Here is a 61,249-nt window from a genome sequence, read left to right as displayed (position 1 = left end):
TATTTGGTTGATTAAGTTCAGGTAACGTATAACTTGAATAACTTGGTTATGGTGTCGTTGTTCAAGTTACGTTAGTTATACACGTGGATTGTTTACGGTATAGTAAACAATGAGTTTTGAAGTAAATAGAAACCGCAAATTGTGATTGGTGGGTTGAGCCAAGCATGCTGCAGCATAATCGCATGAGCATTAGCGTGGCATGCTCGCACAAACAGCAAGCAGTATACTGCAGTAGGCTGAAGGCATCGCATGATCGCACAAGCAGCAAGCAGTAGACTGCAGTAGGCTGGAGGCATCGCATAGCATGATTCGCGCAGGGCTAAAAGCTTCGCGACTCGCGAAGGTTCGTCGCGACTCGCGATAGGCTCGCTCGCGACTCGCGAGCTCTGTCGCGGCTCGCGACGAGAGCCTGTCTCTCCTGGCTTTGTGCGTGTTTCAGCGGTTTTTGACGGTTAATTTTTTGTGCGTGCATAAAGTGGTGTTTACCACAGATGAAAGGGAGCAGATTCTCATAATATTTTTCTCTCTAAAAAGCACTTTCTCTCAAGCTTTGATAACATTGATCATCAAACACAAAATCATAAAACTTATTCTCATTTTGACAAGATTCATACGAGCGTGACTCTTGTTGTTCTTCTTTGTATCTCGAAATTGAATTCCGTGCAACCCGTGCTTCGTATAGGGTCGGAATATCACTTTTGGGAAAGTGTCTACACACGCCTAGAAGATTCATCTTTCATAGTAATCATCTTCTTAACCCTTTTTCTAGTTCTAACAATCCAAAAGTGATATTTCTTGAAGATGGCTACGGTACGTGAAATGACTTCGAATTTTCAGAAACTTGAAAAGTTTGAGGGTGTGGGATTCCGTAGATGGCAAAAGAAGATGCATTTTCTTCTCACTTCTCTTTCGGTGGCATATGTTTTGAGTACTCCAAAACCCGAGTTTGTGGAAGAGAAACTTTGGAGGCCTCAAGGAGAAGGAACAAGTGGGAGAATGACGATTATATATGTCGTGGTCACATTTTAAACGGTATGTCTGACACTTTATTTGATGTTTATCAATTTTATGAATCCGCTAAAATGCTTTGGGATGACCTTGAGTCAAAGTACATGGCCGAAGATGCATCTAGTAAGAAGTTCTTAGTTAGTAATTTCAATAACTTTAAGATGAATGAAACAAGGCCTGTGATGGAACAATTCCATGAAATTCAAAGGATTTTAGGAAGTTTTAAACAACACAATATTAGTATGGATGAAACTTTTATTGTATCTTCAATAATAGACAAATTACCACCAAGTTGGAAGGATGTTAGAAATACTCTTAAACATAGGAAAGATGATATAAATGTGGAACAATTGGGTGCTCATCTTCGGATTGAAGAGGGCATTCGGGTTCAAGATGGACAAAAGGAGGTAAATCCTAATTCTTCTACCATTAACATGGTGGAGGATGGAAAGTTCAAAGACTCAAATCCTAAGAAGAGGGCTAATAATTTCACCAAAGGCAACAATTTAAGAAGCCTAAGAATGGTGGAGGTGTTCAACAACGTGGTTGTTGGGAGTGTGGCAAGCCCGGACACTTCAAAAAGGATTGCTTCCTATGGAAGAGGAAAATGAACAAAAAGAATGAGCAAGGTGGAGGGAAAGGCGAGTCTAGCCAATCCCAAGCCAAACAAGGTACTTGTACACAACTTTCATGTAATTCAAGTTTGAATTATATGTGTATGATTTCTGAAATCTTTTGTGTACAGGATGATTGTTCATGGTATATCGATTCAGGAGCTTCAAGGCATGTGTGCAAGGAGCGGTCTTCATTCAAAACCTTCAAGGAGGTGGACAATGGAGAAGTTCTATACATGGGGAATGACTCTACAGCTCAAGTTCTCGGTGTAGGACAAGTAGAGTTGGTCTTTAGTTCCGGCAAATCTCTAGTGTTAAGAGATGTTGTATTTGCTCCGGAACTTAGGCGTAATCTAGTGTCAGGAGCTATCTTGAATCGAATAGGTTTTAAAATGGTTTTGAGTCGGACAAATTTATATTATCTAAGGTGGTTTGTTTGTTGGACTTGGTTATTTTGTAATGGTATGTTTAAACTCAGCATTTCAAATGCTTTAGTAACAATGTGTGTGTTATTAATGATAATTCTTCTCTTTGGCATTTAAGACTTGGTCATGTTAATTATAGAAAATTATATTCTATGGCTAAGGATGATTTAATTCCTCTTTTGATCCAAGTATTGAGAAGTGTAGAACATGCATGCTTACCAAAATAACTAGGTGTTCTTTCCCTAATAATGTGGAAAGAGATACTAAATTGCTTGATTTGGTACATAGTGATCTTTGTGATTTTCATAGTACACCTTCTTTAGGAAACAAAAAATATATAGTAACATTTATTGATGATCATTCACGATTTTGTTATGTATATCTATTGTCTACTAAAGATGAAGCCCTAGAAAAATTTGAGATCTATAAAAATGAAGTAGAATTGCAACTAAGTGACAAGGTTAAACGGTTTAGAACCGATAGAGGTGGTGAATTTCATAATCCTAGTTATTTCCAAGCTTTAGGAATAATACATGAAACAACCGCGGCTTATACACCACAACAAAATGGTGTAGCGGAAAGAAAAAATAGAACTTTACAAGAAATGGTAAATTCTATGTTATCCTACTCGGGTTTGAGTGATGGTTTTTGGGGTGAAGCGGTTTTAACCGCTTGTTACATCTTAATCGTGTTCCTATGAAAAAGAACAAGTTACCCCTTATGAATTATGGTACAAAAGAAAACCAAATCTAAGTTACATTAGAGTTTGGGGATGTAGGGCAATAGTGAAAGTGCCGGAACCTAAACGTAAAAAGTTAGGTGAAAGAGGAGTTGAATGCATCTTTATAGGATATGCTCTCATAGCAAATCCTATAGGTTCTATGTTATAGAACAAAACGACTTTTGGTCGGTTCACACTATTGTGGAGTCAAGGGATGCAATTTTTGATGAAAATAGATATTCATCGGTTCCTAGACCAAAGGATATAACTCCAAGTACCGAAATTCAAGAGATTGATCAAAATGATGATCATGAGTTAGATGAACAAATTCTAGATGAAAATGTTGCATCTACATCAACTCAACCAAGGAGAAGTAAACGGGTTAGGAAAGAGAAATCTTTTGGCCCGGATTTTCATGTATATTTGGTTGAAGGATCAAGAGATAGTGTTTTGACTAAATTTCCATATGTCTATAATGTGGAAGGGGATCCTTTAACTATGATGAAGCCATGCAATCTCAAGATGCTTCATTTTGGAAAGAAGCTATTGATGATGAAATGGACTCAATCATGGGGAATAACACATGGGTTTTAGCGGACCTACCTCCTAAATGTAAACCAATAGGGTGCAAATGGATTTTCAAGAAGAAAATGAAAATCGATGGAACTATTGACAAGTTCAAAGCCCGGTTAGTGGCACAAGGCTTTTCTCAAAAGCCGGGTATCGATTATTTCGATACATATGCACCTGTAGCTCGAATCTCCACTATAAGATTATTGATTGCCCTTGCAGCAATTCATAATCTTGTGATCCATCAAATGGATGTCAAGACTGCGTTCTTGTATGGAGAATTAGATGAGGAGGTTTACATGAGACAACCGGTTGGATTTGTTGTCAAAGGTCAAGAACAAAAGTTTGCAACTAATTAGATCTTTGTATGGGCTAAAACAAGCACCTAAGCAATGGCATCAAAAATTTGATGAGGTAGTGTTGTCTAATGGATTCAAATTGAACAATTCAGATAAGTGTGTATATAGCAAATTTGATGACAATGGTCATGGTGTTATGATTTGCTTATATGTAGATGACATGCTAATTTTTGGAACTGATTTATCCCAAGTTGAATGGACTAAATCTTTTCTATCGTCTAAGTTCTCAATGAAAGATTTGGGGGAGGCGGATGTCATTCTAGGAATTAGAATTAAAAGAAGCAAAGGTAAATTGAGTTTGTCTCAATCTCACTACATGAAAAGGTTCTTAAGAAATTCGATGTTAGTGGTTGCTCTTTTGTGTCAACTCCAATGGACCCTAGTGAGAAATTACTACCTAATGTAGGTAGTGCTGTATCTCAACTTGAGTATTCAAGGGTGATTGGATGTTTGATGTATGCAATGACGAGTACTAGGCCGGATATCGCATTTGCGGTAGGCAAACTCAGTAGGTATACTAGTAATCCTAGTGTACAACATTGGCAAGCTATTCGTCGTGTGTTAAGGTATTAGGAAAAACCAAGGACTATGGTTTATCCTATAGTGGTATCCTTCGGTTTTAGAAGGGTATTCGGATGCAAGTTGGATCTCTAATAAAGAGGATCACTCTTCTACAAGTGGATGGGTATTTCTACTTGGGGGAGGTGCTATATCTTGGGCTTCCAAGAAACAAACTTGCATAGCGGATTCCTCCATGACTTCGGAATTCATTGCTTTATCTTCCGCAAGCAAAGAGGCGGAGTGGTTGAAGAATCTCATGATTGAGATTCCTTTGTTGCCAAAACCGATATCGCCATAGCGATTCATTGTGATAACGATGCTGCTTTGGCAAGGGCATATAGTCAAGTCTATAATGGTAAGTCAAGACACATTGGTGTGCGGCATAGCTACATCCAAGGACTTATCAAGGATAGTGTAATCACTGTTGACTATGTACGTACAACGTATAATCTAGCGGATTGTTTTACAAAGGCCTTGGCTAGAGATAATGTAAAGAGGATGGCAATCGGTTTAGGATTGGAGCCCCTCGAGAATCACGAATGAGGGAATCTTAACTTAACGCCCAATATGACGTTGGGTCTTAAGTTCAATAAGATTAATTTCTTCATTTAGATGATTGTAGAACTTTTATTCATCCTAAGTTTATAGTTCTATAACTGTGTTGTATAAGGAGGTTGTATAACTTAATAGGTCTCTTGTTTATGCTTTTCACAGTAGCATGTATTTTAGAGATCTACCTATGTAAGTGTGAAGTTTAGCCGCTTCAAGGAGCTATTGGGGCATAGCTTTGATACACTTATGAATAGATATGGACACAAGGCTTTATGTGTCGGTTTATAATGAGTTTAAGTAATATTTATCTTGTGTGTATTGTATCTTCGGGTTTCCATTATGTATTGAAATTGGTTCAATCGTTATCGACACCAATTGGATACGGATACTTGGAATGTGTACTTTACTATATGAAAGTTCAAGTTTTATACACTTTCATTTACGCATGAGATGTTTGTTTTGATGATGTTTAGTGCTTATTATCTTTTAGAATACTCTAAATGGGGGAGGATTGTTGGATAATTTAGAGTATTTGGTTGATTAAGTTCATGTAACGTATAACTTGAATAACTTGGTTATGGTGTCGTTGTTCAAGTTACGTTAGTTATACACGTGGATTGTTTACGGTATAGTAAACAATGAGTTTGAAATAAATAGAAACCGCAAATTGTGATTGGTGGGTTGAGCCAAGCATGCTGCAGCATAATCGCATGAGCATTAGCGTGGCATGCTCGCACAACAGCAAGCAGTATATTGCAGTAGGCTGAGGCATCGCATGATCGCACAAGCAGCAAGCAGTAGACTGCAGTAGGCTGGAGGCATCGCATAGCATGATTCGCGCAGGGCTAAAAGCTTCGCGACTCGCGAAGGTTCGTCGCGACTCGCGAAGGTTCGTCGCGACTCGCGATAGGCTCGCTCGCGACTCGCGAGCTCTGTCGCGGCTCGCGACGAGAGCCTGTCTCTCCTGGCTTTGTGCGTGTTTCAGCGGTTTTTGACGGTTAATTTTTTGTGCGTGCATAAAGTGGTGTTTACCACAGATGAAAGGGAGCAGATTCTCATAATATTTTTCTCTCTAAAAAGCACTTTCTCTCAAGCTTTGATAACATTGATCATCAAACACAAAATCATAAACTTATTCTCATTTTGGCAAGATTCATACGAGCGTGACTCTTGTTGTTCTTCTTTGTATCTCGAAATTGAATTCCGTGCAACCCGTGCTTCGTATAGGGTCGGAATATCACTTTTGGAAAAGTGTCTACACACGCCTAGAAGATTCATCTTTCATAGTAATCATCTTCTTAACCCTTTTTCTAGTTCTAACATTATCAACATCACCTTCAATGAAAGGTCATTAAAACTGATTAATCATGGGAAAACTGCTATGTCAAAAAACACTTTAGTCCAAGATATACCAATGAAACAATCAGCACTTTATCTCTTTTACTAAGACTATAATACACCAAAATAGGTGACTGGGGTTCCCTTGGCCTTTGCGGCCGTCGGCCACTGCTGACCTACTTAGTGAGGCAGGTGGTTGAAATTGGTGGAGTGGGTGGTTGAAATTATGCTGATATTCGCATTATTCCAGACAGAGATACCCCTGCACAACAGGGGACCTTTGTTTCTGGTACTGATTTTTATAATAGAATACACAGGACAATGTGTAATTTGTGCAGTGCTTTGATACCTAAAATCCCTTTCTTCCTTCATATCTCTTATTGGGTGTAACTAAAAATTATAAAAAAATTTGATATTTGAAATCCTCGCATTGAGACGAATCTAACAAAACCCTGCTTGACTATTTTTTCTTATATAATAACGCGAGATAGTTTAACAAACTTGTTGATGAATAATGCCACAAAGAGCCAAATGGTGCAACTAAAAAAATACGGAGGTCGTATGACTTTAAAATCTTCAAACCAATATACGGAAACCAGTAGTGATGCTGAAAGGACCTTAATGCTTCCATTACAAAACTATAACAGTTGGAATGATCCCTATACCTTGATTGAACACCAATTTTCGAGTTTGGTTAGCATAATACAATTGACTATACAACATTTTACAGTTGATCAGAAGAAAAAACACAAGTCAGTATACAAACCCGTCAATCCTTGAGTAACTGCTTTACAAGTTCCCTATAGCTAACTTTCTTCTTCTTCACCGGTTCTACTTGGGTTGGTTCTACGGACGATCCCTCTTGTGATTGTGTTGATTGTAAATTTCTGTCTTCAATAACAGCATTTGTAGCTTGAGATTTCCTCCTAAGACTTGGGAGCATGTCTAGCAACATTGCTTGAACTGGATCAAGCATGACCTCCAATTTCCCTGATGTGGAGTCCGTCGTGTCTTTCTCAGGTTTACTGCAAGCAACAATGCCAGGATTGTCTAAGCAGCGACGTCCTATCTCATCGAGTTCAGGCTTGCGTTCTTCTTCCTTTTTCTCTTCGTTCTTTTTCGATAATTCATATCTTGAACTTGAACCAATATTCTCAGATTCTAAACCAGATTTTCCCAGTGTACTGGTCTCATGCTCGCTAGTCTTATCGTCAATAGCATCAATAGCAATGTCCTGGAAAACACGGTCATGCATTTTAAGTTCAGGGCTTGCTTTCACTGGTGCATAAGTTTCTTCTTGCTCGCTAGAATCATCATCAGAGGCAATTTCTTGTAATTTAGCCGGCCTACTTCCGACTCTGGCCCTTTTTGTTCTTGGAGGTTTGCTGACAATGGTTTTGCCTTTCCTAGTGCTAGTTCCAAGAGGCCTTCCTCGCTTTCCTTTGCCTTCCCTAATAAGGGGAACGATCTTTGGAGCAAGTGTCGTTGGCTTTTCTTCACGAAACGAGGAGGCTGGGCATTTTTTATGATCCTTATCATCTTCACCATTCTCTTCTTCAGAAGGCAATTCTTCTAAGGTAGCTGGCTTCAGATTGTATGCCACTTCGGACAATTTCTGCTCCTCCTTCAGGCAATCCTCCAACCATTGGGATCCAACAACATGAAGTCTTTTACTATGTAAGATGCGTTTCTGGTCCCCTGGGAAACTCTGAAACAAGGTATCGAAAATCAGCTTATGCCCCGGAACTTGCATGACAACTATATGGGTTGCTTGAGAAGGGTTGTCGGTAACTTTCCCACCACCTGAAGAAACTTCCACTTTCATCCTCCTCGTGGCTATTTTCAAGAAACTGTCCCAGTCAACAGAATGGGACTTTGCCAATAGATGGAAATATACGCGGCAGCCATGGAAACGACCCCATTCTTCGCGTGGACAGTACTTCCTCTTGTAGTAGTCAACAGTTTTTGCATCTTCTGACTTATTCACATTGCAAAAGATCTGCTTCAGCTCAGCAACATTAAGGTCCCAGAAGTAGGAGTCGGAGAATTCATCAATTTCCTCCTGTAACTTTTTTCTTGAAGATTCTGAAAGGAAGACAAAATGCTTGGGCCTCAAGGGAAGAAGCTGCTTCTGTGAGCAACAATCAAGAACCCACGAGTAGTGGATAACATCACATCCACGCCTCTTTACTGCTTCATACTTGATCCCTCGACTCTCTGCCCCAACACAGTGAGTAACTGTGTCGTTCAGATTCATGGAGAAAGTTCCACCATTCTCAACAACTAACTTGTGCATGGAATTCAGAGAATGATCAGAAGGCACATTGACAAAGTGAAAAACCATATTTGAAAATATTTGTGATTCCCCCTTTACACTAGAAACATCAGTCTGAGTGAAATGGGAAGGAACTGCAAGATTAAGTTTCCTATTCCCTCCAGTTTTCGCAGCTCTTGCACGCTTGGACTTATCAGATGGCAACCCTTCATTATCTGCACCTCCTCCTCTTTGTGTTGTTCCATTACTCGAATGTACAAGATCCAGGAAAGACTGAACATCAAGACACTCATGCCAAGGCTTGTCATATCTCACCCGGTCAATCCGAGGAAACCTTAAGCTGTAAGGTGCAGCAAACACCTCGGAACTTATAGTACGAATATCACTAGTAATTGAGACAATCACAGACTTCTCAGGGCTCTCAACCCAAACATCTGGCCTTTCCTTAGAGTGGTTAGTAACTTGGTAAAAACTTGGTGCTGCCTTCTTTGGATATTCGTATTTCCTAAAATACGGCTTCAATTTGGTCACCAGTTCATCAAGCTCCTCATCAGAAAGTCCTGTACCCACTCTAACAAAAGAAACGAACCTCCTTGGGTAGCTACCAGGAGCAGTCTTCTCCGCGAGGCCCAACAAAAACTGACCCACCTCCCCTCCTCGACGACCAGAACCATAATACCCTCCTATGATCAGAACATCCAAATCAGCACCTGCCTTGTTGTAATCAGGCTTCACCTTAAGCCACTTCCCACTCCTATCTCCCGGTTCCCATTTCGAACCAAGGTCTTTCAACACAACTCCCTCATCCCTATTCTCAACTGTCTCCTTAAAAAACCTCTCGGCATCTTCCACATGGTTAGCTATAATCGACCAACACGGCTCCCCTACACCTCGATGAGCATTGAGATTAACATTACTACTACCATTCGGCAACAAAATCTCCAAACGACCCTTTACAGGTCTCACAACCTTCCTAAGAAGTTCATGTCTCTCCTTCAATGTCTGATGAATCACACTAGTATCACCAACATAAAGCACATCAAAAGCAACATAACACAATTGTCTGTCACTATCTAAACCTTCCTTAGCAGCCTTAGCAATCTCTTGATTCGACCCGAAATCAGCAAAACGATTAGTAGCTTTATCCCAAACCAACATTTCTCCATCAAGAATACAACCATCAACTAACACATTCTCTACAATAACATTTGACATACCATGTTCATATTCACTATGATCAATAAAATTTCGAGAAAAATAGTTTACCTGAGAGCCATTCTTATGAATTTGAATTCGATCACCATCGAATTTACACTCAACTACAACCTCCTTTCCATGAAGCCTCTTCCAAGCAACTCTACAATCTGAAACCCTAAACGCAAGCTGAGGTCTCACAGCTTTTCCAACCTCAATGTCTTGTCTCTTATGCCTAACATTCCGATCACTCAATTTCTCACAAACAAGCCGTAAATCACATGTTACATTGAACAAATCCTCAGCATCAGGATGAAATTCCTGAAAAATACTCTTCTCACTAATCCCTAACTTCAAATCCTTCAATATTATCATGATAATCCACTTCATCTCTTGCGAATTCGTCTTTCGTATCATTTCGCCTAGAATTTCAGTTTTCGCATTCCGATTCTCGGCGTTCGCGAGACGATCGAGAAGTCCGTTTACTTCGCGAATCGTAATTCCGCCGGAGACGGAAGATTGTCGGCGTTGGAGAACTTCGGCGGCGATTGAAGAGAAGTTTCCGGCGAAATTTCCGGCGATTTTGGTGCCGCCTTTACGCCAATTGATGAGTTTTTTGGCGTCTTCGGAATCGCGAGAAATTGCGAGAGCGTCGAGGAGAGAGAGAGCGAGGACTGATTCTTTGAGGCCATAAGAACCTCGTTCGCGATCTAATGAAGGTAAAATGAGGCGAATTGATGAGAAATAGTCGATTGGTTTGCAGTAAGTGTCGAGGAATTTGCGGAATTTTATGCGTTTTTGAACGGATGACTTTGATTTTGATGTCCAGTTGAAGAAACTTACTAGTACGCTGAACTTGATCTTGTCGCCCATTTTGAAGAGGAGAGGAGAGAGAAAAATGGTGGTGAGGGTTTAGTGGGAGGAGGAGAGAGAAACCGCCATGGAACGGTTTAAGGAGGAGCTTCTTCGAGACGGTATTGAAACTATTGATGATGAAATTGAATTGAATTGAATTTCGTGGATTAATTTGAAATTCCAAACGGCGTCGTTGGACACTTTTGTTTAAATTTTTTATGGCCCTTCTTTTTGTTTGAGAAAAAGAAATTTTGTAAGAAAAAAAAAATTTAAATACAAGTCTTTACTAGAAACAACCTTTTATAACAAAAAAAATCTGGCAAAATAAGATTTTAAAAATAAATCTTTTCATGAGGAACAACCTTGACCCATTTTCCGGATATTGGCCAATTATTTTGCAGCTTCAATTGACAAAAACCAAACATGGCAAGGAACGTAACCCACATTTCTTATGTTTCAACCTGATTTCCCTTCATATATTGATTGAGTCAACATCGGAAAATACTTATTGGTCAATGTCGAAAAATGGAGAAAAACATGGTTGAAACATAAGAGATGCAGTTCATGTGCACTTCACATGTTTGGTTTAATTTTAACGAGTCAACGCTTAAAAATGGTTGGTAAATGTTGAAAAATGTATCGACGTTATTTCTTGCAAAAATATTTTCTTCTTAATTTCTTTTGTTTTGCCAAATATCTCTTAGAAACTTGTTTCTCGCAAAAAAAAAATGTATTTAAAATGTCGTTTCTAATAAATTTTCCAAAATTTAAATATATTATGAGTCAAAGACTCAAAGATGAATGTCCAATCATTTAATGCGTGCACCATTTTTCTTTGCCTAGCTATGAAGTAGTCATGTTGTAATATAGTAAGACGGAATATCTAAGATAAGAGTTATTGTACAAATGAAAAACTCTACTATTAATATGGTGGAGCACTCAGTTATTTTTTTACACCAAAAAATAAAAAGGAATCATATAGCAATTACTTCCACCGTTTCATAATAAGTGAAACACTTACAATTTTAGAACGTTTCAAAATAAGTGAAACATACCTTAAATGGAAAAAAGAAAGTGACAAAATGACAATAATACCCATCATAAACTTGTGTAATTTGCTTTTCTCTCTCCTACTTCTGATAACATAAAAGGGTATTTTATGACTTTTTGGCTTTTGAAAGTGATGTTTATTAAATCTTGTGCCCAATGCCTATGTTTCACTTATTATGGAACGGAGGAAGTATTTCACTCTTTTGTTCTCCCTCTTTCACAACAAAATTGTCAAACATGTTTATCCGTTACGTAATACTCTCCTTCATTAGCTTCACTTGAACAATTTCAAAAACCTATTGATTAATCAAATGAAATTAGGTTTTTCTACGTAGTGCACTTGTACTTTTTAAAATTCTACGTGGAACCTTCACTTTTTTAAAACCTATCGATTGAGCAAATAAAAAGGGAAAGTACCATAAAGATAACTTAAAAAGATTGAAAGTACCAAATAGAGAAAGAAACAAGAACAACAGTACAATATCGAATTTCAAAAAACACAAGAGCACTCCATGGAGAACTTTTTTTATACTTTGTTTTACGTTTGTCTGAAATAAGAAACCATTAGCTTCAGGAGTATGTATGACTCAGTATGAGCATTGAGCAATAGCCAAAAATATGAATATCTTGGACATATTTCTCGAGCACTACACAGTGAATGGTGCTTGACATTAAAATTGGCCAGTGTTTGGGCTTGACGATAAGTGTTTATGTGGAAAGGGCCTTGGGCCTTGCTTTACTTTATTCTCAATATACATAACACAAAAAAAAAAAAAACCTTATTTCCCAATTGTCAACATTTGATACCAATATACTTCAAAAAGATACACAAATAAGAAAGCCATTTGAAACCGAAATAATATTCCATTATGTTATCTTGTTTAATATAGACAAGGAAATAAGGCCCTAAAGGTTACTAATTACTCTCTCGATTATTTTTAAACCGAAGTATTTAGGTGAAATTATCTCATATAATATTAATTGATGAGAGATATAAAAATTACCTTCCGAAGATATCCTCTTCATCTCTAATTTATTATTTCATTTACTATTTTGCGATCTTCAAGATATATGTTACTATTATGTTTTTTAGTAGGTATTTGTAAATACTATTAAAAAATTGATTTTTGAAGATTTATGTTATGGTTAATATAATTCTTACTTGAATTATCTGGTAATTTGAAAAAACTCTTACCTTAAATTAGAGCTGATGAACTCCAATCCGGACCGCAGACCTGACCCATGATCACCTCTACCTTAGACACTTACGTATTAGGTTCAAATTAAATCTTGTCAAATGTGGTTTTTGGGAGTAGAGGTCTTCTTATTCCCCCCTTACTCTCAAATGAAACTATAAAATATACTCCCTCCATCCCAAAATATAGTTCTCGTTTCTTTTTCCAAAGGCCTCGAGATGTACTTGTGATCTACGATATTTTCTATTTCGTATTATTAAAAAAAATATAAAAAGTTGATATTATGAATATACACGTTGAGACGAATCTAACAAGATTCCACATAGATATGTTTTTTTATATACATTACTGAGAGTATTTGATCAAAGTTTTTAAATTTTGACTCCCAAAATAGAAACAAAAACTATATTTTACAATGGAGGGAGTAATCCTTCTCTTTATCATCTTTCTATGAAAAGAAATTTCACCTTATAGTTTTCTTTTAAAAATTATAAATTAGGATTTTTGACGATCAAATCCAAAAAATAAAACAATAAAGTAAAATCATAAGAAGTAATAAGTTAACTGAAATTAAAAAGCGAAATATAATCATCTTTCTATAAGTTATCATGAGACTCCTTCATAAATAAGATTTTTCCCATTATAATATGCTACGTGGAGGATGAACTCAAACTTGATCTACTATAGTCTAGATGTACATAAAATATTGTCTAGAACATGTATAAACATTACTCCATAATATATGAGTAGTGGGTATTTCACAAAGTCACATGTTGGATCAAACTAGGGCAGTGACTTAACAATTATCAAGAGAGATTTACAAAAATATTATATTAGAAGAGTTGGTTGCATGAAATGTGCTTTCCCTCTCAATTTAATCAAAAGTCAACTTAGATTTGTTCATAAGTGGGCAAAGTATGGTCAACCATAACAGCTCACATAATTTTAGTTACACTGTTACATGCAGGTCACTAGAAGGTTCATGAAAGATCTAGGAGAGTGGGATTAGTCATAGTCGACTAGTCGTATATGAGGAGCTTGTGTTTTCTAAGACATTTGTGCACTTCTTTTTCCTCACCTTTATAAGCTCAGTATGGACTTGTTTTTCCCGACTTATTTTCAGTTTAGTTTAGTTCGATTCAGTTTAATTCAGGTTTAGACAATATTTTTACTCTCACATATCTAATATCACTATTCATTTCAGTTAAATAAGCTATTTTATGTCCAAAAAAAACATATCCTATTTCTTCACCGTATTTAGAATCAAGGTTAATTTAGTTGGTTATTAGAAATCCTCTTTTTATTCTTGTGATAAGAATTGATATTTATCCATCGTACAATTAGCAATTTCTCCTTATTCTTGTCACTATCACTAAATATCTAATCTGTTTTTCCTCCTTTGTTGTTAGTCTTTTCTTATCTTTTTTTCACTCACCACAAAATAGATACGCACCAAATGCGCATAATCATAAAATAAATACGCTCCAAATGAGCAAAAAATAACCTTGAGTTTACCATGCACATGGTACACCCGAATATATGATGGATGTATTCACCCATAACCTTTTAAAGTTACCATTTTACTTTTTGAAGATTAGTAAAAAAAAAATGAATATTTTTTTTATATATTTCTTTTGCTTACTTCAATTATTACAATTTTGAAAGTATGCTGAAAAAAATAATCATGATTAGAAATTTTAGAATTAAATAAAATAATACACATATTTTTTATCTAGAAATTAAACCAACTAGCTATAAAAAAGACGCGCAATATATAATTTTAAAGTTACACTATCTTCTTTTAATGTACGTAGAATAGAACTCTGAAATTTCTATAAAAAAAAAAGCAAGAATAATCCTAACTTTAATACAAGTGTCCACTAAAAATTAATAATAATTAACTTTAATATAAGTGTCCGTCATTTAATATAAAAGGAAACAAAAATTATTTTTCAGCAATAATATCAAACCCACCTAAGAAAGTAAGAATAATCTATCAACTCAAAAAGAAGAAAAAAAAAAAAAGAATAATCCATTCATATGACAGTATACCCATTATCTCTACGGGGAGAAGTTTTAAGCATTCTTTTATGTAGATTTCTTCTTCTATATCCACTTATACTTAAAAGAGTTGATATGATCTACATATATATTTTAATATTTGTTTATGTTACAATTGTATGACATTATTGAAAAAGAATAATAAGATATAGCTTAAAGAAACTTTCGAAAAGGTTGGACGCACTATCATTTTAAAAGTTATGAAAAGTGAAATCAATTAGTGTAGGAATGTGCATTGTCTTGTAAGAGACGGTCTATTTTTAAATTAAAATTAGGTAATGATAAACCTAATACTAAAAGAAGAATTTGCCCAATAGTAACTAGGTTAATTTATTTCGATGACTTGTTTAATCCATTTAGAAACTAGGTCGACTTTTATATTAAAATTAGACCGTCTCTTTTAATAAATTTCAAAGATTGGATTACCTATGTAGATTATTATTATTTTTTTGAAAAATACCTATTCTTTCCGTTCAAAATGTAAGACATTTACGCTTTACGAAAAGTTGCTTTGACTATAAATATTTTTTATAATATGATAAATAATAATTATAAAAATCATACTATTGGATTCGTATTTAAAATACTATAATAACATTATACTTTAAAATTTTCTTTCAACATATATTGAGAGTAATTAACCGTCAAAGTTCGAGCCTGAACATCGTACATACCTTGTATTTTAAAATGGAGGGGGTATAACCTATGCATTGTGGTTATTTAATTTCAAAAATCTTTCATAAAGTTGGAGAATAGAAACATTCCAATGTACATGTAACCTAGCCCGTCCAATATGGCACGAGTATCTTTTCATTTATCTACAAAAATAATAATAAAAATATGGTACAATCATCTTAAGCAATTAGCATCTCATAGTTTCTTTATCAACAAGAAAAGATAAGGACAAAAGTATATGATATCTTTTTGAGTTTTGATGTGATACCTAGCGGTAAGAATCAAGTATGAAATAAATACTAAGGCAAAAAAAAATATAGGTTTGGATGGTTCACGATATATCTAAATGTATGATAATATTTCGCAATAATAATTTGTATATTTATTTTTCACATGTTATCATATGGAGTATGTGTATTAAGAATGGACTTAAGTTGGGCTAAAAACATGATGAAGAAAGTTAGGAATTAAGGATATAAAATGCCTAGAAGAATTTGAGAAATCCAAGTCGAAAATGTCAAGATATGAATTCGAATATATCAAATATAATTCAACATATAACCAAGATGTTATCCATCTTGAAAATTAACGGAATTTTATATTTAAATAATTATATTCAATTTGAGCACACAAACTAAAAAAATCACAAACACTATATGGAGAATAAATTTATAAGATAAACCATATGATGATAGTAAGGCGAGTAGTCTATTAGCCTTATAAAGTGAGTAACTCTATGGGCATGCATGTTAGGCGCAAGTTTTTGAGGTAGCTTTTAGTGTTTTGACTCAGTCAAAACACTAATCAAGAAAACTATGAGTGGTTGGTTAAGTAGTGGTATGAGTAGCTTTTAGTGGTAGAAGTAGTGTTTTGATAGTGTTTATCAAAAACTATAATTTGTAGCTTTTGGAGTAGTAGTGGTCTATGAATTTTATATTAAGGTTTTATTTGAGTTTTTGACTAAGTATTTGTAAAAGCTATTTTGACAACTTGTTTTATTTGAACATCAACATGTTATACCGCTAGCTACTTTGACATCTAACAACTAAAAGCTACACATCAACCACTAACAGCTACCATTAGAGCTAACAACTACTCTCACAGCTAAAAACTACCACCATAGCTACTGTTGCCGAACACGTCCTATCATCTCTTATAAATTTGGGACACGCACTCACATATGTTGTTGGGAAAGGTTATGTTTCAACAACTTCATTTATTTCTAGTTTTAATAATTCCTATACCTAAATTCTTGTTTATTTGGATGTAAATAGGAACATGCACTCAAATAAATAGTGATTAAGTACATGTAGAGGATGACGCACCTTATTGAGTTCAGAAGAAGATGGACTAAGTTTAATTTAGATTTTAGGGTGTATGCATAATGCATTATTAAAGTGGCCGTGAAATGTGAATATGGATGCCCTTATCCACTGTCTAAAGAATAAGATGCCTCATCTAAAAAGACAAGCCGCCACGTCTATCTTCCACCAAAACACGAGTAAAATACATGAATTATGCCTTCTTCATCACTTGATATGAAAACATGGGGCCTTGGGGAATGAATTTACAAATTAGACAGCACAACTTTATAAACAAAAAAATTATTATTTTCGTACAAAAAAGGGCAAGGTCCACAGAATTAATGATAATAATTAATAGTAAACATTAAATTTAAAAAGATGAAAAAGTCATATATAGGTGTAGTGAAAGTTTTACTCAAAAAGTGTTGGAAGTACGAAAGTGGTGTATGTATACAGTGTATCATTGAATTATACTCATTTTCCTTTCACATTTTAAAGTCAAAGTAACAAATGTTACTTTAATTATAGAAAATTAGAAATAGGTTGGTCTTGTTGGATATGAGGGCTCAAAGCTATAACTCTATAAGGATAAACAAAAAATTAGGAAAGATTGCATGTATAAAAATTATAAAATTGTTGTGTCATGATATGATTAATACTGTTTTGAATGTAATGTATGGAGGATTTGGAATGTTTAAACATGTTTATATTAAGTTGTTATTCAAATTTAGTAGGAAGACTATCATATAAAAATACTTGTGCGTAAAGGTATATATGAATCATGAATGATGAAGTCGGAGTGTTACACAAACTTATATATGTGGCTATACCAAAGTTTTATTGGAGGGAACATGCACTCGATTTATGCTCACATACCAACACGACATAAGTTAAATGAATGAACTAATGTACTTAAAACAACAAATAAATTACATGATCCGTTTATCTTAGTTTTACTATTTTGACTTTTGGCAATATTACAAATTCTACTTTGATTATATTATATACTTTTTTTTGGTTGCCCGGCCACCCGATTCATCGGAGACTTGCTCCGACTACATTCGGGTCCGATTCGGGTTGTACACCAGGCTTTGGTTGATGAGTCTCCCAACAAAAGCTTCTGCATACGGTGAGGCTCGAACTCGAGATCTCACTTAAGCGACATCAAGCTGCTTACCACTTGAGCCAACTCTCTCCGAATATACTTGGTTGTATTCCTATTTACGCTATCCATTACTAATAGATAGTGGTTATCATGAGTCAGGTCGGACTTTGGCAAAAGAAAGTGGCCTGTTCGGGCAAAAACTGCAAGTCGGGCCAAAAAAATTCACGCCAAAATCCGATATTTCGATCCGCGAGCAAGAAAAACGTGCTCTAAATCCGCTCAAAATTAAGCCGGACCGGACAATAGGCCGGGCTAATCTTGATTACCTCTACTAAAAGGTGGGAGTGGGACCACCCAAAAATTCCAATTCCATCATATACATGTAAACCCGTTGGCCTAGTATTTCAACGTGTCTAATTTTGCGTCAAACCGCGTAGCTAATCAACACGACAAAAACCTCCCACAAAAAACCACGCTCACCTCACAATAAAACCACCATTTTATACATATCCACTTCTATATCATCTCCTACATAATCCACAATTCTTCTTCTATCTTTCTTCACTTGCAAAACCAGAAAAAAAAAAATACCCCTTTTTTTTTTTTGTCTCCTTAAACCAGATCACAAAACAAATCTCAATTTCAATTTCAATTTCCATGGCAGATTTATCCTACAATCAATCAATGATTGAAAATGAAATTGAAGGAATTGATTACTTTGATCTTATTCCAGACCCAATTCTTCTATTAATCATCAACAAACTTTTTGATGCAAAATCTTTATGTCGTTGTCTCCTTGTTTCAAAGAGATTTTCTTCTTTAGTCTCTGAAGTTGATTCAATTTCAATCAAAATGAACAACAATCTTCCAAAATCAAAGAAACCCATTGAAGATTCTTCAAAATCATCAACTGGGTCGAAGAGTTTTCTCAAAAATCCAATCTTTAAGTTCATCTTCAAACCAATTCATCTTCTTCAACAAGCGATTTTGAGTAAAAAGATGAATTCTTTATCCAAAAATGTTGGTGGATTGGATATTTTGAAATGGGTTGTAAATACTTTGAAGAATTTCCAAGATATTCAATCAATTAATCTCGAGCTCCCTGCTATGGCGGTAAATTGGGATTAATAAGAACATCCATTGTTGAAATGGGAAGCTGAATTTGGTAAAGAATTGGAAAATTGTGCAATTTTGGGTGCAACTTCAATTGTTGAGAGAAAAGAGAAAAAAGGGTTAGAAATTGATGAAGGTATTGAAAATGATGTACAAGTTTTTTCTGATGATGAGTTAAAATTAAGGATTATATGGATAATTTCTTGCTTAATTGCATCATCATCAAGGCATAATTTGGTGAAAAAAATGGTGGGTCAATGTCCAAAATTAAGCAAAGTTGTGATTTCAGATGCAGGAAAACAAGGGAAATTAAGTATGAATCCAAAGCAAATTAAAGATTTGAGAGATTCAATCAAAATTACTAGTACAATTACAAACAACAATGATAAAATTGAAAACCCATCATTGGAATTAACACAACAATCAACTTCAGAAGTTGCAGCAGATTCAATTTCAATGGTTTATGCTGGAAATTTGGTGATGAAATTATGGTATGTGAAAGAATTGGAATTACCAAATTCTGGGAAAATTGTGAAAGGTGCAACACTTGTTATGATTAAGCCTGAAAAGAAAGTTGGTGGTAATGTTGAGGAGAGAGAAAATGAAGTTTTTAAAGGTGAAGAAATTTTTGAAGAAGCTGCAAAAGAATTGTTCAAGAGAAAAGAAAGAAGAATGTATAGATTAGAAATGAATTCATTTTGAGGGTTTTTTAATTTACTGGTAAATTTTCCATTTGTTGCTTATAGTTTATGCAACTTTTTTTATTTTATTTGATGATTTTTGTAGATTGTAAATGTATATTAGAAAGTTCTGTTTCATTTGGTTAATTACTAAATTCATACTACTATCTTGGATAGAACTATAGAAGTAGTATGTGATAAAATCATGAAATGTAAGGTTGAATTTTGGATTTACACAATACATTAAAATTTTACATGTTGATGAATTTCGATTCTCTATGTGTACCTTGTAGTTGGGGAATGTGTGTGTAAAAAATGTACATGATGTAGACCAAATGCAACCAATATGCTATTGTAGATTACTAGATTTATTGTAAGAGATCATTCATCATATATCGGTATTATGTGAATTATACACCCAAGACTAGTTATTATTCGTTGGTGCGTACTTATTTGTGCATTTGAAATTCTCTTTTTTTTTTAGGTTCATTTTGTTCATTTGGATGATTTTAACGATGAATGAAAAAATAGTTTTGAATTTTCGTTCATGGTAGATTCGGGTGTATGATAATTTGTTTATATAGTAGGATCTAAGTATACAATCAAGATTTCTTCTATTTGTTTGTTAAATATCATTTTCGATTAAATTTTGTATAATTTGGAGTTAATTTCATTTTTTTAGTTTAGTTTTATGCTTAGTGCAGCTTAGTTTAGATCGGTCAAAATTACTCCTTTTGTCTTATAATATAGTGCTTATTTCTTTTTTACATGGTTTTCACGATGAATTTTGACATTTTATATATTCAATACTTTATTTGAAAAATATAAAAAGTTAGATATTATGAAACTATAAATCTAACAAGATTCACATGAGTATATTTTCTTGTATATATTAATGAGAATATTTGGTCAAATTTTTAAAAGTTTGGCTTACCTAAAATAAAGTAGGATAGGGTAGTAGCATATAGTAGCAAAGTTGGTTAAAGTTTGTACAGGTGCAAAGGCTGTATATATACGGGTGTATGTAGTGTATTTGTTACTATTAAAATGTATATTATTACTAAATATATTACAAATTTATAATGTTCCGGCTGATAATTTTGTTTTGAATAGTTTATTCTTTATCTTTGTTTAAAAAATCTGTTTTATGAAATTTTCTTTGTTTAGATTTGTATGAATTCTTTGTTTGAAACTAAAAAAAAGAATTGCATTTTTTTTCTTTACATTATTATATATTAGCTTCATATTATTCATCTTTACCATTTTTCTACTATTGATTTAACTAAATTTTTTGTCGTTTTTAATTATTTAATTTATTTGTGGAAAAATAATATTATATGTTCATCCCTATCATATAATAAAATTCAATTTGAAATATAGTATTTCAATCATTTATGTATTATGTAAATTTAAATATCATTAAATAACAAAATAGATTCAAAAACGATTGTGAATTTGTAATTTTTTTTAGTAACAGTATACATTTTAGTATTAATATATATATAAGATATACTTCCTCCGTTCCATAATAAGTGAAATAAGTGAAACACTTCTCTAAAAAAGCTCTCACAGAAAAGAGAGAAGTGTTTCACTTATTATGAAACGGAGGAAGTATATTTTAATAGTGACACTGTAACACATACGTTCATTATATATATGATCTATATCCACTGAGTGTATGTTTATATCTCTCTTGTACAGGTGATACATTCAAGACCTATTATTATTCGCCCTCGAATTATACACTTGCACATCATATAACATTAAATAGATACATGTTGAGATATGTGGATTTTTCCATGTGTACTTTGTAGTTGGGAAGAGTGAGTTCACATTTGAATGGATGTGCATACTCCATAAGTCCATATGACGTGGAGAAACTATGATGAATCTTTAAAGATTGAGATAATTACGTACCGACGTAAAGAAGAATACACATAGAATTTTCTAGGTACTCAATCCGCAACAAGTTGTGATTTTCTTGAAATAATTTAAAGTTGGAATTATTTATATTAATTTTTTTAATACTTTTTGAGTTATAGGTTATTCTGATTGCATAATAAGTTAATTCGAAATCATTTCACATAATATAATATTTGCCTGTTGAGGGCTTGACTTGAGAAATCTAGCAATATTCTTAACTGTCTTCTCTCAAGAACACCATAAGGTTGATCATGCCAATGGCCGAAGAAGGCGAGGGTGTTCGGGTGGTGTCATGGAGGTGATAGCAACTTCAGTGGTGTCGTTTGCTCTTGAGCTGGCTGGTGGCGGCGGAATCATCCAGGACAATAGAACTGTGGTCCAGAAAGTCTTTTCCACTCACCTTGGCATTTGCATACCTTAAAAGGTATAGATGATTACAGTATGCTATGGTCTAAAAGCAGTAAAAGAGATAGTTCAGAACTTGATAGTGCAATGTACGACCTGACATAGAGCTTAGATTGGCGTTTTATAGTGAGATGCCATTACAAAAAATTTGGTACCAAAATAGAGTCATTATGGATGTTAATGATATCAAAGCAACTCTTACTCGTACGAAATGACTCTATTTTGGTATCACTTTGACTTAGCTTTAGCACCAAAATTTTAATGAGACGCTATCTTGACATTTCACTACGAGTTATCAACACTTTCTCTTCAAGTATTAATAAACGAGGTTCTTTATGGATGAATATATCATATCACGCTCAAAAGTTACTGAAAAGCATGCATCAGAAACTGGGATAATAACATTATCATAGAAAAGCAAACATTATCTAGTTTATTTTGGAGCTTGCCCCGTTTTTGCAACAAAAAGAATATGATGTAAACCCTAACATACGGCTTCATATACATCTTTATTCTCTGGTGCAAGCGATGTCCAAGAAGCTGCCAGGTGAAGACTAAATAGGCCAAGTCAGTTATCTACAGTTTAAGATAAGGAAGCTGCAAGCCCTGGAGCCATATCTTGTAGTAGTTGCAAACTATGTCTGAAAGTAATGTTACTTTTCATAATAATGTGACATCTGACCAGAAACCCATTGAAAAAGAATATAACATGAAGAATTCAGCAAGTTTATGGCATAACAAGTGAGATTTAGAGTGAGGAAACAAAACCTCATTCACTTTCCTGACGGTATATCCACAAGTGAAAAACATGCTGTAAGCCGAGACTGGCTTCGCTGGTTTAGTGTAACTATCTTAAACTACTAGATGATATCTAAACTTAATCTAATATACCGCATTGGCTCATTGTATTCATCTTCAGTGTGTGATGAATTCCTAAGACTTTTATTTTATCAAAACTAATCTAATAACCTAGTAAGTGTCAATTTGAACCTATACAGTGATTCCAGGTGGAAACTCCGTTAACAGTAAGCTGTGAGAAAGAGGAGAGATTCTTGACCATGCAAAAATGGAGTCGGCAGTTCCTTGATACCCAGAAAACACACCATATGCTTGAGCCGATTACTACATGGCCGCTTCATCTGCAATACAAACCACAATTAATAAGGCTAGAAAGTTTCTAATAGAGTTTGAATTTCTTTGTTACATTACAGTTACAGATACATGAATTTTCTTACCATCACCGTCACTGGCGACGTTGTAGTCATCATCATCATCATCAAAGTTTTCACCCTGCAAAGTACATCACAGTCACAAATCAAATTAATAATATGAATTCTCAGGATTTTAACTCAGGCTCTTTTAACATGCTTTTGCACAAAGATAATATGAAAATTAAATACATAAATGTAAAGCAAGTTCTACAATACATTAAGCCAGCAACGCCTATTTCGACTCATATTTATTGCCTTCAGCCACAGCTGAAATACATCTCATTATCTTTTCTACTCATCTTTAACCGATCTCCTGGATCTCCTGTTTCTCCTTGTTTTACTTGAGTGGTTGCCAACCACCCTCCTTTTTCTCTCCCCCTCTTTCACTCTTGAAGAGGATATTTTGACATGACTTATATGCAATAATATTCAAAACTAACGCAATTAGACAACTCAAATTTATAGTTCACAAGCAGACACCCTGGCTGTCCTATCGAGTTGCAAGTATTAGATAAGAGAGCATATTCACAAATAATAAAAAATTGAACATAAGGATCGACAAACTGAGCTACCACAATGTCAACCCTTCTTTACTTTTGAATGCATGCGATGATATTTTTACTCTTAAGTCTTTATAGGTGCATCTGTCTCCATCCAAGTAAAGGCCATGACAGGGAAAAAAGAAACAGACATCTTAGATTTTTCTGGACACCAACCCATGCACAGAGTTTGCTAAGTGAATGATTAAACAGGGTATACTTAGATAGATAGAATGGACAGAGAAGTGAACCTTTCCATAGTCATCATCACTATCGACCTCATCTTCCTCTTCCTCCTCTACATCCTCATCTTCTTGTTCGTCATCTTCACCTTCTTTCTCTTTCTTGCCTTTTTTGTCTTCATTATTCTACGCATTTGAAATAATCAAGATGTACTTATCAATTAGTGCAACACAAGAAGGGGATTTAACAGCAGTAAATTATCAGTGTGCACTTGACTTTTGAACTTCTAAAGCTCAGATATCTTAAACTACGAATACCTATAAACTATAAGCAGAACAAAATTGATTTTTCTGAGCTGTCTGCAGCTTTTCCAAAGGATGATATAGACAAAGTAACAGTCTTTAAAAAACTTACTTGAAGCTTCTCCAGATCCTCCAAGAAATCCAGCTTTTGAAGGTCTGCCACAGAAAAATCACAATTACCAACATATATAGATCTGATAAAATGGGACTGGTAACTGGAAACCAACACAGGTCTATATCAGCTGGAACACTATGCCTTAGCAAATGACAACCAAATAATTCGTGCAGTGTGATACAGCTAGGCAATGGGATGATGCAAGTAAGCAACAGCTACACCTTGGCAACGTGCAATACATGTTACCCCCTGTACCTCCATCTTGAATTTTTCATCCTGTCTTGTTCAGAAGAGGGAGGAGATCAACGGATTAACAGTCTTAACGCAGCAGATAACAATGTGAAACAAAGTATCAAACAGGCCCCAACTATTGAGAAACGAACGGCACAAGAGCCTTTCCATAGTGGCATATTGCAAAACCAGGAGGTTAGCACCTTTTAAAACATCCTTGGTGATAGTGAAAGAGAAGAATTGGCACTTCAGAGCTTGCCAAGAAACTAGTGAGCAATTGAGCAGCCAGTTGCCCTAAAAGTGACCAGAAAACTAAAAACTTGACTAATGAATATTGAGCAGTGACATGTTGACAAAAAACAGTAAATTAGCGAAACTATCTTAATAAAGTACCTCTTTTTGGATTCCATTGCACCTTCCTCTTCCTGCATTTTGTGCCTGTAAAGTAAATTGTCAAACAAAGTAATAAATAAAGAGATCGGTTATATTCGAATCTGAAGAAGTATGGACATCATAAACTAGGTTATTTTCCTTTTCAACAAAAGGTGTTCACTGACCTTGAACAAGCTCTAGAGGAAAATATCCAGGTTCAAGTTTTAGATAACCAGAATTTGTAAGTGACTCCCGTCCGAATCTACTATTACCCTTGACCTTATCAGAGTACCTCTCAATGTCCACGGTTTCTTCTTCTGAGAAGACAACCCACAAAAAATAAGGATATTTAAAGTATAGCAAGTAAATCTAAACAATTCTGTTTTGGAGCAGAGTGGAGCTCCGAAAAAAGCAGCAGAAACAATTAGAATGTACATATATATACTGATATACATAGAGGACATATATTATGCAAACTCCATATGATATTTCAGTATAACACCCTCCCCTGCCCAAATAAAAGGAGAATGTCTGCTTTTTCACCCATATTTGCTTGCAAAGTATCGAATGACTACATATAGGCTGTGCTCAAAGTAATTATGATTCTTCATCCAACAAATAGGCATAAATGCACAATCAAATTTAATTCAAGCTTTTGTAATTGTGATCCCTTCTATTTCAAATTTTGTAATTGTGATCCCTTTTATTTCAAAATATGAAAGGTTTTCTCATCTAAAATCATTAACCAAATGAAAAAACCTCACATTGAAACCCCACCAACTAGTTGCCTCAAAAGTGATCACAATGTTCCACAAGCTTTACATCACATGAGGATCAACCATGTACTGTACTGTAGAATAGCAAGGATTAATGATATATTGTTAGAATGGAAGTCCTGATAGATGGATGAGATTAAATACTACTGCTTAGATTAAGGATTCTTGAGGGCTAATTTTGATGACAAAGGATCTCAACAAACACTGAAGCTTCAACAACTGATTGCGTGCATGAATGAGTAACGACTACCAACTATCAAGACAATTGGATGACAAAAGGAAGATATACAAACACAGAAAACCAAGTAAATTTATCTATAACTTGGCCTTGAAAGACACAGCAACCACAAACATGGTCAAACAAGGCTGAACTTCCTAAAATTCTTGGATTAATCCACTCATCCAAAGCTAGCAATTCACTCGTTCAATAATAGCAACAAGCTAAGTTAGAATTAATTATCTGAATTCATTTACATCATTCATATGTACAAACAAGCTTAAAAACTCCTTAAAGATGACGCTGAAGCCTAGAAGGTGTCCTAATGTAAAATAAATTGAACACCATTAATACTTCCATCAATTATAATCACTCTTAATATATCTGCACTAGATGACTGAACAGACCAAAACTAGTCCATTTTAGCAATCATCATGGATTCTTCAAAGTGTATATGGACTATAAAGGGGGAAAACAATGTTCTTTAAAATTCTTGTATTTAACACTGATGTCTTATCATGTATGCAAGCTAGAAGTAACTATCATATTAAGTGATATTTGAAATTGTGACCATCTTTTGGAATGAAAGGAGTAAAAGATACAAAGTTTCAGTCAATGATTTTAACTTGTTATCTACCATAAAGCCCCAATAGCTCTCAAGAGACAGAATACACAAATGAAAAGAGAGCAAAGAGGGAGGATAGGAATTATGCCTGTTAACAGCAGAAGTGAAATTATCTAAATCCCCATCACAGTGTTTTGTGGTCTTATATATGTTTTCAGGTTATAGTACTCAAGTCAAAATGTGCCGATACATACTCTCATAAGCTTCGATCTCATTGAAGTTGTACATTTTAAAATTAGAAACACAAGCACCAAAGAAAAAAAAATGCAGCAAACTAATTACTACCTGAGAATGTTTCGTCAAGGTTGTAGGGTGAGTTGTGAAAGTAATTCCGAAACCTATAATTAAGTACTGCTAATCTCTTCTCTTCAGGAACGTTGTTTCTATCAGGTAGCTCAATATCCTGTAGCCCAAAAGACCAAGAACATCATCTATCAAAAGGCTCCAGTGAGTAATCATATGTTGAGAGATATCAAACATTCTAACAGAACATATTAACGTTAGAAACAAGAGGGGGAGAGAAAAAGATATGAACACAGGTACATGAATCAAACAACTGACTAGAAAAAAGAAAATGCTTCTCTCGGCAGCACCCCCCTCCCAACACACACGTACAGAAAACTTAGGGGTATGAAGAATGTAGTCACGCGTATAATGAGCTTAACCAAAACCAGCAAGTTCTTTCAACCATTTAAAGCTATATGACTATACGTACACGAGCTAAATCTTATGTGAGCCATTTCTGTCGAGCAAATTCACATTACTAATTACACAAAGACAGGGCAGTTTCAAAAAGGTTACAGCGGGCTTAAGTGATTAAATTTTTAAAGAAAAAGATTCTGCCTTTCTGCAAAGAAAGCACCCGGCAGAAGTGATATCCATGAAAATCAAGATTCTGTTGTGTCAATTGTGGCATCCAAGATAAAAGAGACGAAAGATAATAAATCAGGTCAATTGACTCACAGGAAAAAGTACGAAAGGCTCTTGCTTTGCAAACTTGTAGTCACTTCCACCGAAACCTCTTCCACGACCTCGACCTCTAAATGCCATCTATCAAAGAAAAAAGCCAGGAACTATTAGGTTTTTTAACAAATAAATACAATCTCTACAAAGAGATGAAACCAATTAATTAACGAGATAGCAAAATGGAAGCAAAAGGCTAAACAGATCGATAAAATACACACTAGAATCGAGAAAAATTGAGAACGAGAGAAAAGTTGCAAATTGCAATAAGGGGGAGGGGGTTATACACTTTACTATGTCAGAAAGCATATAAACCATTTTGATGGCCGCATTAAAGCTGTGAGATTGGAAAAACAGGCCACTATAATACAACTACAAGCAAAAAATTTCAAAAAGCAAAAATCAAACACTTCTAATAATAACAATTCATGAAGCAGAGAATTTGGGCTCTAAACTATAGAAGCGAAGAATTGAAAAGGCACAGATGAATAAAAATCCTAATTTGAGTCCTTAGTTCCAGAAACGAATTAATAAACCGCTAGTCAATTTGAATAATAATAAGAAAAAAACAGCAAACAATTCATGAAGCAGATTAATTGGGTTCCTATAGCAATTAGAACAAGTGAAAAACAATAGATAATTATACAAGCAAAAAATCCAAAAACAAATGTTGGCAAATTCACACCAACAATTAACATTCAGGCTCCATGCTTTCAAGACCTGAGCTTCTAATGGTGGATAAAGAGAGAAAATATAGTTTGAGTGGCTGTAGAATGAACAATTTCTGTAGACGTAAAAGGGCACAAAATTGAGTGGTGGCCACTAGTGAGGAGAAAAGAGGGGAAGAAGCGTAAACCAAAGGCCGTCACTTATTTACTGTACAAGAAAATAAAAACTTGGAAAACACTGTTCATGGAGTTAGAGGCTTTAAAAGTGTTAACTTAATGATCATCATGATAACCGCCACCATCAATTCTGAATAGCTTAGATGTCCTTGATCAGGAAACATAGAGTTGAATTCTTTTCAACTAGATCATGACAAAAGTTCTTACTTTTACAACCTCATAATCAAAATCTTCAGAAAAAAAAAATAGGACGTTTTCATAAGTTAGAAATTCATAAGAAGTCATGATATTCAAACCAAAACCATTATTTTCTCATTTCCTCATAAGCTAGCACCACAAACATTACATGGATGTAAAACTTATGAGATCCTACAGACAATATCTAATATGATTCAAAATACTTTAAGCTAACAAAATCAATTTAAAGTACAATCCACATTATAGGAAAATTACTTCCAATCATATTTTCACAAGTTAGGAATGCATTAGGCATCATGATTTTCAAATTAAAATTATCACTCTCTTGTTTCCTCATCACATAGCATCACAAAGATTTTCGTTCACAAAACACAAATACGCATAACGAAAGCATACGAATTAATCGAGCCTTGATAAAAATCAACAAACTTTATCGTAAACAAAACCCCGTATATATAATCCCTTTTCTCCCTTTTCACTCTATTCATAGTCCATAAACACAAATTGGTAAAAAATTTGATAGGGGCTATAATAGTTTATAATCACCTAAATCCAGTCCCATCCCTGATTTCCAGCCACAACACTTGAAAAATTGATATGATGAAATTAAACAAGAACAAGTGAACACAAATATGCGTATCTACAAATTGTAACATAAATTTTCTTATCATTTAGTTCCATGAAACAAACAAAGATGAATTAACAAGTTATACCAGAAATTCATTCGAATCATAAGTTTATAACATGTAAATTATCCATCCCTAAAAACATGAAATAACATATATGAGATAAAGAACAAAATAAGTTGAATTCATGAAACCAACAATAACAACCGCATAAAACCAATCGCATGAATAATCACATGAAGAAGATCTTAAAAATCGCAATTCCACACCAAAATCCGCAACAAAACAAGTAGATTCATCTAAGGGACGAAACAACAACCTGCAATTCGAGCTTTGGAATTAGCGTATGAGTGACGAATTTGCGTATGAGAGGTTCTAGAGGAATTGAATTTGCGGCTTTAAAAATTATTTAAAAAGATGGTTTATTATAATATAAAAGTAGACCTAGTCACTAAATGGATTAAACTCGTCACCGAAAGAAATTAACCTAGTCACTATTGGGCTTATTCTCTTTTCAATATTGGGCTTATCATTGCCCTAATTTTAATTTAAAAGTAGACGATCTCTTACAAGACAAACTCTTGCGGCTTTTGGCGTGTTACTTTGTTTTTTTTGAGGGGATTTTGGAGTGTTATTATATTGTAGTTTAAGATTTTTCTTTTGATGCAAAACACCCGAAAATATTTTATGGAAGGTGGGTGTGGGCGTGTGGCTCACTATTTCTCTCCAATTAATCAATTAGCAACATGAATATCAAACATTGTTTGATACTCCCTCCGCTTTTATTTATTTGCTACATTTTGGTTTACACAAGAATTTAGGAGATGTCATTTTCATTCTTTTTTAGTGTACTTTTTGACCCCTTTAGCATTAAATAGGGTGGGAAAAGCGAAAAAAGTAGTACTTTTTGGTGGAAAAAGAGGGGAAACAAATATAATATTATTACTTTTTGGTAGGCCAAGTCTCCTAATAAGAAAATGTAGCAAATAAAAAAAAAACAACTTTTTTTAGAAAATGTAGCAAATAAATAAAAGCAAAGGGAGTACCTTTTAAAAATATTTTTGCCCTAATTTTTTTTTTGAGCTTTTTTGGCTCAAAAATACCTTATAAGTTATAAAATATTTCGAGATTTGAGTAACACATTGATACATTATATGCCATTTTTAACCAGAAAAGTTCAAATCTTAAATATTGACTTCTTTAAACCCCTTATTTCCCATTATCAAATTAGTTTCTATTAACTCAACTACATAGCCTTCACTGCCGACTACAATGCCTTTTGCTGGCAAGAAATCGGGGAGATAAAAGGTAGAAAGGGGGGGAGTAGTGATAAGACGCTCATCATGAGCGGTCTATCCCTATCACTTATAGGGATAAATGCGTAATTTAACAATTTAAAAAGGGGTAAAGTGGTGATTTAACAATTAAATGAAGTCAATATAGTATTAGGGAATTGACTAGGGAATGGAAATGGAAAAGAGATACACAAATAAGGATTGAGTTAACAAAAAACATGGGCTTCAAACCCACGATAGAGGTTGATTTATCAATAATCAGGGTTTCAAATACACGAATAGGGATTTGTATCAATAATCAATTATACTTTGGAGAGGAAAAGTTGAATGGGACACACAAATCAATGCAACTTTTTATCGCAGAGATCACATGTTTACTATTTTACAAACATGGGTTGAGTTAACAAAAACATGAATTTTAGAAACACACAAACAAGAGTTGATTTAACAATAACCAGGGTTCCAAATACACAAACATGGGTTCTTAATTGTACTTTTTGTGGGAAAATTTGTCAGTGTCACTTTTTGGCTCAATATTAATTTAATGCTTTTCACAATATTTTATTAATATAAATATGTTTTTTTTTCCCTGACAGAGGTGCCACACCAACCTTTTTTAATAATATATGGCTGTGAATGGTTATAGATTGCCGCTCATGATAAGCGTTTTATCGCTCCTCGAAAGGGAGGAACATAACTCCTAGCACTTGGAGCCTAGTAGGCATTAGGTCATTAAAATCATTTGGACAAGGAATTAAAAAAAAAATATTTTTGAGTTATAACTATAATTTTCAATGCTAAAATTACATGTTATTTCGGAATATTTCCTAAAGAACCTTGAAAAATAGTAATAAATAAAGGAAAATGATTTATAAAACATTCCATTAAAAAAAAAAAGAATTGAAACTTTAGTTGAATCTCATAATCTCTATTATATAAGCCAAGGGAGGAGGTAAAGCTGGCAAAATACTACCCAACCCGAAACCAACCCATTAATAATAGGGTGGGTCAAATATTTGAACCCGTTTAATTAAATGGGTCGACTTGATCCAACTCGTTTAATTAATTGGGTTGGGTCAGGTTGAAAATTCCAACCTGATTATGACCCACCTAACCCATTTATGAAAAAATAAGCTAAAAAAATCCCTAAAAAAAATTTGGAGTCCTCTACTGCTTTTGCTTATTATGACTTAGTCATTACATTTAAGGTTGAACAATTGCTTATGAAGTTTTAATGATGTTAATTTTGAACATTTGCGTTGATTTTGAACAAAAGTTATGTTGATTTTGAACAATATTATCATATGGTTATGTAATGACTTAATTTTAATTTGCTGCCTACTGTTATTTGCAAATAAATTATGTTGTTTTTATTTTTTATTTCTAGAAAAAACACGAAAAAAAATTAAACGGGTCGACTTGAAGGTTGACCCGTTTATCATAAGGTTGGGTTGGATTGTAAATTTAATTTCAACCAGTTTAAGTTAACAGGTCAGGTTGGGTCAAGGGGTTCTCAACCCGCCAATCCGTCAACCCAACCTGATCTTGACCCAACCCGACCCATTGCCAGCCCTAGGAGGAGGTGTGGTGTCCTCTTTTGAAGTGACTAAAATACCCTTTAATAATTTTAAATAATACATTTTTCATATAAAAAATTGAAAAATGAGAATCAATAAAACTTGCCATATGAATGGAATATGCAATACCATTAATAACTTGACAAACTAGATTGACACAATCAATTCACGAAATCAATTAGAATCTTCAACCAAAAATAGTTAGCAACATATCGTGATAACATAATATTTCATATTTACAAAGTTCAAACAATATGGTTTATTAACATCTATAATTGTTAAAGAACTATACTGAAGTCGCTGAAAAGAAAATTATTAAATCATCGACTAAATTTTACAGTGAGGATATTGAATAGTTTAAAATCATTCACCTTTAATTTAAAAAGATAATAACATCTACGAGAGAACCTCAATAATTTACATCTCTATCAAAATAATTTTAGATAAAAAATATGTCAATTTGTTTATAACTACATAAAATTGTCGATGCATGGATCGCGTGCATATGCAACTAGTTAGAATTAGGTGAAGAAACAAGATGAATAGTTGAGTTGGAGTACTTTGTTAGACCCATCATTATCATTGACTCAACTCAATGCATATACAAATAATTGGCCACACCCCGCGTATTTTGTTCAATCAAACGACGAAGCAAAAACACCCAACAAATTAAAAATACACAAAAGAAGGTGGGTGCCTTCAAAAACATGCTTAAATGACTTGGCAAAACAAGAATTTGGAGAGAGAGAAAAAAAAAGAGAAGAAAATTTGAATAATTTTCTTCGAAAATGGCTTTTTCCAAAGATAATGTAATTGGGTTTGGATTAGCTCTTTCATCAAGCGGTTTCATTGGAGCTAGTTTCATCATTAAAAAGAAAGGATTATGGAAAGCTGGAGCTTCTGGAATCAGAGCTGGTATAAAAATTCTATCTTTTTTCATCATTCTTGATTTTGGGTTTTTTTTTTTTGAATTATGAGGATTTTTTTTTTTTTTTAAAATTTTCCAGGTCATGGTGGATATTCATATCTATTTGAGCCTTTATGGTGGTTTGGATTATTCATGAGTAAGTGTTTTGACCTCTCTATCTATTTGTAATTGTATTTCAGAGCTAAGATTATTGTGGGTTGTTTAGTATTTTGATGATCATTTAATATTTTGGGAATGTAGAGATTTTTAATATGTGGGTTGTTCTTCAATCTGGATTATGGGCAACCATTTATGAAAATAAAATAAAATACTTCACCCGTTATGAAATAAATAAAACGCTTTTTAGGCTTTCACATAAAAGAGAGAAGCGTTTCAATTTTTTCAGGCGAAGGAAGTACTTTTTGGGATTAAAATAACTTTGATTGTGTGATTTGGGTATAGTGATTGTTGGTGAGATTGCAAATTTTGTGGCATATGCATTTGCTCCAGCAATTCTTGTTACACCATTAGGAGCCTTGAGCATTATTGTGAGGTACTTCTTATGACTTTTTTTCTCCCTCAATTAAATTTGTTCTTAAATCATATGATGATTGGATTGATTGGTGTGATAAGTGTTTAATTGATGTGGTGCAGTGCTGTATTGGCTCATTTTATGTTAAAAGAGAGATTAAACAAGTTGGGAGTCTTAGGCTGTGTAATGTGCATTGTTGGCTCTGTCATCATAGTAATTCATGCACCACAAGAGCATGCTATCACATCTGTACAAGAAATATGGAACATGGCCACTGAGATGGGTAAGTGTTTTTTGGTGTACTTGTTAGCTTTGCGCGATTTATTTGATGAAAGCATCTAACCTTATTATAGTATCTGTGGTTTTGTTTCCAGCATTTCTTGTTTATGTTGGCTCGGTCCTCGTGTTGGTGTTCATTCTGGTATTTTACTTTGCACCAATGTGTGGACACTCAAATGTGCTGGTTTTCACCGGAATTTGTTCCTTGATGGGTTCTCTCTCGGTAAGGACCTCTATTCTACTTCTTTTTTCAGAGACATTAGCTGATCTTAGAATAAAGTATGCAAAAACACCAATAATGCTCTTATATGTGTTTATTGACTTTAAGTTACTGAAAGAACAATGATTCCAAGGATTAAATCAAGTTAAATTGTTTTTCCCTTGGAGTCCAAATTCGGTTCAACTTCAATTGGCCAAATAATTACTAGTCTCATACTGTAGGCTGGAACTCCTCCTACTTTTGCTTTAAGCAAGCTATTGACTAAAATGAAGACTTCCTGACATTAAAATTTTAATGGTTCTTTAAGTTTATAAAGATTACTCGTGCTTATAATTGTGTTTATGGTATCTCTTGGAGTGCATCATCTATTTCAGAGATCTTATAACTTTCTCATAGTTAATTTGTGTCTGAAAATGCTTCAATATGTATGCAGGTTATGAGCGTCAAAGCCCTTGGCATTTCGTTGAAATTGACATTTGAAGGAAACAATCAGTTATTCTACCCAGAAACATGGTTCTTCACAGTGGTTCTCATGACATGCATCATCACTCAAATGAATTATTTGAATAAGGTTTGTAATTGAAAGCTGGTTCTCCTGGTATGATGAGCTAGTCTTATATACTTATATGTCTTTATAATATGTGGATTTCATATCTTTTTTATGGCTTTGTTGTGACTTTGAAGATGAAATCCCAACATCCCTGCTCCATTTCACATGATTGAAGCATATTTTGTTTGATAGCCAGAGCAAATCCTGTATCTGTGCTTCGAATTTAATCTTTATGTTTCAAATGGGAGAGCAAATCCTGTATCTGTTCTTCTACTTTCGAGTGATAGATGAAAGATTATGGGCAATCCCTGATCGGAGAGTCTCACATTGATCATTAAGATATAGGCTAGGGCTACAAGGTAGGTCCTAACATAATTAGTAGGAAGCCCACGTATACAAGGAAATATAATATTGCATAATATTATTCTATACTAATCAGAAGAGTATTTACATATTGACTATCAATAGACACACCATGGCTGTCGCGCTGTTGATGTTTCTTATCTACGTCATTTGTGACCTTGCATTCTGATGTACTAATCTAGATGCATGTTTAACGCATCAAAGTTCATCATCTTTTTGTAACTTTGTATAACATCTAATTTCTAATACTTTTCAGGCTCTGGATTCTTTTAACACTGTGGTTGTGTCCCCTATATATTATGTTATGTTCACAACACTAACGATTCTTGCGAGTGTGATAATGTTCAAGGTAAGTTCAGCTCATCATTTTTTCTAATTGAATATTCAGTTCCATACTCCAATCTGTCCTTCTTGAAGTAGAGTGTAACAGATGTTATGGAAAATGTAACAGAAATGCAGTCTCTAAACTGCCAATGATGCAATATAATCTTTCATTGTAGCCTGTCGGAGAAGTAGACTATCAATTATGACAAATTGGCTGTCAAAATGTACACAAAAATTAGATCTAAGAAACGCATAGTAGACTTTGTAGTGGTATTTGATAAAGAATCAACAATAATTTTCCCAGTTTGTGAAAGCATTAAGAAAGAATAAGAATAGTATAACAGAAAAGCAAGTGAAGTCGCTATGTTGTGTGATATCTGGCTGGCTGTTAACTTGAATCTTCTCGAATTAATGGATTTATACATGATATCACCGAACTAAATAAGATATGTTACTGGTGTAGTTTTTTCGTTGCTGAAACTGAAGATACAATAGTTTTAAAACATCTTAAATGTTGACAGGATTGGGATGGTCAAGATGGAGGAGCCATTGCATCAGAAATATGCGGCTTTATTGTTGTCATCTCTGGAACAATCTTGTTGCAGATGACCAGGGATATTATGGAGAAATTGCCATCCTTTAAAGGTATTCAATCATCAATCTTTCCTAGTACATGTTGGTTACAATGAAAGTTTTATAATTTATGGCTTTTCAATATATCATTACAATCTTTTTTAAACATCAACACCCTTATATTTTGTGCTTTAGTTTTCCACATAGCAGTTAGGTGAATATCCCAACTCAGAATAGGAACTAATGCACTAGTATCTCGTCACAGGTGGTTCTTATGCACCCCCAATGTCCCCCACCCTCACAGCCGGTCTCTGTGCTGGAAATGCGGAGCTCTTTAAGTGTGATTGGGGTGATGAGGAAAGTCCCGATGAAGTTCTGTTGAGTAGACAATTATCGTACAACTAAATTGCTCGCCCCCTATAGATCATCTGATCCGACAGTACTTACTTGTGAGCTCTGGACCTGCAAAAGTTGGTGCTCCCGAGAATGGTTGAGCGAGTGAGTTATTCATTGTTGTTAAGAAGAACATGGCACCAACAAAAGTGCAGTCTGCAGCCGCTTAGAAGGATTAATAGTGAAGCCTGTTGAAAAAAAGGGAATAGCTTTACTAATACTTGGAGGAATATCATCGACTGAAGTCTTGGGTTGTCTTCTTCATATACCATTGTATCTTTCTAAAATTTTGTTGCTAGTGAATCCCACATTTTGTATCTTCTCCGTGTTTGTGATCAAACATTGTATATTTGTATGTAAGTTACTGATTATTTGAAAGAATTGTTCAAATTTTGCAATCAAAGTCATATGTGGGCGTATTCCCAAATCCACAAATTCGGTTTTGCCGTGAACTTGAGGAGTTATTCTTCTTTCTTTCGGAAAGAATAACCTAAATGGAGCATTATCTTACGTCTTCACTTGAACTTATATGAATGAAACTCATTGAGTGGATCTTGTTAGCATCGGTTTCACCTTATGTTTGCACTTGATTGAATCTGATCCGTCCTAATTACATGCAATAAGTCCTAGAACTTGCGTTTTAAGATTTCAATACCTTGATTCTTTTTGAGGTTGAATTTCAAGTGTATTGCATATCTTTTGATTTTAAAGTGTAAAGAGACATAGGGGAAAAGCTTCATTGATCAAGAACATCATTTCTACAAAAGAAAAACTGCTAAAGTGCATTCAATTCTGCTATTTGGTTGGGAAACCAACTATGTTTCCATCCACTAAACATGATTTAATGCCTTAAAACTGGAACAAAACCAACCAAAACTAATGATCTAAAACTGAAGTTTTATTGCAGTTAAAGAGAATAATACCTTTAATTAAGACTAACAAAATGTTTTACATTCAATGTAAATCAATACCCTTCACTTCCTAACAAAGTTAAAAGAAATGCTTTGTAATCTCCAGAAGTATCTCCAGCTATTGCTTGATCAAGTGAAGTATTGTTCCTTTCTAGGTATAATTCCTTTATATCTTTCAAGTCGATTTCTGCTCGTGTAACGATCACACGAGTAAGTACATCTTCATCTGTTCCAAGTCCATAATCGCCTTGCGCAAGATCTTTTGAAACCGGAAGAAAAACTAGCTCTGATTAGCATACTAGCACTTGAAAATCTGTGTGTGTGTGTGGGGTGTGTGTCAAGATATTGTGATTAGTGACATCTCAAATTCATACCTTAGCAAAGTACTTTTGAGGGTAACTGATGCATTTGATGGCCACTCTTATTGTCTCAAAAAATTCATGTTCTGGGGTGCCTCTTAGAGCCTAATTAAACCATTTTAAATTACTGATTAGCGCGAAAAATCAGAGTTTTTATCCATGCTTATATTGAATATCAAAGCTTGTTAGTAGTTAATACTTCCTCCGTTCTATAATAAGTGAAACACTTCTCTCTTTTATGTGAGAGCTTTTTTAGAGAAGTGTTTCACTTATTATGGAACGGAGGAAGTATGTAAATGGAAGATGGTTAAGAGTGTATAATACTCTTGTAATAGTTGTCCCATGAATGTCCTTGAAATGGTTGAAAGTAGCCAAAAGTTGTTGCTTGCTCCTTGTAGTGATAATTCTTATGATCTCTTCATGTATAGATTTTTTATCTTGAATTTCATCATGTAGAGTGGTTGCATCTGAATATGCTAGTATCTCATCAATTTCATCACCATAGTACTTGTAAGTGCTTACAATTCCCACCAAAAACTACAAAGAAAAAAGAGTGAATTAAGTCCCTTAATTAATGATACAAACATTATACCAAAAATTAACTCCCTAATTTGAATAAATTTTCATTGTATCTCAACCTCGATATATCTTTATAGAAATTTGACGATTTTTTATATCCAGAAATCACGATAAGACTCAAATAAGCATCAATGAAAGCTAACTTAGGGCCTATTTCGGCATAAATAGCTGAACTGAACTGAATTGAATTAAGTTGAATGTAACAAATATATAGATAATATTTAAACAATAATAATATGAATATTAAATAATAATTATAATAATAAGTAATAATAATAATAATATTTTGGATATTTTTAAATGATACTCCGTAGTTATGAATAAATAATATTAAATAATAATAAATTAATAATAATAATAATTAATGATAATTAATAATAATTATTTTATTATTTGTATTAATATATTAATACTTGATGATGATTATATAATAACAATAATATATAAGAAGTAAATTATTATTACTATTTTAATAATTAGATTTAATAATATAATAATATTTAGTAATAAAAATAATGATTGAGTCGGACCACGCAAAATTACATCATAAACCGTTTTGACGCGATTTGATGGGTTTATGGGCTAAAAAACGTGGATTTATTTGTGCTTTTAACCTAAACCATGTTCCTTCTAATAGTTAATAATGAGTAAAACTGTAATAAACAAATAATATATAGAAATAATAATAATAATAATAAATAATTATGATATAAAATAAATAATAATAATAATAATAATAATAATAAGAGTAATTAGTAAAATAAATTAAACCAACATAATAATAATATATAACAAAATGGTTATAAAAGAATGGAGCTGAGTTGAGCTGAACTGAACCAAATCGAATTGATGTCCATCAAACAACTAAGTTATTTGCAATTGATTATGGTGGATCTTCTAATTTTCATAGGCCTTTCCTAAGATTATTTAATAAGTTATAAATGTTTCTTCGACTAACAAGTAAAATCTAACAATCTTTCAAAAAAAAAAAAAAAAAAAAAAAAAAAAAAGTAAAATCTAACAAGAATATCAATGTTATACGATCAATATGAAAATTCATCTATATAATATACTTATCATCATTTCTTTATCCGATCTATCTAACCTACATGACTATTAAGTTATCACGTAAATAAATATGGTAACGTAAATTAAGTTATCAAACAATAGTAAAAACATACATTTCTAACTTTTCCTCTTGTGTGAGATGCAACATCTTCTTCAAGAGCATGCTTGTAGATCTTATGATAAGCACGCTTAAGTGTAAGAAGTTCTTCTGGAGATTTGGTACAAACGATCTCTGCCACTAAATTATAATCTGGTTTTTCTTTCTTTAATGCTTCGAAAATTAGAATTGCTTCACGTTCAACAGGATCTATAACCCATTGACATATAGCTTTCTTAATTGCAAAAAATAAGATTGTAAGAAATAAAATCGTGCACGTAATTATGGGTAAGTACTAAAATAATACTCCTTCCGTCCTAAAATATAGTTCTCATTTTATGATTTCAGGGGAGAGAATGAAGAATAATTGGTGAAAGAGCATTAACTGTAACATTTTGGTAGGAAAATACAAAATTTAAGAAGCAAATAAATGATGGGATACGGTTTTTTTTAAGACAAATTACGAAAAAATGTGAAACTAAAAATGGAAATAGGAACTATATTTTGGGACACCCAAAATGAAAATGGGAACTATATTTTGGGGCAGAGGGATTAATACAATAAAATTTAGGAAAAAATCAAGGAGATTTTATTATAACAAACCTCAAAATCTCCTGAAATCTCACACTTAAGCTGATTAATGAGATCCTCTTGATATACTTCTTGATAAGCTAGTTTGATTAGCTTAATTTGACAAGACATTCGATGACCCAATAATGAAATTATTGCATTTTCATCTGTACCTAATCCTAAAGCACGAGGAAAAAAATAAAAAAGATGGTTTAATTAAGCAAAATTTGATACAATGAATCAAATAATGAAAATAAAACCCACATTTCAATAACTTTCAAGTTTTGCGAAATTATATCATACGTGAATGTAACTAAATTTAAGAAAAGGTACAACGACGCATGTATCACAAGCGCATTATACGCCATTATATATGGGTCTTGATGACTCAAGATATGTATGATATAAATTTCGAGTTCAAATCTTCCGGAGTTTTAGTAAGACTCTACAAGGTAGAGTTGTATCTGAACGTAAATTGCATCCCTCAAAAATTATAAAAGAACATTTTTACGGTGTAATCTCGTTGCGAACATGAAAATTAAATTTTTAACATAATAAGAATTGCAAATAAGGACACAAAATGGTTATTCACAATTTGATTAATATTTTTCTACCATATTTAAAACTCTATGGAAAAAAATTCCCATGTTCTTGGGATCAAAGAACATGCTAAAAGTCCCCTCAAAAAAAAAAAAAAAAAAAAGAACATGCTAAAAGAAGCTAATATTGCATGGTAATTAATGAATGTTTATAATATAAAAACCAGAAAAATAATTCTAGAAATAAAGCATTAAATTAAAAAGATTACAACAAAAAAGAAAGGCAAATGAGAAAAAATATATAAAAAAACCTCTGCATGCTTTTTTGATAACATGAGCATCATCAATAGGAGACGTTCTCTCTGGAGCAACAATGGTAGACATTTTTCTTTATTTTTTTTTCTCTGTTTTGAATGTGATTCCTAATATAAATGAATATGAATATAATCCCAAGTTATGCAGAGAAGATGTTCTTTATTTTATAGTAGTTGGTTGAATGTCCATTAATTATCACAATTATTCACAATACAAAACGTATCCTATATTTCTATTTTTGGTCAGTGAATAAATGTTTCAGTTATATATTTTTGAACCTTTTTTTTGTAAGTTATGCGTTATGTTGTAATAACGTATTAGTGATGTAGTAAGATTATACGTCAGACTTTCATGAGGTAACGTACGTACTATACATCAAAATGTTATGACGATTTTACCAAGTAAGTGTTGGTCCATTGATGATGGGACTGGTTTTGGTAGAACGGATTCGTGTTCGAATCCTCGCAACATCCTTGAGAGAGGAATGGAACCTAACCATCCCGAACTTGGCCTCGATCCGGATGTAGCCCGAAGGGTAAACCGGGTGCAAACACCCAAAAAAAATGTTATGACGATTTTAGTTTGGGAATATTCCTATTTAATTATAGGCATATGGTTCTAATGACATAAAATAATTGAAAATTTACTAACTGATGCTTGATATGGCCTTAAATAGTTAATTCAAAAAACTATCTTGAGGTTATGGGACAAATAACCCTAAGCCTAGTTTTTCTCTCTAGCCGCCTCCTTTTTTTTCCCCTTTCCCTTTATCAGTAAGGGGCTGTCATGGATGATCTCATTCATGGCAAGTCTCTTTATGAGAGTTTCTTGTGCTCTGATATGAGAAGACTAGTCTTCTCTGTTATGGAGGTCTCCTTCTCTCCTATGGGAGTTGATCTGATAAGATAAGACAAAATAAGTTGAACAAAACATATCCTTAATATCCTTTTTAACAGGTTCTATATTAATGAAAATTTTTTTATCTGGGACGTAGTTCGAACCTAATAACTAATTTTATTTATAACAAATAGTTGAAATTTCATATAATACCATCTCACCATAAATTTAACTTTAAGTTTAATATTACTATTTTAAGATGGTGACATAGATTACAAGTTTTTAACATTTAGATAACATTAGGCTCGTGTAATACAGGGGTTAAGTTGATTCATTCATTTCGTCGGAAAGTACACTCCACAATTTTTTACTTTCTATGAATTTTCTTTTCCCATGTGTTTTATGTCAATCATACAAGCATTTAGAAGATTTGTACGACAACGCATTATAAGCACCACTTAGCAAAATAAATCCTATATTAAAAGGTCCGCCAAACATCATATGTACAATTCTCACCCACATCGCACGAACAAATGTTTGCAAAAAAAAAAAAAATTAAAACCTTTTCAAATATTCAAAGCATATATACCTTCTAGAAAAAAATAAAGAACAAATATAAGACCAAATTAAAACTTATAAGATCAATAATCTAACAAGCTAGTGGCGAATTCAATCCAGAACTAGAATTTAACACTTCGAGTTCAGATTAAGGGCATATTTTCCCCAGTTTAGTTCAGATCAATTCAGTTCAGCTCTGGACAATACTTTTACTCTCACGTATCACTATTCATTTCAGTTTAGTTCAATTAAGTTGTTTTATGCCGAAGAGAACGGCCCTAAAACATATGACAACACAACACTATAATCTGCAAATGGTGATTTCCTCAATAAAATTCCTCACATATTTTTAACATTTAAATCTCATGTTTTGACGATCCTTACAAATCGTGTATTTGTAAGAAGAAAAAAAATACAAAACGCAACACTTGTTGCAAGAGATAAAGAATACTAAGGTGTTGTTTGGTTGGAAGCTATTTCCCTTGGAAATACAAATTCCTAGGAAATACATTATGGGTGTTGTGTTTGGTTGGAGGGAAATGAGAGAAACATAGGAAATACAAATTCCAAGGGAAATAGAATTTCCCATGAAACATGGGAAATCACTCACCAAGCCCCCCCTTGGTGAGTAATTTCCTAGGAAATGCAATTTCCTATGGTGGCAACCAAACAATTTTGTCTAATTCCTAGGAAATTAACATGGGAAAGAATTTCCCATGAAATGTAAATTCCCATGGGAAATTACTTCCCATGTGAACCAAACGAGGCCTAAATTCCTCACTATCCTTTCATTTCCAAAAGGATACTTGTATCACGAATCTAGGTTATTGTATACTATTCGCCAAGAACAGTAAAAAGTTGATATGCCATCAGTTTTTATGCTCCTTTCTTGCAAAACTTTTCGAGCCATTCCATCGTTACACTCTTTGGCCTCTCCAGTGGCAAGCCAAGAGCTCGATCCCATATGAGCTGCATGAGAATGAAAATGCAACAAGTTATTTTATTTTCAAAGAAATTTACTCCATATACAACCTGTTCCAATTTAAGTACAACAGTTTGACTTTCACAATTACAAATGCACAAATTTCGTTATTGATATGTTGAATTATCTCATAGTTGAAATTATAAAGAGTGGATAATAATATAATATACATTAAAACAAATCCGAATCACCTTATATACTAGGATTTGTTTTATTTCAATAGTGACAAATTTATGAACAAAATGGGGTATGTGAATAGTGCAAAAATCAAATAATTGCGATGAAATTAGGAGTTCAGGATGGAGGGAGTAAATACTCGACAAAAAAGATTTAATGAACAAACCTGTGAGCAAATCCCAAGACTCCTGGATACCCCAAACAGAACTGTATAGAACCTGTTAAAAGAGATATTAAGTTGCATTACAAGGAAAATGAAAGGTAAATTAGGAATATAAATGAGGAAACAAAGGGTACCTTGCTTCTGTTAAACCATAGTAGTTCAGCAGAACTCCACTATGAGCGTCAACATTCGGCCAGGGATTCTTTACCTTCATGATTCAAAATATTCAATAAATTAAAATATACTCATATAAATCTAAGAAAAGCATCGCAAAAGATAATGATAATTTAGTTTACCTTTCCAAGCTCTGTAAGAATAGGAGGCACCACTTCGTACAGCTTTGACACCTGCAAAAATGTTCAATCGAAATTATTTCAAAAGCTTTGAGTTCAGGAAAGCGCGCCAAAATAATCTTAAAATAAAATACCATTTGGAAAAGTGGGTCATTGGGTAAGTGCTTCAACGCGAATTCTCTCTGGCAGCTGTATCTAGGATCCGTCTTTCGTAGAACTCCATGACCAAATCCAGGTACAACCTATAACAAAAAGAAAGAAATTTTAGCATAAGACGTTGCTTTATTGAAGTATGTTTTAGCATAGATAAATGATTAAAAGTTTCGAACCATAACCTGGCACAATATTGCCATCGGGAATCATGGTTTAAGAAGTGAAAGAAGTTTTCATATAATGAAACAATGGAAGAAGCTATACAACTACTTACAAAGGACAACGTGAAAATGAGAAGCAATTGGCAGGGGAAAGAAAAGGGGGTTACAATTCTGTTTATATAGCTATTTTCGTTAAAAATAACAAAGTGTACCTATTGCTAGTTTATCAACTTACCTTGCCACTGTTTAACGTCTTCCAAACATAATCTTTCAACTGTTCAGTTGAGATATTCTCTCCACATTCATCAACAACAGATTTAATCCACAGCAGCACTTCCTGTCATAAGAACAAATCAAACATGAAAACTAGACCACCACCACGTTCAGGTCACTTGCGCAACGGGATCAAGCATATGATATAAGGGAGGGAATAGATAGGCATAGAGAACTTAAAGAGCAGCTCCCGTTGTACTTGTTTAAACTTTACAGGCAATCGGGAACGGGCTCTTAAATGATAAGACAGCCACTTATATGAGCAAATACCATAAATGAAAATTTTCCGGGATTGAACAAACTATTACAAGTCATGTTTAAAGAATGGGATAAAAAGATGTAACGAGTCTGGGTGTAGAAGCAAAGTTCATGCCCTCAAGTGCGGGAATGAGCATACACAAGCATCAGATTTTAAGTAGGAAGAAAACTTGTAAATTGCAAAATAAATAAAAAAGATCCGACCCAAAGGGGATAAAAAGGGCTAAAACAAATGTTTGTCCACTGAAGCAATTTCCCCGACACAATTTTGCACAACATCTTCAGTGGAGATTTGTGAAGGTTTACCTACACAATAGAGTACGATAAGATCTACAATAATCTACTCATAAAAAGTGTCCAATAAGAAGTGTATATAACCACCAGAATATATGAATTTTACTATTTTATCTTGTAGGATTTGCCAAAGAAATGAAAGGAGATGCAGTAAAATATTATACCTGGTTGGCTAATCCATGGAGCGGGCCAGCCAATCCATTTAATGCAGCTGCAAATGAAAGATAAGGATCTGAAAGTGCACTACCCACCTACATTGTTGTAAGAACTGGTCAGTGTTACTATGCTCAAGTATGAGTCATGAGCTCAAAAGAATACCACAAATGCATAGCTGAAAGTAAAAAATTAGAAACTTTACCAGATGGCCAGTGTGTGCGCTAACATTTCCACCCTCATGATCACTGCAAAAGAAAACAATTTATCAATACCCAAATTGAAGTAAAAGTATGTGGTATCTGAAAGATCTGAACAGTACTTACGTGTGAATTGTGACATAAAGCCGCATCAGCTCAAGCATCTCAGGGCTATCAAATCCCAACATCTGTGCGAAATTTCCACCATAATCAAGGGAGTCATCTAGTGGTATGATTTGTCCATTCTTAAACATCCTTCAACGGAAAACAATAATCAGCAAACTGACAACCCACGGCCAGACACCACAAACTATGTCCAGTTGCCCATTATTAATCAATTGACAAAAATAGCCAGTAAGCGTGCAGGAACTTGAGCAATCCCCATATTTAATTAATTAACATATAAGGTATACAGACCTCCGATAAACATAAGCTGCCACAACAGGAACTTGAGCAATCAAACTAAGGCAGTCTTCGTATGTTGCCTCCCAATACCTAGAATCAGAATCACCCTTAGCAATTGGATAGATGAAGAAATATAAGGCAGGTAAAATGCGATCATCACAAAAACAACCTACTCACTTTGATTTATGGATCCCTTTCTCATAAGCCTTCTGGAATTCGCTTTGAACCTGAAAAAGAAGAGCAATTAGATATAAGCGACACTCTAGCAGTAACTCTTCAAGGTAGAAGGTCTGGGTTCAACATTAAAACTCATAAAGAATATAAACCACAGATCATTAGTTAGAGGCTTTCATCAATACAATGCAGTACATCAGGTTCAAGAGGACTATAACAGACTAGCAGTCACTGCCAAGAAAAGCTTAGAAGAGAAGAACAAGGAGAAAAAAAGGAGAAACATTAGGAACTATCATCATGGAAGTAAAATTACACAGTAACAACAATGAACAACAGCATAGGCCCAAGAACTTGCAAGGGTAATCAATCAGGGACATACACTAATTTCTTTAGTAAAAAAGAAATCAATACCTGAAGGGCCATAACACCAGTGCAAAACTGAGTCATTGGATGGGCAGTAACTGGTAGCGCATCAATTGTCTTGTACACGTGTTCTGCAATTACAGTAAATTATATAATAAACACTCATCGTAAAGAAGCATTTCTAATCAATAAGAGGTGAAGCATATGCCAGTAAAACAAGAAAACTATTCTGAACAAAAAGCCAAAGAAAGAAATTCCAAATAACTGATCACTAATGGTACTTCTGGAATAGTACTAAAGTCTCGCCTATATCATTTCATGAATAGAAAAAGAAAATCCAGAATACACACACACAAATGCTGTTAAAAAAATAAGGCGAAAAAAATTGGTGAGCAAGCATACAAATATAACATGATATGCCTATAAAATACACAACAGTAGGAACCAAAACTAGCATTAGCAATGCAAAGATGGATCAGCAAAATTTTATTCTATATAAAAGGAAAACCTGGGATTGAAGCACGTTGTCGCAGTTCCGCTGATAAAGCATCTACTTGTTCTTTGCTCGGAACCTGAATAAATGAAAAAGCAAAATAGAGAATATGAGTTTTCAGAGAGAGGCTACAACTTAAGCATATGACAAAAGAAAAGAAGAATTTGACAGATATCATGTTATAGCAACATCAAAGAATAGCAGCATACATCTCAACCCCTAATATTTGCTAGCTGTGTTGATTAGACTATCCGGAAAGATAACAATAAGTAGTTTTTTTATGAAGCATGTGACATGCATTTCTCATACATTTTAACATAAAGTACCTAAGAGTTCACCCATAGAATTCCGTCTCTCAAAAGTAATTTTGCACCTCAAGTCTTCAACTGTTAAGAGAAAGTTAGCGAGAGTATTTCATCTCTTTCTACATATGTGACGACACCGATTGAAAACAAACATTTGGAATTATTCAGCACGTGAATTTTAAAGTTTCATATGTCAAAAATGGTATCCAAAATACATTTGACAATTTCAAACTTAGACATAACACAAAATTGAGTTTCCCTCATACAATATCAAAGAGTTTAAGATTATAGATTGAATTCTTGGAACTTCAATCTAATATATTCAGGAACTGGAAAAAAAGAGTAATCTTTGACCACATGGAGAAAATAACTTTATGTCAAATCAGAAGATCAAATCATATATTCAGAATTTTTAAGGTTATATTATACATCACTGTGAGAGAAAAAAAAAACTAAGACCCAGTTACAAGAGCAAATTTTTCAAAAAAAAAACAGATTACCAAGTGAAACAATGGTTAAGGATACAAGAAGCCTGCAGCCTGTATAAGTAAGCTAAATGATTTACCTTTCCGGTTAAAAGAAGCCAAAGAAGACCTTCAGGCAATGGCTCTCCACCAGGAATTGCAGCTGGTAAAACTTTCTGACACTCAGGTATAGACAAGCCCCTAAACCGAATACCCTACAAAGAAACCATCAATAATGAAGCAAATATACAGGAAATCACTCTCAGTCAACCAGAGAGAACTTAAATTTGGATAGCAAGACAGGAGTACGATACCTCGTCTGGGTCAAGTAAGGATGTTTCCCAAAGTAAACCAGTCATTCCTCTCATTCCGCCCAATACCTATTACATCAACTCTATATGAGAAATAGACAACTTTAAAGTGGTAAATTGACATAGGCTTAAGAAAATGTCATTGAAATACTGCAGTTATGACTGGTGATGATATAACATGATTATGTTTGTTAATCCAATACAACAAGCATAGCCTACCACACCCATGTCAGACAAGTATTCTGACACCTCAAATGGACATGAATTAATTTGGGCATGATCCTTGAAGACTTACAGGAGAATTAGCAAAGGCCGGAAATCCTCTGGTTTTTCTTACAAGTTCTATAAAAAAATTTAGTTCTAATGAGCACAACATTTCTAAAAGTCTATAAGTTAAACCCGTAAATGATGAAGACAAAAATAAGAATATAAATTTCAGATAAGCTGAATACCATGTCAACAGTTGATTGTTTTCCCAGCTGAACCTTTCCATATTCTTGTCTTTATTTTCTTCAGTCGTCCTATAGGCGAGAAATATGGAATTCATGAATATTTCGACATCAAATAAGAATTTATAACATTAAACTACACAATTGGGTACAATTTGATAATCTTTCAAATTTGGAGTCAAATAAATACTAGTAGATCATGTTACATTTACTAAAAACTAGCTCCAATCTTCAAGGCAACAATGTGAAATCTTTAGACATTGGTGACATAATTTGTACTTTTGAAATAATGTCTTGTTGTAAAACTAAAAAGAAACTTACGGAAAGATACACATTTAGACAAGAAACAGCCACCATAGGAAATGCAAAGCGTATAAAAATAAAGCAAGCAAACCTGTTGTTCAGGAATCAGTTCTTGTTACTCCGAACGAAGATCCTGCTCAACAGAAAAAATTCATTAAGATAAGTCAAATAAGCTCAACACAACGAACAGTTAGCAGTCAACAAAAAATGTAACATATCAGCTTGACGAAGCATTCATGTCAACCTTAAACTCAAAACTAAACAACTCAACTTCTCTAACCTAAAACCACAATGTAGTCAATTCACAGTTCTTGTCCTAGCAACTAAAAATTCGTATCACTTCGATGTTGAATCATAAAACATCCTACCTTTCCTACTCGTTAAAAGAAATGATACTCACTCATCTTTCATATTGAGCTCATACAAGACACACTAAAGCTAAAAATAATACTACTATACAAATTACAATGTTCTTCAACTGTGTTTAACTAACGCCATTTTTCCGGCGATTTCGCATAGTTATAGATTAACTTGAAGGAATTGAAGAAAAAAGAAGAGAAAATTTACAAGGTTAGAAGAACTTTGCATCTGAATCCATCTTACGAAACCGCTTAACATGATTGCTGACCCTGCAAGTACAGATTCAAATCAAATAAACATCATCAAAATCATATACCAGAAAATCTAAATCAAAAAAATCATTTTCTGTTTGTCAAAAATAAAAGCAAATTCCAGCAATTTTTCTAAACATTGATATACTACTAAAAATTTTAAAAAATAATTTAATTAAAGAAAAACTTACAGCTCGAGAACGAAGCTTTTGAGAGAGTTGAAAGACCTCTGAAAACGACATGATCAACCTAAAAAACAACAAAATGATTGAATACATTAACAAAATTGATTGAATTAAATTCAGACAAATGAAAAATGCGAAATTAGGAAAAAGAAAATGCAAAAATGAATGTAATTACAGGAAACTAAAATCTGTATGAACTAAAGAAATTGAAAATCTAGCATCAATGGAAGACGAAAGAAGAGAAAAAAGAGGAGAGAGAAAATTGACCTTTCGTAGAACGAAGCAGAGAAACAAAGAGGCAACTTTATAATTGGCGAGTGAATCGTTCGAGAGAAAAGTGTTAGTTTTTTTTGGTGGCTAAATAAAATTCTTCATTCTTCAGTCATCAATTCATTTCTTGAATAGTATAAACTAAGTACTTATAAAGTATTCATTTAATAACGGGTTAACACCCCCAATATAGTCAGAAAAGTCGAATCAATTACATTTGCCATGCCTTTTCTAGATTAACAAAGACATGTTTTTTATACTAGTGATTGTGACTTGTGTAGTTGTGTGAGGGGTTGGTATGATGTTCTAGTTGTTGCGTGTTTAATGTTTTTTTTTTTATTAGGAAATTAAGTTTTTTTTTTTTTTTTGAGAGGAAAAGCAAGCTAGATTAACTAAGGACAAATTGTCCAATAGTACATAGGCGCCACCTCCGGAGGGGAGTGGTTTTCCCAAATCTGTTCAACACCAAACGGAACTAGCCTTGCTAAGTGGTGGGCAACAAAATTCCCATCACGTTTAACATGTGACCAAGTAATAGATTTAAAGGAAATACAAGAAGTTAATATCTCATGAAGGATAATATCAAAGATCCGAAAGAAAGAGGGCATTCTTCGAGAGATTAATAACACTTGGCAATCCGACTCTAGAATAATATCATCATAACCAAAGGCCTTGCCCAGCCGAATAGCCATGGCTATGCTCTTAGCCTCCGCAATTTCGGGACTCCAAAACGCTCTCATCCGTCGTACAGCAGAAAACAACACATCACCACTAGAGTCACGTCCCCACCACTCCCAAACCAGTCCATCCTACATCAGCACAGGAGGCGTCGACGTTAAGCTTAATCACGCCTGGTGGAGGGGGTTGCCACGTCTTCACACTAGGTCTAGAAGCTGCAGCAACGTGGTTGTAAATACGAGCAGTGTAGGATCCATATTCATCAGCTAATCTCGACACTCGTTCAACCAACATTTTATTGGGCGTACATTGTTGTTGAAAAATCCAGCGATTTCTTTCACCCCACAAGCACCACGCAAGAAAAATCCCTCTGATTACTTTCTTCCTATCCAGCTTTCTCCAACTCTCCACTAGATCACACATTGACAAACTCGAAGCATCAATGCACATCTCAGCACACCCACACTCTACCCAAACGTCATAAACCCGAGGGCACTCAAAAACTGCATGGGACGTGGATTCAGCAGCACCACAGCCCTATGGGCACCCATCATCATCAATAAGGTGGCAAAATTTAAGAAGAGAGCGAGTAGGGAGAGAATTAGTGCATAACCGCCAAAGAAAATGCCTAACCTTGGGACTAGCTTCCATGCTCCAAATATCAACCCATGCTTGATGAAAAGAGTCAAGATTACCTCCCTTCCCAAGCATGTATGCCGTTTTAACAGAATAATGCCCATTCTTAGTGAGAGCCCATGTTACTTCATCGTCAAGATTCAAAAAACTCAAAGGGATAGCTAGAATGCTCTTAACATCTTTCTCCTGGAAGCTCTCTTCTATCAAATTCACTTTCCACTCATGGGTGCAAGAGTCAATAAGATCACTCACTTTTTCCACTCCTACAATCGGATCACTCGAAATGAAACGCCCCTCATCACTAGCAACCCAAGGATCGGTCCACACATTAATTCTTTCACCACTTCCCACTCTCCAAATACATCCATCTTTCAGAAGCGCCTTTGAACTCCAAATACTTTTCCAAGAGTAACTGCACGAGTAACCCATAGATGCCTCAAGAAAATCACATTTAGGGAAATACTTGGCCTTCATAACATGCCCAAATAAGGAGTGTGGAGCATGAACATGACGCCAAGCCTGACGCCCAAGGAGAGCATCATTAAAAACACTTAGATCTTTGAATCCCATTCCACCCAAGCATTTCAAAGTACACATAGAATCCCATTTTTTCCAGTGAATCTTCCTTTGAGAATCCGAGCTTCCCCACCAAAATCGGGCCATTAACGAATGAATTCGTTGAATAATCACACTCGAGATTTTATACACCCATAAGATATGTCGGAATGGCTTGGATTACTGATTTGAGTAAAATTTCCTTCCCAGCTCGAATGTAGTAACTTCTCTTCCATCCTTGGAGTTTCTTCCAAATTCTATCAAGAAGTGAATCAAAAATGGCTTTTTCCGATCGACCACTAATAGAAGGGATACCAAGATACTTCTCATGTTTCTCTACTTGCCGCATCTGCAAAATCCCCACCAAAACATCTTTTTGTTCAGTACTGACTCCTCTGCTAAAAGAAACTTCTGACTTGTCATAATTAATTTTCTGCCCGGAAGCCAACTCATACTGGTTGAGAATATCAACAATCAGAGTGCATTCCTGTCTAGTAGCTCTTGTGAAGAGAAGACTATCATCAGCAAATAGAAGGTGAGAAATTTCAGGGCCACTGCGACTAGCTTTTGCCCCATGAATCTGTTTACCCTGAACCTTAGTCTGCAACATTTTTGAGAAAGCATCAGCAACTAAAATGAACAAATAAGGGGATAGAGGGTCACCTTGACGAAGCCCTCTAGTAGGAGTAACAGAACCACAAACTCCGCCATTTACAATGAAAGAGTAAGAAACAGTAGAAACGCAACTCATGACTAGGTTCACCCAGCGCCCATCAAAACCCATAGTCAAAAGAAGCTTTCTCAAAAAGCCCCACTCCACCCTATCGTAGGCTTTACTCATGTCCAACTTCATAGCAATAGTGCCTCGAAGGCTCCGAATCCTATTTTTCATGGAATGAAAAATCTCAAGAGCAATGAGAGCGTTATCAGTAATGAGCCGACCTGGAACAAAGACACTTTGATTTTCTGTTACAATATCAGGGAGAAAATCCTTCAATCTGATAACCAGAGCTTTCGAAACCAGCTTATACAGGACATTACAGAGGGCTATAGGACGGAAATCAGCAGCCACAGTAGAATGCTTCACTTTTGGAATCAAAGCAATATTTGTTTTGTTAACACGGCTGGGGGAAATGGAACCATGTAGAATATTGCAAACAAAATTTGTAATATCATCACCAAGAATATGCCAGAAACGCTGATAAAAAATAGCATGCATACCATCTGGCCCCGGGGCCTTGCAGGGATGCATTTGTAGCAGAGCAGCATGGATTTCTTCTTTTGAAAACGGTCTCAGGAGACTCTGGTTACAAGCATCCGAAATAATAGGACTAATATACTGCAAGACCACCTGTAAACTCCCCTCTGACGGACTGGAAGTAGTGAAAATGTCATTAAAATAGCCCTCGAAAATCCCTTCCATATCATCATCTTTATCGTGCCAAACACCAACATTATCATACAAGCCCGCAACAAGATTTTGTTTCCTTCTCTGAGATGCTTTGTGATGGAAATATTTGGTATTTCTGTCACCATCTCTCACTTCCGCTACCCGAGAGCGGATATACCAATAAGCTTCCTGTTTATTATGCAAATCATCAAGAGACTTTTCAAGACCAGCACACTCTAAACAACTCTCGTCTGAAATCGAGCGGTTTTGGGCTGCTTTTAGTTGCAATTCGGTCTGCTCAATTTGTTTATCACGCTTCTTAAATTTTTGTGCACTCCATCCCGAGAGATCACGAGCCATCAAAGTCAGGCGAGTTGTGAGAGCCTCCCCAGTTGAACCAGCCCAAGCATCACGCACAACCACTTCACATCCTTCATCCAACAGCCACGCAGACTCATCAACACATTTGCTGGTAAGGCATTTGCGTGTTTTATGTTTGGCTAGTGATGAATAATTATTGTTATTAGTGTATAAATATTGTCGATTTGACGTGAGAAAGTAATATAGTAGTGAACTAATGACGGTGAGTGATTTGTCGAACGTGTGGAATTGTGTCATGCGTGTCGTGTCTAATATATGGCTAGTGATGAGCTATTATTTGTGATTAATTTTATGAATGTTGATGAATATGATGTGGAATATTAGTAGAAAGAATGGAACAATTTGTTTTATTTAAATCGTGCATTCAAATTAGCATCATTGTAATTTGCTTCCTCTTTTTTTTTTATTATTAATTGCATCGTTTTTTATTTTCGGCAATTTTCTATCACTTGTATTGTTTCTGTTTTTGGCAATATACTATCTCTTTGTCTCCTAGCACATGGGGTTAATAAAAAACGGAGGAAATATATATTTCTTAACTACCATTAAAAGCCATAAGAATGTTCTTAGATGGGTGAATGTTTCTATTTGGAGTCTCGTGTTTGATAGGCAATATTGTCCATGTTTACCAATAGTATAATAGATTACATTTATTTTTAAAAAAAACTTAACTAGCAAATAAATTCATTGACTATTTGAGTTAAGTACGTACATTTATCTAGAATTATCATAAACTATTAGAATTACTAAGCTTATCTTAAATACTTCGTTCTATGACAAATTAGATGCTTCTTTTTTTTATTATGCAAGAGTTGTTTGAGATAGACGTTTCATTATTCTCAAAATGAAGGAAGTATTAGAATTAGGGTTTTTTTTTTCAATAATTTGACCCTTGAAGTAAAATGCATACATGTATCAAAAATCTAAAACTAAAACTGGATAAACCAGTAGTACTTTAGCCTATACCGGAATATTACATTGACAATACTTTGTTGTTGTTGAACTTATCAAAGATTATTATATGCTTGCTAGAATATATATATATATATATATATATATATATATATAATCCAATACAAATAAATGTCATGCTGCCACATGTACCCCTTTCCCTTCCAAACAAATAATACAAAGTAATCGACATAAACGTATATATGAAGACTTGAACATGCAACCTCTCATTTGAACTCCGAACACACTAATATAACTATTCTACCATGCCTTTTTGATTTTTATGGGGAAAAATATATATAACCTACATCTAATTACTTGCATCCCACAATATTCCCACAATTATTGAAGAGATCCATCATTTACATCTAATTATATCAAAATGTATGGCCTACATATTTGGTAACTCGTGTAGCCCACCAACATTGCTCGAGCAAAAGTGTAATATTGCTATTGCTAATAGTCCTTCCTTCATTTGGTTGCTTCGTAACCATCAAAGATCCAGACCATGCAACCATCTAATATACACTCGGGTGACTCATAAAATCCAACATTCTCATAGAAGTAAGAAGTACAACTACTACTCTTACCTTCATTTTACATTTTCTTTTTCTTTCTTAAATCGCCTTTATAGACAACTTAAATTTCTTTTAACTTGCCGCCTACATGGACTTTGTAGGAAACAAAATTATCTGAAGAAAACACAATACTTCTCCTTTTAAAACAATTAAGTACACATGTATATATTAATACTCATTAATCTAATGGTAATAATAATCAGTTCTACTTTTTAGTATATTATAAAAAACTCTTAAAATTTTTATAACCTCCCTAATTAACACCAATACACTATTTAATTGTATCCGGTTATATTCTTACACATTAACCTAAATTTTAAAAATAAGGTTGTATTACAATATATGTAATTAATTATATATTCATATTTATGTACTCTCTTGAAGGTCGAGGGTTATACCGCTCCATAATTCATATTATAATATACTATATAGAAATTTAAAGGAAATTGGAAGATTATTTCAAGAACACAATCCAATACATATAACTTTTTTTTTACTTCTCTCAAATATTTAATTTAACAAATTCACATTAATAAATGAGCTGAAATATCCCCCGAATCAACAACTAGTTTTAGTCTTTTAGATACGAAACTTAAATGTTGTAGGTGAAGAGAATGCATGATTATTCTCATAATTCACATGGCTTCAGCAGTTGTCCTATGCTTCTAGACCAGCCCAAGTAATTCCAAAGTCATTACACATATGACTGACGTACCAGCAAGCCCACAACGATAAAGCTTATTGCATTCTCGGACACCTTTTTCGGCCCAACCTATACAGCCCCTTAAAATTATACTTCCTCCGTTTTTTTTTTACTCGCTATACTTTCCATTATGGGAAGTTTCACATTACTTGCTACACTTCTTTTTTGGACAATAAACTCTCTCTATCTCTCTCCTCCCACATGCGTCCCTTTTCTTTTTACTCTCTCTCTTCTCCAAAAATTGCCTAGGAGTCCGTGAAATGAGAAGTGTAGCGAGTAAAAAGAAACGGAGGAAGTAACAACGGTCAACAACGAGAAATAAAGTACCAATACACGAAAAGGGATCAAAGTGACTGGTGCATGCTCATATAATATGGCTCAATAAATAATTTAGGCGCTGTTCTTTTTTACTTAGTTTCAGTTTAATTAAGTTACCTTTTATAATTCAGTTTTTCTCTATTTAGTTCAGTTCAGTTTAATTCAGTTAATTTTCTATGTTTAAAAAAACGTGGCCTTAATAGTTTCCTATGCGAGTATTTTTTTTAAAATTTAATTTTTTAGACTTAAATTGACAATTGTAGTGAACTTATATGGGTTTTCTGTATGAGAATATGGATTTTTTTCTTAATTTGGATAATCTCGTTGAAGATTTTTTAGTGATTTCTATATAGGTGTTGTATGTTCGAAGAATGTGGCTTCTTTTTAATTTTGTTGAATTTGAGATTTTATATATATGTTTTTAGTGATTTAAATCTGAGCTTTGTCTAATTTCTAATTTTTTTTGAAGAAATTGTGCCTTTAAATTTTTTTGAAATAATTTAAAAACGCGTAAGATAGATTTTATAGTGGCCTATCTTTCGACATCAAAACAAGGCCTCAATATTGTTTGGGCCGGAGCTGCTATTAGAAAAGAGTTGATAGAGACGAAGTACATTATCCATTACAAGATGAAAATTAGACTGCATAAATAAATTTATGGGCTTTTTGTACTGGGATATGATTAACATTAATTTTTTTTGATGCATAAGAGGGAGAAAACCCGACACTTCCAAGTTACAACTATAGAGACCGAGGGACAAGGCGGGGGGTAGCTTTGCCGACAATGTCATCACGAAGGAGAGTCGATGAAGACGGAGTACATTATCCATTACAAGATGAAAATTAGACTGCATAAATAGATTTATGGGCTTTTTGTACTGAGATATGATTAACGTTAGTTTTTTTTTGATGCATAAGAGGGAGAGAACCCGACACCTACAAGATACAACTATAGAGACTGAGGGACAAGGCGGGGGTAGCTATGCCAACAATGTCATCACAAAGGAGAGTAGTGATGGGCACAGGGGGTGTTTCGAAGAACACCACACTAACCCCTAACTCCACTCCCATGTTGGCTAGTCTATCCGTAACCTTATTACCTTCACGAAAGCAACAAAATTTTGCATGATCTGTAGATTTAAACCATGCACTTTATATTTGTATCATACAAGGGCATATTCAATACAACGTACTGAATTGTGCTAGATACTAGGTGGAACAAAATTTACTTCATTTTTTGTAGGTCAAATTCTAAAATCTTTGACCAAATATTCCCATTATTATATATAAAGAAACCTATTCATGTGTGATCTTGTTAGATTCGTCTTAACATGTACATTCATAATATCAACTTTTTATATGTTTTTATTAATACACGAATGAAGATATTCAAAATCAAAGTTACGTTTTAGAGAACGTGTAAAAACGAAACAAGCCCTATATTATGAAATGGAGGGAGTACTATTATTATTTACTTGCAAAGAAATATCATTCATCATAGTACGTGGTTGAAGTACTTCCAACACTGAAAAACCAGATGTATATGCAGAAAATCTAACACTCATGTACTGTAAAGTAAATGAACTTATAACAGAATTGTACGTGTAACTGAATGATTATAATTAGGTCTACTTCAGTATTCAGGTAAGACTTTGCTAGCTGATAAGTTGCCACCTGCCACCCCACGTTTGGTATCTTTGTGAATGTGGATTGGATGCATGAAAAAGTTAGTCCAACTATTGACTAAATTATTAGATTACATTATGTAAAGCAATGTGTTAGGGAAGAAAAAGGGCTACTCCACTTTTTCCATAAAAAAAAAGGATAGATTGATATGCTGCAAGTGTTGCTGAAAGTAGGGATGAGACTAGGACCATTTCAAGAAATTTGTTTTGAAGATGTTTTGGTTAGTCTTTTGACATATTCTATTGTTTAAGATTAGATACTAGGAGAGATTTTCAATATCATATGTTTTTTTTTTATCCATATGAGTCACGAATGCAGTACAAAGTACAAAGAAGGAGAATGGGAATTCGAATATGTGACTTATTGTTCACAGCACCTCAATCTTAACCGCTAGGCCAAGACATTCTTGGTTCTTCAATATCATATGTGATGTCGAGATGGATTGTCACCAATTTGAAAGTTTTGATTTGCTTTAACTCTTTCATAGAGGTGAATGAAAAGATTTATTTCATTGCATGCATATTTAGGTAGCTCAATTATGACCATCTCTATTAATTTGAAACTCTTATTAATAATGGAAAGGATATGGCCACTTTTCTTTTTTTGGATCGATCATGTTCTGGAAAAGTCCATTGTTTACTACTCCCCTCGTCCATAATATAGTGTTTATTTCGTTTTTACATGTTTTTCAAGACGTAACTTTGATCGTTAATATCTTCAATCGCGTATTAATAGAAAAGAGTAGAACATTATTGTATTAACTTCAGGTCACGTGGTCGAGTCTTATACGGAACATGTTTCTAATTTTTTTAATGTATGAAGATGACATGAAACAACTAAAGGAATAGTGTCACGTGGCGTATAAACTTGCTTCACAACGCTATTTAATATGTTTGTATATATGGTGTTGTATATTTTCATATTAGGCTCTTTTTTGCTTATGCAAATCATGATAATATTCAAACTAATTAATACAATACTCTATTACACTTGACATTTGAATTGTCTCTCTCTCTCTAGAAGAATTAAAAGAGAGACATGAGGGAATTTAAGCTTGATTAAAATCTAATATCCTATCCTACTTTAAATTAGGCAAGTATTTTCTCTATTTTTATTTTTAATTTTCTCACTTGAAAACTTGACACTATTCATGTTTAGATAGAATCTTCTCAAATTTTTTCAAGAAAAAACATAGTCATGCCGGAACTTGTTTGATTCGTCTCAAATAATACTTTATTAATATTTAATCGTTATAATTTTTACTAATATATAATGAAAAATATTTAAGTTTAAAAATATATATTAAAAGACGAACACAAAAAAAAAAATACAAAAAAAAGAGAGAGTACACCATAGCAAGTAATAGCCACTACTTCATACAACCAACCCAATGATCAAATTCATGCAACAAAAGAGTAGGGCCATTATATTATTTGATGTACCAAAAAGTTTTATGAGAATTTTCTGCCTTGTCCCATATATATCTCTTTGTAAAAATTTCACTTAAAATTAAAAGTGGTAATAAGAGAATTGTAATTTGTAAGTGTGTAAAATTAATATTATTGGAGTTGTCGAGGGCATTTTGGAAGGCCTTAAAGTCCATCTATTATTTGCACATGGCCATTATTCTTGTTGATAAAGGAACATTAAGATGACATTGAAGAATCAGATATGTGGTCAATCTAATAACTTATTGCACATGACAATCTCACTGTTCTTGATGGATTTTGGATATCTTTATTTTTTAAAAATTCTCCTTTTAACTTGTAGATTTATTTTGGACAAATTCCAATTATTTTGTCATAGAGTTGGAGTTAATTTGCTAGATTAATTGAATAATGTGTCATAAACAAATGATATGGCTAATATATATGAAAATGACATAGAGATTTACTTAGATCAAATGAAGCAATTTTTATCCTTTTTAAAAAATTCGTTTTTGATTTGCAATAAGTTTTTGACCAATATAATGAATGACAAAATGCCATACTCATAAAGACATTTTAGTAAACTATGAAATTAAAAACTTAATTTATTTTACATTGTATTTTATCAAATACCTTGAAAATTTAATTTTCTTTTAAAGATCATCTATCATCCTTATTAAGAGGAAAATAACATGTATTTTAGAAATTCAACAAAAAAGATAGAAAAATATTTCAAAATTCCATACACAATTACATACTTTTTCAGTTTTACATTTACTTGTAATGTTTTCCAATTTTAAAAGTTACATACTATTTGCAAATTGCGACATTATTAAGAGTCCCTTTTTTTATCTCTCTATTCTCCTATTTTATTATTATTATTATTAAAGGTAAGAAGAAAGTAAACGGTTAGGAGACCCTCCGTTCGAGGGGAGCTCCTACCGCATCTGTTACAAGGATGTTATGTAGAGCAGAAGAGTGACAATCTATTATAGAGAATTGTCGATCGACTAGATGACCCACATTAGCCACCCAATCAGCAGCTCTGTTTGCTTCGCGGAAGATGTGGCGGATATCCTATGAGCGAAAGTTGTGCAGTAGGCATGTGATGTCTTGGACAAGGTTAGCAATTTGCCAGGGTGGCGACCAAATCCCTTTGATTGCTTGGGCGACGAGAAGGTTGTCACCTTCAATAAGGATGTTGCTGATTTGGTGCTGTAGAGCAAGAAGGATACCGTGGTGCAGAGTTGTGGCTTCGGCAATGTAAACTGAAGAGGTGCCGAGATTGATGGTGGAAGCGGTGATGAGGGTGCCCTGTGAGTCCCGAATAATAACCCCCGCAGCTGCTGAGGTGCCACGAACATATGTCATATTTCAATATTGCAAATAATACTATATACATATCGCAATCATCTTGTTTGAGTAGATTAGTGACTAAGCACAGTAATATAGACGAGATTCAATCTCGGATCTGTTTACCAAATGACATACATAGCATATCGCAATCATAAAATAGGACTTTCCGACACATAATTTCAGGTTCGATGACCATGAATTAAATGACAAGTATTTCTCTGCTTTAATTTTTCTCTTCCTTTTCCTTTTCCTTTTTTGTGAGGAGAAAGTAAGTAATGTCTCAACTGGTCCTCCTCTTTCTCTCTCTCTCCAGAAATCAGAAACTAGCTCTATCACTTTCTCTCTCCTCTGAACTCTGCAACTAATTTCAGATCATTTACTCTCTCAGATTCCTCTCTTCTCTCTTTCTCTCTCCAAACTTTTCGCTGATTTCTCGACTTCTACGCATTTCGCTCACTTCAAAAACCAGAAAAAAGCTGCTGTCTCTTTTTTTTTCCTCGCATTTTCTCTCTCCTCTTTTTTTCCGGCGCAAGTCAATCAGCGTTTGACTTTCTTGTGACTGATAACGAAATCACTACTCACTCGCATTTTCGATTTTCAGCATTGATTGAAGTGTAATTCAGTTGAATAAAGCTGCTAAATGATGGCGGAAATCCGAAGTTTTATCGGATTAACATAATGATGGAGTGAAGTTTTCTTTTGCGTGTTAGTTTGATTTTGATTTGGAGAAATCGTGGAATTCGTTGTTGAACAGTAGTAATTTTAGTAAATTTGATGTATGGAAGGGTTTCATTACTTTGAGAATGGATGAGTTGAGATTGAGTTGATTTTCCTTAGTTTATGATTGTGATTTTTGCGGTGAAAATCTGGATTTTGTTGATTACTTGGAAGGATGGATAGAATGGCGACGGATCTTACTCGCAACGGTTCTGTGGAGCGGGATATTGAGCAGGTGAATTGTTGATATTTTTACTGTATTTCGCACTAATTTCTGTTTTATGCTTTGTATTTTAGCAATTCAGATTGTTTATGAATTTGGTGTATTTGAAGCATTGATAATTTGATCATACATGATTATTGTTAAGTGGTAATGACACTCTCTGGATCATGTTGTTCG

The 61,249-nt window shown here is 34.0% G+C and overlaps 8 protein-coding genes across 10 annotated transcripts in view; 3 read left to right on the top strand and 5 right to left on the bottom strand.

The window, feature by feature from the left end:
• Positions 1 to 6,690: 6,690 nt before the first annotated feature.
• Positions 6,691 to 10,610, bottom strand: LOC104890064 (DNA ligase 4). Its single transcript, XM_010675423.4, has one exon. The coding sequence runs from the start codon at positions 10,488 to 10,490 to the stop codon at positions 6,918 to 6,920; it is 3,573 nt and encodes a 1,190-aa protein (XP_010673725.1). The 5' UTR covers positions 10,491 to 10,610; the 3' UTR covers positions 6,691 to 6,917.
• A 7,684-nt stretch (positions 10,611 to 18,294) lies between these two features.
• On the top strand, positions 18,295 to 19,922 carry LOC125497095 (F-box protein At1g30200-like). The gene is given in 1 exon segment (XM_048643739.2): positions 18,295 to 19,922. A coding segment is annotated over 1 exon segment (1,158 nt). The 5' UTR covers positions 18,295 to 18,520; the 3' UTR covers positions 19,679 to 19,922.
• Positions 19,923 to 22,676: 2,754 nt separating this feature from the next.
• On the bottom strand, positions 22,677 to 29,504 carry LOC104890066 (uncharacterized). Its single transcript, XM_057394536.1, has 9 exons — positions 29,395 to 29,504; positions 27,519 to 27,605; positions 26,841 to 26,958; positions 25,123 to 25,254; positions 24,959 to 25,003; positions 24,332 to 24,375; positions 23,986 to 24,102; positions 23,220 to 23,274; positions 22,677 to 23,123 (listed from the first exon to the last, which is right to left on the bottom strand). The coding sequence occupies exons 2-9, from the start codon at positions 27,603 to 27,605 to the stop codon at positions 23,107 to 23,109; spliced, it is 615 nt and encodes a 204-aa protein (XP_057250519.1). The 5' UTR covers positions 29,395 to 29,504; the 3' UTR covers positions 22,677 to 23,106.
• Positions 29,505 to 32,664: 3,160 nt separating this feature from the next.
• LOC104890067 (probable magnesium transporter NIPA6) lies at positions 32,665 to 36,643 on the top strand. The gene is made up of 9 exons (XM_010675426.4): positions 32,665 to 32,974; positions 33,067 to 33,123; positions 33,429 to 33,519; positions 33,621 to 33,781; positions 33,873 to 34,000; positions 34,431 to 34,568; positions 35,167 to 35,259; positions 35,756 to 35,879; positions 36,073 to 36,643. The coding sequence occupies exons 1-9, from the start codon at positions 32,848 to 32,850 to the stop codon at positions 36,210 to 36,212; spliced, it is 1,059 nt and encodes a 352-aa protein (XP_010673728.1). The 5' UTR covers positions 32,665 to 32,847; the 3' UTR covers positions 36,213 to 36,643.
• Positions 36,644 to 37,164: 521 nt separating this feature from the next.
• On the bottom strand, positions 37,165 to 41,366 carry LOC104890069 (annexin D8). Its single transcript, XM_057393796.1, is given in 7 exon segments — positions 37,165 to 37,352; positions 37,355 to 37,370; positions 37,486 to 37,575; positions 37,795 to 38,007; positions 39,231 to 39,449; positions 39,818 to 39,963; positions 40,635 to 41,366. Coding segments are annotated over 7 exon segments (945 nt in total). The 5' UTR covers positions 40,708 to 41,366.
• Positions 41,367 to 42,489: 1,123 nt separating this feature from the next.
• LOC104890070 (citrate synthase, mitochondrial) lies at positions 42,490 to 48,113 on the bottom strand. The gene is made up of 16 exons (XM_057394535.1): positions 48,108 to 48,113; positions 47,659 to 47,724; positions 47,446 to 47,559; positions 46,591 to 46,654; positions 46,131 to 46,213; positions 45,723 to 45,772; positions 45,558 to 45,635; positions 45,267 to 45,395; positions 45,146 to 45,188; positions 44,952 to 45,038; positions 44,198 to 44,299; positions 43,783 to 43,890; positions 43,652 to 43,702; positions 43,490 to 43,563; positions 43,359 to 43,410; positions 42,490 to 43,002 (listed from the first exon to the last, which is right to left on the bottom strand). Exons 1-16 carry the CDS (start codon positions 48,108 to 48,110, stop codon positions 42,910 to 42,912), a joined length of 1,197 nt encoding a protein of 398 aa, XP_057250518.1. The 5' UTR covers positions 48,111 to 48,113; the 3' UTR covers positions 42,490 to 42,909.
• A 2,137-nt stretch (positions 48,114 to 50,250) lies between these two features.
• LOC130591219 (uncharacterized) lies at positions 50,251 to 51,450 on the bottom strand. The gene is made up of 2 exons (XM_057394168.1): positions 50,785 to 51,450; positions 50,251 to 50,688 (listed from the first exon to the last, which is right to left on the bottom strand). The coding sequence occupies exons 1-2, from the start codon at positions 51,448 to 51,450 to the stop codon at positions 50,251 to 50,253; spliced, it is 1,104 nt and encodes a 367-aa protein (XP_057250151.1).
• Positions 51,451 to 60,371: 8,921 nt separating this feature from the next.
• Positions 60,372 to 61,249, top strand: part of LOC104890071 (hypothetical protein) — a 7,327-nt gene continuing 6,449 nt past the window's right edge. For 2 of the 3 annotated variants that reach the window (XM_010675429.4, XM_048643734.2), the window contains exon 1: positions 60,377 to 61,084. In XM_010675429.4, the coding sequence (XP_010673731.2) occupies positions 61,025 to 61,084 (60 nt within the window). In that variant the 5' untranslated portion in view covers positions 60,377 to 61,024. Of the gene's footprint in view, positions 61,085 to 61,249 lie in introns of all 3 variants that reach the window. The other variant, XM_048643735.2, reaches the window with a different exon arrangement.

Source organism: Beta vulgaris, chromosome 4 (assembly GCF_026745355.1).
Source record: "Beta vulgaris subsp. vulgaris cultivar EL10 chromosome 4, EL10.2, whole genome shotgun sequence".
Lineage (NCBI taxonomy): Eukaryota > Viridiplantae > Streptophyta > Magnoliopsida > Caryophyllales > Amaranthaceae > Beta > Beta vulgaris.
The sequence above is the reverse complement of the archived record's forward strand: the minus strand, read 5'-3'. Positions and strand labels throughout refer to the sequence as shown.

Coding starts and splice junctions, on each gene's coding strand:
- LOC104890064 (XM_010675423.4), bottom strand. CDS start 10,490: ATGGGCGACAAGATCAAGTTCAGCGTACTAGTAAGTTTCTTCAACTGG.
- LOC104890066 (XM_057394536.1), bottom strand. CDS start 27,605: ATGGCATTTAGAGGTCGAGGTCGTGGAAGAGGTTTCGGTGGAAGTGAC. Junction 25,004..25,122: donor TCCTCTAGAGCTTGTTCAAG/GTCAGTGAACAC, acceptor TTTACTTTACAG/GCACAAAATGCAGGAAGAGG. Junction 24,103..24,331: donor AGGATCTGGAGAAGCTTCAA/GTAAGTTTTTTA, acceptor TCAAATGCGTAG/AATAATGAAGACAAAAAAGG.
- LOC104890067 (XM_010675426.4), top strand. CDS start 32,848: ATGGCTTTTTCCAAAGATAATGTAATTGGGTTTGGATTAGCTCTTTCA. Junction 32,975..33,066: donor AGCTTCTGGAATCAGAGCTG/GTATAAAAATTC, acceptor AAAATTTTCCAG/GTCATGGTGGATATTCATAT. Junction 33,124..33,428: donor GTGGTTTGGATTATTCATGA/GTAAGTGTTTTG, acceptor ATTTGGGTATAG/TGATTGTTGGTGAGATTGCA.
- LOC104890070 (XM_057394535.1), bottom strand. Junction 45,636..45,722: donor AAAGGGATCCATAAATCAAA/GTGAGTAGGTTG, acceptor TTCTGATTCTAG/GTATTGGGAGGCAACATACG. Junction 45,189..45,266: donor CTTTATGTCACAATTCACAC/GTAAGTACTGTT, acceptor TTTCTTTTGCAG/TGATCATGAGGGTGGAAATG.
- LOC130591219 (XM_057394168.1), bottom strand. CDS start 51,450: ATGGCCCGATTTTGGTGGGGAAGCTCGGATTCTCAAAGGAAGATTCAC. Junction 50,689..50,784: donor GCATGGAAGCTAGTCCCAAG/GTTAGGCATTTT, acceptor GGGTGCCCATAG/GGCTGTGGTGCTGCTGAATC.